Raw genomic sequence first — 71,741 nt, 5'->3', positions numbered from 1 at the left:
CGAAGAATGGTGTTACTGTTTTGTGTAACAATGTTTGAAACAATAGAAAACTGAGAACTGCTAGGTGTATGGGTTAATTGGTTATTCAAAGTAATAGCACCTGTGAATGTCACAAATAAATGTTAGTAAAATAAACTTTTGATTTTACTTGAAATGTACTGAAAATATATATATATATATATATATATATATATATATATATATATATATATATATATATATATATATATATTGAGATGAGATTTTCTTTTAAAATTTTATGAGATTACGTACCAGTTGTTATGCCACTTAAGGGTGTTGTTGTGGTTAAAGATTTAAAGTTACGCACTGTGTGAAAACTATTAGATGAAGAAGGAAGATTCGGATTATAATTTTCTTCGTCGATGAACTGGGAGTTGTTAACAATTTTAGAGGATCCTCTACCACTTGGTGCACTACTTCTTTTATTTGACTTTCTTCGCCTAGTATCAAGATAAATCTTGCGCATTTTTCTTCTATGAGCAGCAAGTAATGCTGAAATGTTCATATTAATAATTTTTTAATACAAAAAAACAGTTTATATATCAAATTAAAAAAACAAAAAAACAATGTATAAACTATTTTCAGTAGAAAAACGTTACATTAAAATATGACATACCATTTTAGTTACATAATAATGGAACTGCATCATTTGTACCTAAATATATTAAAAAATACATTTTATCAGTACAATACAAAAAATATTAAAGCAAAAATGCTATAGGAAGACTTATACAATGTAAAATTTTACCATTGTTAATGTTAGACAATGGTGTTCTTCCAAGTGTACCTAAATAATTATATCATAATATAAGGGAATAAAAAGATATTTAATAAAAAATGAAATATATTTAACCGTTAACGGAAAAGATAATGTTAAGACAAAACTTACTGTTAATTGATTCCGGAACTAAAGTGGTATCACTCAACGGGGTATTTTCTAATCTTCTCTTATTTGACATTTCCTATATTATATAATTGAAAACATATATAAGAATTAAATAAAATAATAAAAAATAAAAACAAAACATTTGTAATAATCTCATAGTCGTTTCTTAGCCTAAACCATCAATCAATATCTTCTCCCAATAACATCTCATTATGACCATCTATACATCATTTCTCTTAAAAACTAAAACACAAAAAATCGTCTTCTTCAACATATAGGGTTTTGAAAAAGATTTCTACATAAATTGGAAGATAATCAAAGGGATTGCAAGATACCTTCTCGGATAATTTTAAACAAAAAGGTATGATTCTTATCATCGATATACTAAGGCTGGACGGTATGGTACCGTCTCCCAGCCCATCTTGGTTCGGCGACGCGCGGCACACCACGCCGCCCCCCCTCCATCCCGTCCTCATCGTCCGTTGCCGTTTGCTACGGACCAAACATGTGGGGCCCCATCTGAAAAGTAGCCATTAATAAAAAAAAAATTCGCATGAAGGAAGCAATACCATTTCAATTGGTGGAGAAGATAATACAAGTTGCAGAGATGAAGAGGAGAACGGCGCTTTGATGCTGAAACCCTAGATTTATTTAAAGCGGGTGGAAATGGGTTGGGTTTATTGGGCCTAGCTTTTATTTTTTTGGGGTGTTTGGCCTAGCTTGGGTTGCATATTCGATCCATTAGGGAGTGTTTGGCCTAGCTTTTATTTTTTTGGCTTATACTTTAGTTTATAGTTTAATTTCTATGATTTGCTAGCTCTTTAAAAAAAACATAAAAGTGGTGGGGAGGACTATGACTAGGACCATCCTCCATGCCCTCTAGTTTTGTGGGATGGACCATCCTTGAGAGGACTATGATGTGGCGCCTACGTGGCGGATCATCCTCCCTTGGAGGACCATCACCATACCCTCTAGCCTAATCATTGACTACTCTTTGAATCATAATAATATGTGAAATGTATAAGTAACTTAAATTCAGATAGAGTTAGAACAGAGTAACATTCTGAAATCATAAATCAGTAGTATTTATAGGTTGCATGTTTTGAGTATCAATGATTTAGTGGGTTGCTATAATTTTTATATTATCTAACTAAAAATAGGATTGAATACATGTTTAAATAACATTGACTCTGTTTAAAGTTATTAATTTTGGCTAAAATTAGGTAACCGAATATGAGATTAACTTACAAAATACATTTAGGGGTCGGATAACTTAATAGGGAATGTCTCAAAAGAAATACTTAATTTTTTGAATAAATCATGATTAAGTTGTATTTGTACTACACATTTTGTTGAAATACTTTGCTTTATAAGTAAGTAATGTTTAATTATTAAATGTTCATAATATTATCAAGTATGACTTTTAGTCAGAATATGATATTTATTTGGAATAAGTGTCTTTTATTTGTTCTTCATGTTTTAAAGTAACTTTATAATACCAAAACGAACCATAAAAATTATGAATATGAAATAATATGCATGCTACATTGCAGTTTAGAAGATGGTATTATCATTTGTTCAACTGATGAAAGAACCTAAAGATCTATCATTGGTATGTGTACTTTCCATCTCTAATTTGATGGATCTAAACATTGTATAAAACACGTAATATTGACATAAGCCTCTTTTTTGATGTTTCATACAATGTTAATCCAGCTGGTACCTGTTGAATTTATAATCAAAAAATGGGGAAAAGATTGGCAACACATGAACATAGAGGTTCATCATCAAGACGGTAGACATTAGACTGTAAGACTTAGACACATGAATAAGCTACCAGTGTTAACAGATGGTTGGAGGGCTGTTGTTAACAATCTTAATTTGTTAAAAAACACTTGGCTGCTCTTTAGAAGCATAGGGGACAAAGAGTTGGAGATTTATCATTTCTTAAAAAATGTGTGTGGTGAATCATACATAACAATGAACAACTTCGCAAAGTTGGGTCTTACGGTAAGCATACTATTTAATAATTAATTGTCTGTCAAACTTTATAAAAAATTGATTTGAAATACATATGTTAATAATAATACTTATATACTTACTTTAATAACTTGCAGGTAATTCCAAGTGAGTTTGTTAGCATGTTTTACAAAAATCACGAGCTAAACGGCATTTACCAACTATATGCAGCTGGTAAGTACTGGGATGTGATGGCATCCAAGATTCATGTTACCTATGCTTTTACGGACGGATGGCCGAAACTGTGTGAGAGGTTGGAAATTATGGATGGTGACACAATGATCTTTGAAAAGATTGATAATGTTGTGTTTCAATTGAGGGTATTTAGGAATGGAATTGAAGTTGAGTTGGGTTTTCACGAAAAATCCGAAGATAGTGATTTTTGTGAAATAATATCTAAAAGAACATTCCAAGAAAGTGTTTGCTATGTAAGTATTTTATTCTTACACACAATATATCAAATAATTAAGATTGCTTATATTTTAAATTTTTTTCTAACAGAAGTTTATTGAATCTGAAAGTGAAAGGGATACAAGTGGAGATTTATTGATGAGGTACTAGATTATAATTTACATCTTGTTGATAATAGATTGACTAATGAAATACCATAGTATTGTTGCATTTTTTTGGTATATAAATGAAATTGAACACACATTAAATATGAGGATAACATTATTGGAATTGAAAATGAGCAGATGTTGAATAGGACACAAAGCATTCTAGATTGTGACCAGTTTACATCACAAAAAATTAATGCTTCAACTTCTGAGGTTAACGTCAAAGATGAGGTCATTATCATTTAGTATACATTACTACAGCTTTACATATGATTAGTATATATATTATTTATACTTTTGATCTCTATAATTATATATTTAATAGGTTTACAAAAAAGACAAAGACGTTGTAAAAGTGATTGAATCAACATCAAAAAAATGAAAGGAGATTGACAAAACTCCAGAAGTGGTGACACCCGAAGTTCCAAACTATCGTCGATCATCAATCAAAAGAGAGGTAACCATTATTTTAATCACATGTATAATACACTTATCGGTTATTTTTTAATACCATCAATTACAAGTATTTACTGAATTTCATTAATATTTAAATTTAAATTGACAGAGTATAAACTACAATGAGAAGGTATCAAAAATTGGAAAAGAAAAGAAAAGGAAGCTTAGTAGTGGAACAGAAACAAAGGCTGAAGTTGATACTGAAAATTATGAGTTTACTCGAAAAGGAGAAAACAGATTGGTATGAAAATTTAAATTTTAAAGTATAACAAAATTTAAGTAGTTAATAGGGTAAATTATACTAATGATATGTAACATATTTTATGTAGCGACTTCCTGTTGAGGTTGCAAGGATATCAGGCCTTACTGAAGAACTTCATGAATTGAAGATTCAGACTTTGGAAGGCAAAATCATGTTTAATGAAGTGGAAACAGAACAAAATGGTGGCGCACCACGTTACAAAATGGTGAAGTGGGGTAAATTTATGTCTGCAAACCGTTTGAAGAATGGTGACATTCTACACTTCAACTTTGTTACTTCTAAACATGTGCTCGAGTTAAAAAAGTGTGGATCGAAAATAGTAATATGTGAAAGGATGGTAGTAGTGTTCTATTTTGATGGTTTATTGTAACAACTATCAATAAAATTAGCGATTAGAATAATAATTAGTCAATAAGGAAACCTTAATTGAGACACCCAAGTAATTCCGCACTAACCCTAAAATTTCCGGAATAATCGGAATCAGGATCAGGGCCCCTAAAACTCAGGGGGGTTAAACCCTATTCGATAATTATCTTAAATTATGCGTTGTATATACTGAATTTCGAATGTTGTTGATTCACCAAGTCTATGCCACTGACTAGGCTAATCTACAAGCTAGGCCGCACCTTTACGGACCGTAAGGGTTAGTCATTACGGACCGTAAGCCTACCAGCTTGCCTTACGGACCGTAAGGGTTAGGTCATACAGTCTGTAAGCAACATGAAATTTGGGCTATAAATAGTCGACCTTGGCATTCGACTGTTGGTGTTAAAATGTCGATCGAATTCGTTCTGTACATCGATGTTAGGCTGTTATATCACAAATTAAACACACACGATCACGAAGTGCTGCCGCGGAACAGGGTAATTACTCGATCGCTATTACGATTCAGTTTCCGAGATCAATATATCCAAAGAATGTTTAAGTGCCGCCCACATTGGGTCATACTTTGTTGTTTATCGTTAATTCGATGAATGAGTTTAAGTATTATACTTTGTCGTTTGTCGTTAATTCGATAAATGAGTTTAAGTATCGCACTTTGTCGTTCATTGTGAGAATTTGATCTCGTGAGATATCGTGACTGTTGTATTGATCACTAACCCTGTTTTGTGTGCATTATTATTGAAATTAGGTTAACAGGGCTAAAATCATATTCTGTCAGTACTAAATCTGCAATGTGAGTTATTCTCTTTTTATCAACTGTTTTACAATACTCCAAATTATTTCCAGAATTATAAATTACAGTGATTAAGTTATGTAATCACCAAGTTACAGCCGGTATGTGGGGTATTGTGCACTTTACTTGATAATCGTCACCATTGGGGCAGCCATTGGGTGATATGACCATAATCACAGACACCATTGGACAGGTGGGCCAATGGGTCGAGTGGTAAAGTACTGTGGGTAGTTGGTTGATATCAGAAACATTGTAAAAGATCTTAACACTGTGAATTATAACAGATGTGTCATTTTCAGCAACTAGAATAATTCACTCAGTATTTCCCCGCTGACAAAATCTTTTCCAAACATGTTTCAGGTGATCTGCTGTAATTCAGGAAAAAATGCAGGGGAAGCATTTCAAGCTTAAGATAGTGGCTCAGTATAAAATAAAGAAATGTGTTTTATCCAGAAAATCTTACTATTGTAAATTATCAGGGTTTTATCCCGAATTGTGAAATAAAATAATCGGGAAAAGTTTTTAGCTTAAACGATCCTGTAAATAAAATTTCCGCTGCTAAACTCACAATAAACAAAGTACCGCAGGATTTCTGTCCCGCGGCTCCTGGAACGGGTCAAACCGGGCCGGGGGCCGTGACAGAAACAAGGTGGTATCAGAGCCACTAAGTTAAGCTAATTAAGTATTTAAAAGATACTTAATTTTTCCTGATTACTATTACGTGATTATGTGTTTATGTGCTTTTAAACTGATTATTTGTTAATTACAGTATGGGTAAGCAAAAGTTACAAGATATCTATCTTAAACTAGATAGGTCAGTCTACGAAGAAGGAAGTTCGTCTAAAACTAAATTTTCAAAGCTCCCTACAATTCCTGAAGAAGGAATATTCTTTAGATGCCCTACATCTAGCAAACAGCACTTCCCAACAAGTAAATAAATAAAATTTAGTAAAATAAATCTGAATGTGTTTTCCTGTATTTTGTACAAATAGTGTGCAATAAAACTTCCATGTTTATTTGTTAAACTTTGTTCCAAAGTTTTAACTTAATATGTTTGTGCATTTTGCATATATGCTACACAGCATGAACGAGATATCTGGAGCTTTTCAGAACCTCAATCTTTACCCGGTGAATATAGAAGTTTCTCATGAATTTACTGGATATTTTGCTGATGTGGACCAACCTGTAAAATTTCCTACTCCACCATTGACCAAACCAAAAAGAAAGAAAAAGAAAAATTATGTGTGGGGAAGCCGTATACGTAGGAAAAAGCCAGTTACAAAACCTCCTAGAATTAACGACCCTTTAGGAAAAGGAAAGGCAATTATAATCCAGGAAAACCCTAATCAGCAAGAAAGGGAAACTGAAGCCAATAAAGAGTTTAGGCAAATGGAGAAACAGTTTGAGGAATATTCTCAAGAAATAGAAACAGAAATAGGGCAAGATTCTAGACCAACTCAGGTAGAAATTGGGGAGAGTTGATGTGTGTAAAATGCAACATATAAATCACATCAATTTAGGCATAAAACTAACCCTTTTTAAGTACTAATGTTGGAAAAAGAGTGTTTTTGTCTTTCTTTTGTATTTTCAGGATGAAATGAGCTCAAAATCACAAAAGAAGCAAAAAAGACAACTAATTCTAGCATAAATACAAAAAAAGGAATAAAAGTAGACTGCCCGGACCCTCAACGGCACCCCCCAAGGCAAAGAAGAGAAAACAGAAGACTGAACACGCCCCGTGTCCAGCGGACACGGGGCCGTGCCCAAGAAGCAGCAGAAAAGACAAACTAGTAGAAGCTTCCATTGCCCACCACGGGGCCGTGTCCAGCGGGCACGGGGGCGTGGTGAAAGTACAGCAGGCGCATTAATTGTAATTGCGAATTACAATTAATGAAGAGAGAGAGTGTCAGACGGGCACGGGGGCGTGTCCAGCGGACACGGGGCCGTGCCCAGCCTTATGTTCAGCCTATAAATAGGGGTGCTTGGTTTCATTCCATCTCATCCCTTGGCACACCACCTCTCTCACACTCCATCCACCACCCACCACCACCATAACACCATCATCCACCACCATCATCCATTGTCCATCGTAGAGTGTGTGAGTCGTCTCGGGATCCAAGATTGATCGTAAGAGTTCTTGACAATCAAGGCCATGTTTGCCTAAGTCTCTTACATCACTTGGTGAAGACAAGTGTTTAGTATAATACTTTTTATTTTTAATCTTTTGCACTTTTTATTTGGTTTTGTATTAATGACTTTAATAACTAGTTACTTATGTTGAAGGTGATCTTTCCTTATCGTTTGTCCGTGGTGTCTTGGCGTTATTTTACTGTCTATATAAAATAAAAGATTTTCACCATTCATATCTCCACGGTCTATATGGAGGTATGTTGGCTACCTGGTCGGGGGTTAAGGGAACGGTTTGGTAAGGGTCTTGCCCTTGTTCAGCGTTTAGAGGTCCTGCTTGGGACCTGGGTCAAATTTAGTAGGATCTCCTTCAATGCCCATAGGTATTGGATGGCGGGGATCCAAACTCTTTGACCCCCTCATAAGTTAACTACTATTAATACTATAACCCGGCTATTTAGGACTGTATCCCTGCTGACTCAGACTACTTAGCCGAGGGTAACGTCATCGCCGAAAGCCGGGCCTACCACAATTTGCATTAATAACTTAATTCATTATCTTTCAATAATCCGACCCTTTAGGATTGTATCCTTGCTGACTCAAACTACTGGGTTGAGGGTAACGTCGCCTTCAAAAGAGGGGCCTACTACAATAACTAAGATAATCTCTTAAACAAGTGCAAAAGTGCGAAAATAATCAAAGGTTATACTAACACACGTGTCGGATCCAAGTGATTCATCTTGTCTACCTGTTTTTATTTTATTTTATTTTTCAGCATTTAGTTAGTTTTTATTTTTCTTAGTTTAAAACATTTTTCTCACCTTTTTGATTTGATTAGACGTTGAGGATAAACCGGTATTAAAAGCTCTTGTGTCCTTGGACGACCTCGGTATCTTACCAACACTATACTACGTCCACGATGGGTGCACTTGCCCATATGTGTGTTTAGTGTTAGTGAATATCGTGTTTTATAAATTTAAAACTTGGCTAAAAGTATAAAAAGGGCTTAAATATACATCTAAAATATAACACACTTCACGCACATCAAGTTTTTGGCGCCGTTGCCGGGGACGCAAGGATTTTAAGAAAGTTAGGAATCAACGGCCTAGTCATATTTTTATTTTTCTCTTTAATTTTTAGGATTTTTCGTAGATTTTCAGCCTCTGCAGAGCTCAACACGGGGCCGTGCCTGCTGAACACGCCCCCGTGCTCAATCATTGGAACTGGCAATCCTGTTTTAAGTCAGACAGTAAGCTGAACACGGGGCCGTGTCCACTCAACACGCCCCCGTGCCCAAGATTCTCTTACTGAAAACAGAACCGTTAGATCCCGGCGGTTGGTAATTTCTGACACAAACATGAGTGATAGTAATTCTTTTTACTTTCGGCACTCTTATGGTATGTGGTGTCGATTATGTGGAGGCGAACATGAGGAATTAAAATGTTATTTTCTCAATTATAGGCCCCACTATATAGACCCACCGATTCCTTGTAACCTTAAGAGGGGCGAAAGTAAAAATAAGCACTATCTCTCCCTCGAATGCGCCCAACCAGATATTCTAGGAGAAATGCTCCTTGACGAGTTATTTCAACTAGAAGAGCTAATTCTCAATTGGTCAAAAGAACTTAGGAAGGATTTTATAGATCCATCCCAAGATGATGACCATGAGGAAATGTTGGAACCGCATTCCGACAACCTCGTTGCTCCCGAAAATACCTTCATACCTAGAGAAGACTTGGACGATAGTCGTCCCTGTGCCGATTGTGCCGTGAAGGACTCCCCATCGACTTCGTTCGATGCATACATAGACCTGAGCGATTCGGCATACACCTTCTTTAACGAGAGCCCGGAAAAGGGTTGGACTTGTCCACCTAGAATGAAAATAGGAATTACTGTGACAACCCGTACTCTAGACTTATCTTGTGTAACGTTATATGCTCACGTGAACTATGTTACTTGAACGAATACATGATAGGTTATGTGTTACACGATTGTGTGATTTCGTGATTATATTGAATGTTGCATGTTACGTGATTTAATGTGATTGCATATGTTATTACTTGAACCGATTAGTGAAACATTTACAAGAACCCACTCGGTCCATATGGTTGGACTCGAGACCATGAGAAAACCCATGTGGGGGTTTCGGCCCACATCCCTTGTACGTACATATATATATACACATATTACCTCTAGGGTTTTAGTTTTACAAAACTTAGCAATCAAGAACACACACAAACTCTCCCTCTCGTTCGCAAACACAAGACGGCCGGACATCAACCTCAATTCGGATCACCCCTACTCGATCGGTTAGTGTTTAATTGTGTTATATTGATTCTGTGTTGATTCGGATAGTATAATAATCGGATCGGACATGGTTGTAATCGGCTGAATGTTGTAATCGGATATTGTTGTTAATCGGCTATTGCATAAAATCGGCTGAATGTGTTATGTTTGATTGAATGTTAACCGGCCGGACTTACCTGTTAATCGACCGGACTTGTGTGTTTTATGTTAGCTAATAAACTAGGACTAGTCCGGCTAGGGTTCATGCAATCGGTGATAATAAGATGTTTGTTAATCACATGCTTAGGCTGGAACGATTAGAGATGTTTGATTTAGTTTTGTTGATCGGCTGAACAGGGTTCCGAATTGATGTGATCGATTTTGTTATTGGTAATCAAATATTGTTCATGCTTTGATCTGATTAGGGTTCATGAGAAAACCGATGGACAACTGACTGTTTGCATGCTAAACTAAAAGTTGGAAATTATGTTAATTGATCTGTTTTCCGAAACTGTTTGATCTAATTGCTGATATTACGGGATGTTAGTTGGAAACTGATAATTGATTATGTATGATTGCATGAAACTTGGAAACTTGTTACAAAATTGACAGCACACACGGTTACGACTCGGCACCTCCAGTTGCGAGTCGAGACCCCGTCAGCATCAGCCGGGATCACGGTTGCGAGTCATGATTTCGACTCGTAACCAGACCATGCCAAACCGAGACCATGGTTGCGAGTCCCGTTGCGACTCGTAACCGAACCATGACGAGCCGAGACCGGTCATTGCGACTCGCAACCAGCTGTTGCGACTTATAACCCAGTTGCGACTCGAGATCGCCGGTTGCGACTCGAGACCACCTTTGCACTATTGGGCCTGCACTGTTGACTGTATGCTTTTGAACTGCTTATCTGTTTGGGCCGGGGTATGTTGGGCCGGTTAATATTGGGCTGATTGTTATTGGACTGCTATGAAATACGTGTACACTGCCATGATCATTACGTGTTGGTAACATACGTGCTTTGCACAAACCTGACTTGATTAAATACTATGATAGGACGTGAGTGACCAATTACTTGCTACCTGTACTCTTTGTGTATCTGCCGAGCAATCCAAGGTGAGTTCACACAGCCAAGGCATGGGGTTCCCAGGGTGGGAATGGGATTGAATAAACTATACGTACATACTTAGTTAACAGAACATAATGATATGAGTCCTCAGGGTGAGGGTGGTGAATGATAAGATACGACCTAGACTAGTATACCAATTGAACTGATCTTCGCACACACGCCAGGGTTGGCCGCGATATTATGACTGATCTTCGCACACATGCCTTGGAAAGGTCGCGAACTATATACTAAAACTTCGCATACATGCCAGGGTGGCCGCGATACAAATATACATAGTCTAGAATACTTGGGAACTTTCCCCAATCTTCGCATACATGCCGAAATGGCCCGCGATACGAATCAATACTATACATGAACAATGAACGAACTAATTCGATGCATGACTAGATAAACAAACGCAATGCTTGCTATACTACTCCATTACTGAACTTACTTTCTGTGAACTCGCTCAACTAGTTTGTTGATTATTTGCTGCATGCCTTGCAGGACCTTAGGTACATTATGGAGCTTGCGCAGGGAGGAGCAGGTCGTTGTGGGCAAAGGATCGTTAATGCTAATATTTCATACGTTAACACTTGTGTTTGAGTTTTGCCTAAATGCTTCCGCTATACTTAATTATATTACATGTTCAATATGATTGGTGGTTAGGATCCTGTCATGCCTCCAAGGGGTGATACTCCACGTGTGGATTTTGGGGGTGTGACAGATTGGTATCAGAGCCATTGGTTATAGAGAACTAGGTTTTAATGTGGGAAAACGTTTTTATTAAAACCAGACTATAACCAGAACAGTGCTCTCAACGATCCACAACGACGCTTCGCTCCACGTGCAAGACTCGACATCTTAGGTAATAAGGTTTATGCTATTGCCTGTTTGCTAGAACTGCTTAGAACTTTGCTCGCATTACGTTTAGATACACATGCTTTGATTACATGAGAACACCTATATGCCCATACTTTTCTGTCATCGCCCTACTCGCGAGCCACTCTTATTTACATTACTTTTACTATGAAGATCATGTCTGGACGAATCAACATGACTCAAGCCCAGCTAGAGGCTCTCGTTCAAGCTCAAGTTGCTGCGGCACTTGCAGCTGCTCAAGCAGGTCAACCAGCGCAGCAAGTTTGCACCTTTAAGAACTTCATGGACTGTCGTCCAAATTCCTTCAGCGGCACAGAGGGGGCAGTGGGACTCCTCCACTGGTTTGAGAAGCTAGAATCCGTATTCGAAATGTGCGAGTGCCCTGAGGCTCGCAAGGTCAAGTTTGCCACCGGCACCTTGGAGGGAATAGCACTAACTTGGTGGAACGCCCAAGTTCAAATCTTAGGGTTGGCAGCTGCGAACGCCACCCCATGGAACGATTTTAAGGAACTCATCAAGCGTGAGTATTGCACGCGTGAAGACATTCACAAGCTGGAAGACGAGTTGTATAACCTAAGGATGGTGGGATCTGAGATCGAAGCGTATACGAAACGGTCGAATGAGCTGGCAGTTCTGTGTCCTACTATGGTAGACCCTCCATACAAGCGCATCGAGTTGTATCTCAAGGGTTTGGCGCCAGAGATTCAGAGCCACGTGACGTCGGCTAACCTCGAAAACATCCAGGGAATCCAACGCCTCGCTCATCGCATTACCGACCAGGCAGTGGATCAGAATAAACTGCCTAAGCGTGTCAACGCTACTGCTACAGTCACTTCAGCTGCTACTACTGCTACACCCAGCGACAACAAACGGAAATGGGATGGGGATTCCGATCAGTCTCAAGCACAGCAGCGCAGAACGAACGACTATCAGAACCCGAGTCAGCAACCATCTGGCAAGCAGGAGCAGGGTGGATACAGGGGAGTACACCCACTATGTAACAAGTGTAACAAGCACCACAGTGGAAGGTGTCGCAAGGAACGTTGCCAGAGATGTTTCAAGATAGGGCACGAAGCCAAAGATTGCAGGAGCTCACGACCTGCAAACCAGAACCAGCAACTTCCACCACCAGTTCCTCAGAACCCACAGCAGCAGCAGCCACAGCGTGGCAATCGGGGATGTTTCCAGTGTGGGGCAGAAGGTCATTACAAGCGCGATTGCCCGCAGTTGAACCAGAATCAGAACAACAACAATAACCAGGGCAATGGGAACAACAACAACAACAATGGCAACGAGGCAAGGGGTCGAGCTTTCATGCTAGGACAAGGAGACGCTGTTTGAACTTATAACTCGTTTTGGGATTTTCTTTATTATGCCTCTGTTACTCAAACAAAGTTTGGTTTGAACATGAATCGTATTGGGTTTTATGGACTATTTTAATTACTATACTTTATGTTTGATATGATGGATGGTTTGATATTATTTGAACGCTCCTGCCGTATTTAAGGACCTTATGAACAGGGTGTGCAAACCCTACTTAGACAAGTTCGTCATAGTATTCGCGAAGTCCACTTCTTAGGCCACGTAGTGAACAAGGATGGGATCCGTGTCGATCCATCCGAGGTAGACTCAACCAGAAACTAGCCTGCACCACGTACTGCAGACGGGTTACGCAGGGATTCCTTGGAGATTGCTCAGCCACTTACGCTACTGACACAGAAGGGTGTCACCTATTGCTGGGAGAGCCCCAGGAGACTGCTTTCCAGCGCGACAAGGTTATCGCTTTCGCCTCTCGACAACTCAAGATTCACGAACGGAACTACACGACGCACGATTTAGAGCTGGGAGCTGATGTTTTCGCGCTTAAGATATGGCGACACTACCTGTACGGTACCAGGTGCACGATTTACACCGATCACAGGAGTCTCGAGCATATCCTTAAGCAGAAGGATTTGAACATGTGTCAACGGAAATGGGATGAACTACTTAGCGATTACGAATGCGCCATCAAGTACCATCCAGGCAAGGCCAATGTTGTGGCAGACGCCCTCAGTCGGAAGGACACTTTACCTCGGCGCGTGCGAGCGCTACAGCTTACGATTCAGTCTAGCCTTCCTGCAAAGATACGAGCTGCTCAGACAGAAGCACTGAAGCCCGAAAACGTCAAGGCTGGAGCCTTACGCGGCTCACGACAACAGATGGAACAGAAGGCAGACGGCGCCTACTATGTAACGGGGCGTATTTGGGTCCCACTTTATGGCGGTCTACGCGAACTTGTGATGGATGAAGCTCACAAGTCTCACTACTCAGTACATCCAGGGTCGGATAAAACATACTACGACATCAGCACTACTTATTGGTGGCCTAGCAGGAAGGCCCACATCGCTACGTACGTTGGAAAACGCTTGACCTGTGCAAGAGTCAAGGTTGAATACCAGAAACCAACGGGCCTACTTCAGCAGCTTAAGATACCTCAGTGGAAATGGGAAGAAATTTCCATGGATTTCGTTACAGGCCTACTTCGATCCCAGCATGGGAACGATACCATATGGGTGATCGTGGATCGACTCACCAAGTCTGCACACTTCCTACCGATTAAGGAAACGGACAAGTCCTCCACTCTCGCAGACATCTATCTTAAAGAAGATTGTTTCGAGGCACGGGGTGCCCACGTCCATCATTTCGGATCGCGATGCACGATTCACGTCAGAACTTTGGCAAGCAATGCACAAACCATTCGACTCACGATTAAACATGAGCACAGTAGCATACAAGCCGCTCCATTCGAGGCATTGTACGGGCGTAAATGCCGGTCACCTCTCTGTTGGGCAGAGGTGGGGGATAGTCAGATTACGGGTCCAGAGATTTTATGGACGCCACGGAAAAAAAAAAAAAAGATTGCACAGATACGACAACGCATGGCGGCAGCACGCGACCGTCAGAAAGCCTACGCGGACAAGCGTAGAAAGCCATTGGAATATCAGGTCGGGGACCATTCGGAATCATAGAACGCATAGGCAGGGTAGCCTATAGATCGAACGTACCAGCTGAACTCGGGGCAGTTCACAATGTCTCTCATGTATTGAACTACCGACGAGCGGTTGCAGTTCGTCGAGGAACCAGTAGAAAACACGGACCGGGATGTGAAGGTCCTCAAACACAAGAGAATCCCTCTTGTTCGAGTTCGTTGGAACTCCAACGTGGCCCAGAGTACACCTGGGAACGCGAAGACAGGATGACAGAAAAGTACCCCCAGTTATTTGAAACCAATGCTACCACTACTGAGGCTGAAGCTACTACTTCGGAATTTCGGGACGAAATTCCAGATCAACGGGGGGAGGATGTGACACCCCAGGAAAAACCAGTGAACGATTGAACTTACCTAGCTTCCTCAGTGAGTGCATACCAAATTTCGGGACGAAATTTCCAATTAGTTGGGGATAATGTGACAACCCGTACTCTAGACTTATCTTGTGTAACGTTATATGCTCACGTGAACTATGTTACTTGAACGAATACATGATAGGTTATGTGTTACACGATTGTGTGATTTCGTGATTATATTGAATGTTGCATGTTACGTGATTTAATGTGATTGCATATGTTATTACTTGAACCGATTAGTGAAACATTTACAAGAACCCACTCGGTCCATATGGTTGGACTCGAGACCATGAGAAAACCCATGTGGGGGTTTCGGCCCACATCCCTTGTACGTACATATATATATACACATATTACCTCTAGGGTTTTAGTTTTACAAAACTTAGCAATCAAGAACACACACAAACTCTCCCTCTCGTTCGCAAACACAAGACGGCCGGACATCAACCTCAATTCGGATCACCCCTACTCGATCGGTTAGTGTTTAATTGTGTTATATTGATTCTGTGTTGATTCGGATAGTATAATAATCGGATCGGACATGGTTGTAATCGGCTGAATGTTGTAATCGGATATTGTTGTTAATCGGCTATTGCATAAAATCGGCTGAATGTGTTATGTTTGATTGAATGTTAACCGGCCGGACTTACCTGTTAATCGACCGGACTTGTGTGTTTTATGTTAGCTAATAAACTAGGACTAGTCCGGCTAGGGTTCATGCAATCGGTGATAATAAGATGTTTGTTAATCACATGCTTAGGCTGGAACGATTAGAGATGTTTGATTTAGTTTTGTTGATCGGCTGAACAGGGTTCCGAATTGATGTGATCGATTTTGTTATTGGTAATCAAATATTGTTCATGCTTTGATCTGATTAGGGTTCATGAGAAAACCGATGGACAACTGACTGTTTGCATGCTAAACTAAAAGTTGGAAATTAGGTTAATTGATCTGTTTTCCGAAACTGTTTGATCTAATTGCTGATATTACGGGATGTTAGTTGGAAACTGATAATTGATTATGTATGATTGCATGAAACTTGGAAACTTGTTACAAAATTGACAGCACACACGGTTACGACTCGGCACCTCCAGTTGCGAGTCGAGACCCCGTCAGCATCAGCCGGGATCACGGTTGCGAGTCATGATTTCGACTCGTAACCAGACCATGCCAAACCGAGACCATGGTTGCGAGTCCCGTTGCGACTCGTAACCGAACCATGACGAGCCGAGACCGGTCATTGCGACTCGCAACCAGCTGTTGCGACTTATAACCCAATTGCGACTCGAGATCGCCGGTTGCGACTCGAGACCACCTTTGCACTATTGGGCCTGCACTGTTGACTGTATGCTTTTGAACTGCTTATCTGTTTGGGCCGGGGTATGTTGGGCCGGTTAATATTGGGCTGATTGTTATTGGACTGCTATGAAATACGTGTACACTGCCATGATCATTACGTGTTGGTAACATACGTGCTTTGCACAAACCTGACTTGATTAAATACTATGATAGGACGTGAGTGACCAATTACTTGCTACCTGTACTCTTTGTGTATCTGCCGAGCAATCCAAGGTGAGTTCACACAGCCAAGGCATGGGGTTCCCAGGGTGGGAATGGGATTGAATAAACTATACGTACATACTTAGTTAACAGAACATAATGATATGAGTCCTCAGGGTGAGGGTGGTGAATGATAAGATACGACCTAGACTAGTATACCAATTGAACTGATCTTCGCACACACGCCAGGGTTGGCCGCGATATTATGACTGATCTTCGCACACATGCCTTGGAAAGGTCGCGAACTATATACTAAAACTTCGCATACATGCCAGGGTGGCCGCGATACAAATATACATAGTCTAGAATACTTGGGAACTTTCCCCAATCTTCGCATACATGCCGAAATGGCCCGCGATACGAATCAATACTATACATGAACAATGAACGAACTAATTCGATGCATGACTAGATAAACAAACGCAATGCTTGCTATACTACTCCATTACTGAACTTACTTTCTGTGAACTCGCTCAACTAGTTTGTTGATTATTTGCTGCATGCCTTGCAGGACCTTAGGTACATTATGGAGCTTGCGCAGGGAGGAGCAGGTCGTTGTGGGCAAAGGATCGTTAATGCTAATATTTCATACGTTAACACTTGTGTTTGAGTTTTGCCTAAATGCTTCCGCTATACTTAATTATATTACATGTTCAATATGATTGGTGGTTAGGATCCTGGTCAGTCATGCCTCCAAGGGGTGATACTCCACGTGTGGATTTTGGGGGTGTGACAATTACCCTCACCGATAACCTCTTGCGTTCTCGCCTTAGTATAGGACAATTAAGGTATCTTAGGCACTTTGGGGTTGTTCCAACAAATCAAGAACCACCCGAAATAAATAAACTCCTTAGTAGCGACAAACTTCATAAACAGCTACCCGACACGGGGTCGTGCCCGGCCAACACGCCCCCGTGTCCACCAAAAGATTCCCTTCTGATCAGAACGTCAGAATACGGACAAACTGTGTCAGAATTTCATCTGCACACGGGGCTGTGTCCAGCAAACACGGGGTCGTGTCCAGAAGGCTGTCGTTTTCTATAAATGCAGCCAAAAATCCTGCACATTTGGACCAACTTGGGACAGAGATTTGAAGGAATCTTCTCTCAAACAATCCTCGGTAAGTCTAAAAGAAGGTTCCAACAACCCATCTTGTCCTTTCCTCTTCTAGACATTTCCTTCTTTTCATCTTTCTTCAAGAACTACCATGAAAAGTTTGAATTCTTCAACTTTTGTGGTAGGAAACAATGAGTTTTGATCATGGAATCTTGGTGAAAACATGTTGTGTAACATTGTTTAAAGTTATTTATGACCAAAAAGTCTACATAAATTCAGAAAATAACATAAAAACCCAAGATTCCTTGCTTCGAAATTCTGCAGAAAGATGAACACGGGGCCGTGCTCAATGAGCACGGGGCCGTGTCCAGAAATTGTTTCGTCATATAAACTACTTTTGGTTTATTTTTCGTAGAATGGCGAGTGAAAACAACGAAACATCATCCGTTCATTCCTCAAACAGCCGAAGGGGAAGAAGGCCCTCCGTTGAAGCTACACTTGTGCACTATGTGATAGCATTGAGGGAAGCTCTCGACGAAATGACGTCAGTAGAGGAGGTCCTAATTGACCGTATTAACGATCTTACGATGGGACTTGAAAGTAGCTTCCAAGAAATTAACCTTTTGCACCAAAGGTTAAACATTCTGGTAGCACCTCCTATGGAACCAGTCCTTCCACAACAAGACTGGAACTTGGCACTCGGAATTAACAACCCTACCGGGTGGGAAGACTTTTCCGCAGAACCTCCCATGGAACACCCACAAGAAATTCCAGCGGAAGTCGAAACTCCTCAAACTAATGCAAATGAGCCCTCTTTTCTCCTTCCAAGGGAGGTAGAGGAGTGGCTCGCCGACATATGAGGAGGACCACACCCGGAAGAAGGAGTTCTAAAAAGCCTTATCTAACCAAGATTAGTAGCTTCTTGGAAATTCTGCTAAATTAGAATAAAACATAGGCTAGAACTCCATGGTTTAATATTTACTTTCATCTTTAACTTTATGTAATGTCTCTCTATGTTTGCAATGATATGATGGTTTTTAAGATTGATGGTTGTTTTATGAATAAAACACACTCATGGTGGTAATGGATGAAAAGGGGAACGAGAAAAATGGACCCATGCACGAAGAACAGAGCAACCCGACACAAATCTCCATCACAGAAGGCTCAACACGGGCCGTGCCCAACCAACACGACCCCGTGCTGAGCCACCTGCAGAAAAACACCCAGTTCAGGTAACTGGACACGGGCCGTGTTCAGCGGACACGACCCCGTGTCCAGGCTTCTGTTTTAATTCTTTAATTTCTGTTACTGGCACCTGACCACGGGGTCGTGCCCGGTCACCACGGGGCCGTGTCCAGGATGCCAGTAATATAAATCTTTGCTTTTTAACCTACTTTTACACATTCTAATCAACCAAAAACCTTATTTTTGGACACATTGAGGACAATGTGTAATTTAAGTGTGGGGGGGATGCTAAAACCTTGAATTTTGCAAATCCTAAATACAAGCCTTACACAAAACTCTATTGGAACCGCTAAACACCCCAAATTTTTTCAAAAACTTTTTCATTTTTTTATCATTTACTTGTCTTAGTTTAAGTTGGGAATAAAAAGTTCTAAAAAGGTTATATTTTTACAAATTTACAACCGATAGCGTCGTGATAACAAAGAACCAACATAAGAAAATTACGAAACGGCATAACAAGTCTAGTTAAAAATTCGATTATATATACTTGATCACATTAAAAACCCATTCCCACAAAAGTGAGTTTTGAGCCTTTATTGAGCATAAAAATATACATATTTAGACTAAATGCTCATTTTTCGTTTCTTGTGTGAATAGCCGCTTGGTTCTTACAACTCTAGAACTTGCCACGACGATACATTCCCGGTCCTTACCAACTTAAACCCAAGTAAGTAAGTGATGGAGACATTAGGACTAACCATATTTTTCTTTCTAAACCATTATTTTTCATTTTTTTACCACCTACCCAAAATCCCCCTAGATAGCCCCTTTGAGCCTAAACCTTTCATTTCATTACCCCAAAACCCTTTTTACCCATCAAAAAACCTTTTTTATTTTTCACCCTTTATTTTAGTAACAAGCTTGGTTTTTCGTAAACTCGCCTTTTTATGTGATGAAAAAAAAACAATGATGAAGTCAAAAACAAACAAAAGCTATATAAAAGCTTGTTTGGAGAAATACTTCAAAATAAAAAGTCACTAAAAACAAGGTATGTCACGGAAACCGACGCTTTTTACGATTTTCGCCCTTTTTTTTCTAACTAACCCAACCAACCACCTTTAACCCAAGCCTAACCCTTCACCCCAAAAGTCCTCTTGATATTTACAAAGGTAAAAAGTTAAAAAGGAGGAGGATTGATTGCTTGGCAAGCCTATGGAAGGCGTAAGTTCCATGCCGCTCACGAGTGATTCACTAAAAAAATCTACACCTTCGGCCGAGTGTTGAGTGATCCCCCGCGAGGTATGTGAACTTGTATATAAATGGAATTTTAATAAGGCATGCTATGCCCGAATAAGTAATTTATCTTATGAAACGTTCAAAATAAATCATAACGAATAGGATTGTAAATAAATAAAAATAAAACTAACAAGGACCTTGGATTCCCGACACTCTAGGACAGGCTAAAAACTTTCTCTTCTACCTATTCCATTTGGGAGTGTAAGCCACATTTAAAGAGTTTTGCTTGAGGACAAGCAAAAGTTCAAGTGTGGGGGTATTTGATGTGTGTAAAATGCAACATATAAATCACATCAATTTAGGCATAAAACTAACCCTTTTTAAGTACTAATGTTGGAAAAGAGTGTTTTTGTCTTTCTTTTGTATTTTCAGGATGAAATGAGCTCAAAATCACAAAAGAAGCAAAAAGACAACTAATTCTAGCATAAATACAAGAAAAGGAATAAAAGTAGACTGCCCGGACTCTCAACGGCACCCCCCAAGGCAAAGAAGAGAAAACAGAAGACTGAACACGCCCCGTGTCCAGCGGACACGGGGCCGTGCCCAAGAAGCAGCAGAAAAGACAAACTATTCATCGGTTACATCATCTTCATCTTCTTCACGTAATCAGATCATAAAGGTATGATTCAATAACTTAAATTCTGAATTTTATTGTACTGTTCTTCTTAAATCTTGCAAACCATTGTTATGTTTGAAGTTCTCTTCTTCCATTGTGGATTTTCTTTTCTATTCATGTTTGTAGATCTATTTATCATATTCGGCTGTTTGTTAATGTGATTAGTTCAATGATATGTGTTATTTTGATGTATTACATGTAATATATGATAATAGACATGTTAAAGGTATGATTCAAAAATTCTGAAGTTGAATTTTGTTTATTATCTTTTGATTAAATGTTGCAATCGATTTGTAGATTTTGATTTGGTTGTTGATATTGAAGAAGATATTATATTTTTAAGTCACATTTGTTTGTAATGTTTTTAAATACATTTATTATAGACCACAGTGTTTTTTATGTCTTATTTTGAAGACTTTTACTTATTACATGTGTTAGAGTAAACGATTATTTTGTATTATACATATGGAAGATGTTATATTTGTAAGTGTATGTTATATTTCTGTTATTATATATTGCATGTTTATGGTATTAGGTCTTAGTTTCTAGATATATTCATTTGATTAGTTTATGCATCATCATAATTTTTGCATTATGATTATTGTGATAATCATTTTGTTATGTGAATATGTTATTTAGATTATGTTCATTACATTGATTATGTTTTTTATTCACCGGAACTCCTAATCTAATTAATACATGTTTGTTCAAACGCAGATCAGTATGACGTCTTTTTATAAAATATTTTCCTCCGACTCTTCTGAATATCTAGTAAGATGATTAATCTTATAAGTACAACATTTTTTCCTCATTTATTTATGTTAATATATGTTATCTTTTTAAAGGAAATACCAAATCAATATAGCAACAGATTCCTATTGAATACTGAACCAAACAATCAAGCCATTATCAAATGTGTGAACGGTAAGGAATTTGAAGTTCTTTTGACTAAACATAAAGATGCGTTTGTGTTCATGGATGGTTGGGAACATATTGTAGCTAAACTATCATTTACGGAGGGTTGTTTTCTGATGTTTAAGCAAATTGACTTGTATTCGTACTTGTTAACACCCTTTAAGAATATGCAAGACCATCCGATCTTCGGATCTAATGTTCCTTTATTTACCTCCATGTCTACCGAGAAAACGATAAGCAATGTTGAGTACTTCTGTCAACGCTTCACACAAGAGTCCAATGATAATTTGGTGAGTATACAAACTATATTTTTTCATGGTTTTCAATAACAAATTTAAGTTATTTCAGCTGGATGAATATACGCAGATAATTCTTGCTGATTTCGTTGAAGATACAATACGTTTACCATCTATTAGCAAGTTAACATTCAAGGTCCATGTTAATTTGTGGGACAGTTTTGATGTGATGATTCAGAAAGATCGGGATACTAAGGTGTATTTTCTTTACGATTCATGGGACAATGTTGTGTCTTACGTACATATATACCCGGACTATTACTTTGTGATGAGGTACATTTTTAAACAAAATTTCCAGCTGATTGTTTATGACTTGAATGGTTGTGAGATTCTTGTGCCGAAGCGTGTATCTACGCTTGCTGCTGTAAACATACCTAACCAGGTCCTTTAAATATTGAAATACAAGACACCGATGTTGAAACCGATCATGAAAACGATGAGGATGAATCTGATCCAGATTATAATGAATTAATAGATGATGATTCTGTTGATGTTTCTTCTATCTTAACTAACTCTGATAGCGATGGAATGTATGATGAGGAAGACGTTGAAGTTTCAGATTCTGAAGAAGATAAAAAGGGTGATCCGGACTACAATCCTATTGAGTTTGAATGGAAGTACGACAGGCGTTTTGTAAGTTAAGTTATTGTTCATATTTTACATATATTAAAATAGTAGAAAAACCATAATTTGTTTTTAGTATTTAATTTTGCCGTGTTATACCACTCATAATCTAATATTTTGCTTTAATTATTGATTGTAGCGTCTTAATGTAAATGTTGCTGAAGCATCCAGAATTGACATGACTATGGAGATGTACGTCCAAAACTTGGCTGGAGTGGATACGTTGATTTCTTTTCGTGCTGATAAACACGGTGGTGGTTTTCGCTATGAGGCTTTGGAATGGCGTACGAAATTTACGAAACCAAATGGTATCAATTCTCCTGCTAAGTGCACGTTTGTTTATTGCCCAGTTCAAAACAAACTGATTCTGAAGAAGGTTGTCAAGTAGTTCCTTTCAAACTTTTTAAACAATATAACTATAATTTAGGTTTCTTTTAATTTTGTTGGTTGGCTACTCTCTAAACATCATTTTGCATCTTTATCCTATAATGTGTTTTGAATGTATTAACATATCTTGATGTAGACCTTTCTTTACTTCTAAATGGTATATAACTTACTTTATGATGAATCCGTTATATGTTTAATGTTTAATTTTTAATATTTATATCTTGCCAATGAAAATATGATTTACAATATATTTACACAAGTGTGATTTAAGATTTTTACATCAACATCCACTATAATTTCAAATGTGAGAATATTTATAAGAATTTAGGTATCAGTTACAACAACACTGTTATATTTTGCAATGAAAGAAGAATTAAACATATCATTTGTCCAACATTAGATGAAAATACTTTAAATACACTACAAATGTATCGCTAGGTTTATCCATTTCGGGTTTCAATGAAGTGTTTAAAAAATAAGTAAATCTATCCGATGACTATATATATATAGATAAGAAATATATGATTTAATAATTACTTTGACTACATTAATAAATGGAAAATTAATAAACAAATTTAATAATTAAACTATACTCAAAGTAATATATAAAAATCTCAACCAATAGTTCAAGTTTTATTAAAGTAATTAAAATACAAATTTAAATGAAAAACATATCAAAGGTGTGTGAACACTTCTTTATAAACAACATTGGTTGTTGTATTAGTACGTTTCCCATCCTTATCAAGAATTAATATCTTCACCCCTTGTCTTGATTTAACTCTTGATAATGCTACATATAACTGCCCATGTGTGAAAACTGGTTCTTTTAAAAAAAGACCAACCTTAGACAAAGACTGGCCTTGACTCTTGTTGATTGTCATAGCAAAACACACAGCAACAGGAAACTGTCGTCTTTGAAAAGCAAAAGGTATTTTTTTGTCGGATGGAATCATGCTAATTCTTGGAATGAACGTTCTAGTTCCAACATTAGCACCTGATATAATTTCACCTTCCATAACCTCTTTCCAAGATATGTAACTTTTAACCTTGTACCATTACATAATCCATTCTGTTGGTCAATGTTCCTAAGAAGCATAATAGGAACACCAACTTTTAGAACCAGACGATGATTTGGTAAACCAGATATCTTTAAACCATTCAAAACATCAGGTGAATACAACTCTTGCTGGAAGGAATCAATACCTTTTTTCGTTTGACATATACTATCAGAGCTTAGGTACTCTACTGGTTCACCAGGAAACAACTCTAACAATCGATCATTTATTTCATGTACGACCTCATTTTTGGGTGTCAGAATCGCTCTTTCAGAAAAATAATCTAGATCCATATATCTTTCTAAAACAGACGGATATACAAATTGAATCAAACTTTCAATGGGATCCGAAGTATCTGTAATTAGAAGATCAGAAGGTATTTCTACAATTGCCACACCATCGTTGTCACCTCCAACTTTATCCTCGCCAATATCAAGAAGCCATTTGGCAAATTTCTCAGTCTCCTCCATTCTGGATTGTAAAGCACCGATAGTCAACCTCGTGTTTTTGGTCAAGGTAAGTAATTTACAGTGGGACCATATATAAGATGAACTCAACGAAGCGTTAACAATTTCTTGCATACTTCCGTTTGGAATAACAGGAAGAATTTTTCTAAAATCACCACCAAACAAAATTACTTTACCTCCAAATAATACATCCGAATGAGAATTGCTTTTCTCAACCAAAACATCTTTAAATGTTCGGTCTAAAGCTTCGAACGCATGTCTATGTACCATGAGTGCTTCATCCCATATAATCAACCTAGTATGCTTAAGCAAGTAGGCTACATCACCATCAGCCCTTATGTGACACATAGAACTCTCATCTAAATTTATGGGAATGTGAAATCTAGAATGTGCCGTTCTACCTCTTGACATTAGCAAAGAAGCAATACCACTGGAAGCAACATTTAGTACGATCTGCTCTTGATGTGGGGTAAAATACATATATTTGTCCCGTGTAAATTGTATAGTTTTTGTAAAGGTTTTATTTATTTTTATTTAGTTTTAGTATTATATTATATCATTTCGTGTTTTGACAGGTTCTGGTGCAAATGAAGCAAAAACGAGTAAAAAGGAAATAAACAGCCAGTTGGGGGCCTGGTGAAAGTACAGCAGGCGCATTAATTGTAATTGCGAATTACAATTAATGAAGAGAGAGAGTGTCAGACGGGCACGGGGGCGTGTCCAGCGGACACGGGGCCGTGCCCAGCCTTCTGTTCAGCCTATAAATAGGGGTGCTTGGTTTCATTCCATCTCATCCCTTGGCACACCACCTCTCTCACACTCCATCCACCACCCACCACCACCATAACACCATCATCCACCACCATCATCCATTGTCCATCGTAGAGTGTGTGAGTCGTCTCGGGATCCAAGATTGATCGTAAGAGTTCTTGACAATCAAGGCCATGTTTGCCTAAGTCTCTTACATCACTTGGTGAAGACAAGTGTTTAGTATAATACTTTTTATTTTTAATCTTTTGCACTTTTTATTTGGTTTTGTATTAATGACTTTAATAACTAGTTACTTATGTTGAAGATGATCTTTCCTTATCGTTTGTCCGTGGTGTCTTGGCGTTATTTTACTGTCTATATAAAATAAAAGATTTTCACCATTCATATCTCCACGGTCTATATGGAGGTATGTTGGCTACCTGGTCGGGGGTTAAGGGAACGGTTTGGTAAGGGTCTTGCCCTTGTTCAGCGTTTAGAGGTCCTGCTTGGGACCTGGGTCAAATTTAGTAGGATCTCAATGCCCATAGGTATTGGATGGCGGGGATCCAAACTCTTTGACCCCCTCATAAGTTAACTACTATTAATACTATAACCCGGCTATTTAGGACTGTATCCCTGCTGACTCAGACTACTTAGCCGAGGGTAACGTCACCGCCGAAAGCGGGGCCTACCACAATTTGCATTAATAACTTAATTCATTATCTTTCAATAATCCGACCCTTTAGGATTGTATCCTTGCTGACTCAAACTACTGGGTTGAGGGTAACGTCGCCTTCAAAAGAGGGGCCTACTACAATAACTAAGATAATCTCTTAAACAAGTGCAAAAGTGCGAAAATAATCAAAGGTTATACTAACACACGTGTCGGATCCAAGTGATTCATCTTGTCTATCTGTTTTTATTTTATTTTATTTTTCAGCATTTAGTTAGTTTTTATTTTTCTTAGTTTAAAACATTTTTCTCACCTTTTTGATTTGATTAGATGTTGAGGATAAACCGGTATTAAAAGCTCTTGTGTCCTTGGACGACCTCGGTATCTTACCAACACTATACTACGTCCACGATGGGTGCACTTGCCCATATGTGTGTTTAGTGTTAGTGAATATCGTGTTTTATAAATTTAAAACTTGGCTAAAAGTGTAAAAAGGGCTTAAATATACATCTAAAATATAACACATTTCACGCACATCAAGAGTTCCAACCAAAACCAAAGGCTAACTTTTCAGGAGCAGATAGATATTCTATTGGCAAACTGTGATACTTTTCAGCCTGTCAATACGAATATTTTTACCTATCCTATTGAAAATCCACTTCCTATGAACTCTGGACCAGCAATCCCAGATCCAATAGTACACTTCCAACCTGTAGAAATGGAGGAATGGTGGACAAATGATTGGCAATTCCAAAATATTGTCAACGACCCTTATTCCTTTCTTCCACAATTCGATCCAGAACCCCTACCTAATCCACCAATGAGCAATGAGAATCTGGCTGAACTTCGCCATTTCGGTGAAGAATTGATGGATGCAGGGAATAGAATTAGGGAGATAGGGGGATAGATTTCCTGGAAGTATGATGAAAGGGAACTTCGTTTTTAGGATATCAAGTAACGAGAGATAAGAAGATGATAAAACTATCATTGTGTAATAGTAAAAGTAAATAGTGAAACCAGTTGTAACATAACGAATAAAACGTTGTAAAATATCGGTGTGTATTGATGCATACTATACTGATATAAAATGGAATCGAGAAATCGATAAGTTTTGACTTTTTGTGTTAGGAATTGTCTGATTATTTGTATAAATTGCTAATTACTAATTACTCGTAATAAAATTATTATCAGATGGCAAATAATGATAACGAACAAGTAAATGAAGTTGATCAGTCAGAGCATCACCCAGAAGATCAATATATGACCAAACAAGATATTGAAAATATTGTTGCTCAAGGGATAGCCAACGCAATTCCAATATTCGTTGCTGCTATAAAAAGTCCAAACGAGCCGCAACATATCATTCCTAGTAGACATACTATTGAGGATAATTTCAGTAATAGTATAAACGGGGGCAATGATCATATTAATCATGATAATGAATCTCAGCACACGCCGCGCCCTAAGAAACGAAAGGCTGCAACACCTGGTTGCACTTTCAAAGAATTCCTTGCTTGTAAACCCGCTGAATTTGCAGGCAACGAAGGAGCAACTGCAACACTGCGATGGTTAGAGAAAACCGAAGCAGTGATTGCAATAAGTAAATGTGCTGAAGAAGATCAAGTCATGTATGCCTCAAATTTGTTTAAAGAAGGAGCACTAGAATGGTGGAACACAGTACTGCAAGCAAAAGGAAGACGGGTGGCTTATGCTATGACTTGGGAAGAATTTAAGAATCTTGTCGAAAGAAAATTCTGTCCTGAGTATGAGAAGGAACAGATGGCAAATAAGTTCCTAAATCATCGAATGACAGGGGTAGATTGTCGTGGTTATACTTCAACATTCTTCGAATATGCGAGAGTGGTACCCAATCTGGCTTCGCCAGAACCGGTACTCATTTCCCGATATATTTGGGGATTAATTAGCGAAATTCGCAATATCGTTAAGGCTGCGAGACCTCATACTATTGACGATGCAGTAGAATTAGCTAACACCCTAACCGACGAACTAATACGCACAAGAGATGAAGATAGGAAGAAAGAATTGGCTCAAAAGATTACCCAGGGATTTAGGGTGGGTAATAGTAGTAATTTCAAGAAGAAAGGAGCAAGACAATCTTCAACCCCGCCATTTTGCAGAAATTGCAGAAGGAAACATTTTGGAAAATGCAATGCAATTTGTAATTTCTGCAAATCTGTAGGCCATAGTGAAGAAAACTGTAAGAAGAAAACTGTAATCTGTTTTCACTGTGGGGAAACAGGACATTACAAAACCGAATGCCCCAAATTGAACAAAATCACCGATAACAAGGGCAAACCAGTTGAAGGAACTGTTAAGAAAAATGCCAGAGCTTTCCAGCTAACCACTCAAGAAGCAGAGCTCATTCCGGATGTGATAGCCGGTACATTTTTAGTTCACAACGTTTATGCAAAAGTATTATTTGACTCTGGTGCAAACCAAAGTTTTATAAATACTTCATTCTGTCAAGCTCTTAAGTTACCGTTGACTACCGTTAGGCAGATTTTTACAGTCGAAACTGCAGATGGGAATTCAGTAGAAATTAATCAGGTTTTGCAAAAAGTAGAAATAGAACTCTTAGGTCATAAATTTGTTGCAAACTTATTACCTATGAAACTAGCCGGGTTTGATGTTGTCTTAGGAATGGATTGGTTAATAGCCAACCATGCTCAAATCATTTGTGATAAGAACTCTATAGAAATTCAAGCACCTACGGGAGAGGTAATTAAGATTGCAGGAGATAAACCTCGGAGGCCACTGAAGTTCATATCAGTAATGAAAGTTGCTAATTATGAACGGAAACAAGGAATAGTATATATGATTTCAGTAATCATTTGTACTAAAGGAAAAGAACTTAAGGAAATTCCTGTAGTCTCAGAATACCCAGATGTTTTTCCAGAAGATTTGCCTGGGTTACCACCAGATAGAGAGGTAGGATTTAGGATTCATCTAATTCCAGGAACTATACCGATAGCCAAGGCACCTTATCGATTAGCTCCTACCGAAATGCTAGAATTAAAGAAGCAATTAGATGAATTACTAAGCAAAGGATTTATACAACCTAGTTCATCCCCTTGGGGTGCACCAGTGTTGTTTGAGAAAAAGAATGATGGATCAATGAGAATGTGTATTGATTATAGAGAATTGAATAAGGTTACAATTAAGAATCGATACCCATTACCTAGGATTGATGATCTCTTTGATCAATTACAAGGCGCTAAATATTTTTCTAAAATAGACTTGCGCTCCGGATATCATCAATTAAAGGTTCAAGAGGAAGACATACCTAAAACTGCTTTTAGAACTAGGTATGGTCATTATGAATTTACAGTCATGCCCTTTGGACTAACAAATGCCCCAGCTGCATTCATGGACATGATGAACAGGATTTGTAAACCATATTTGGATAAATTTGTGATCGTGTTCATTGACGATATACTCATTTATTCCAAAAGTCAAGTCGAGCATTGTCAGCACTTGCATGCACTCTTAACTTTGTTAAGAAAAGAAAAGTTGTACGCTAAATTCTCGAAGTGTGAATTTTGGCTACAAGAAGTGCAATTCTTAGGACACATGGTGAATCACGAAGGTATTCACGTAGATCCTGCTAAAATAGAAGCAATTATCAACTGGAAGGTTCCGCAAACTCCAATGGAAATTAGAAGTTTTATAGGTTTAGCTGGTTATTATAGACGATTTATTAAGGATTTTTCCAAGATAGCTGTACCATTAACTAAGCTAACCTGTAAAGCCACTAAGTTTGAATGGGGACCAAAACAAGAAGAAGCCTTTAGAATTTTAAAACAGAATTTAACCAATGCGCCAATCTTAGCTTTACCAGAAGGAACAGAAGATTTTGAAGTATATTGCGATGCTTCAAAACTAGGATACGGATGTGTGTTAATGCAACGCAAGAAGGTAATTGCGTATGCCTCCAGACAATTGAAAAAGCATGAAGAAAACTATACAACTCATGATTTAGAATTAGGAACCATAGTTTTTGCCCTTAAAATTTGGAGACATTATCTGTATGGAAGTAAATTTACTATTTATACAGATCATAAAAGTTTAAGATATATATTTGGGCAAAAAGAGTTAAACATGAGGCAAAGAAGATGGATGGAGATTTTAACTGATTACGACTGTGATATTCAATATCACGAAGGAAAGGCAAACGTAGTAGCAGATGCTTTAAGTCGTAAGTATCATGAAAAGCAAAGGCGAGTCCGTGCCCTTAGAATAAATCTACAAATAGATTTAATGGAACAAGTGAAGGAAATCCAGAAAACAGCAATCAAGGACGATACCGAAGGAATGAAAGGTTACCTAAAAGAATTGGAACAAGGAAATGATGAAATTTGGAAATTCCACAAAAACAGAATTTGGGTACCTAAACAGGGAAATTTAAGATCAAAGATTTTAGAGGAAGCTCATAAATCTAAGTATACCATACACCCAGGAAACAATAAGATGTATCAAGATTTAAGAAAGAATTTCTGGTGGATAGGAATGAAAAAGGATATAGCCGAATATGTATCTAAGTGTTTAACCTGTTCACAAGTTAAAGCCGAACACCAGAAACCCTCAGGTTTACTACAACAGTTAGAAATGCCTGTATGGAAATGGGAACTTATAACAATGGACTTTGTTATTAAGTTACCCAAGACTCGAAAAGGTAATGATGCCATTTGGGTAATCGTGGATCGATTGACCAAATCAGCTCATTTTCTACCAATAAAGGAAACCTTTAGTATGGAAAGGTTAGCCAAATTGTATGTAGATGAGATAGTATCCTTACATGGAGTCCCGCTCTCCATTGTATCGGATAGAGATAGTCGTTTCACTTCCCGTTTCTGGACAAGTTTCCAAGAATCAATGGGAACCCGACTTAATCTAAGTACTGCATATCATCCACAGACCGATGGACAAAGTGAAAGGACGATCCAAACTTTAGAAGACATGCTCCGAGCATGTGTAATTGATTTTGGGGGTAATTGGGATAACCATTTACCATTAATTGAATTCTCCTATAACAATAGTTATCATTCAAGTATTGAAGCCGCTCCATTCGAGGCACTATATGGACGCAAGTGCAGAACACCTGTATGTTGGGCAGAAATAGGAGAAAGTCAATTATCAGGTCCGGAAATTGTGCAAGAAACCACAGACAAGATAACTCGAATCAAGGAACGATTGAAAACAGCCAGAGATCGCCAAAAGAGCTATGCAGACAATCGTCGCAAACCACTTGAATTCCAAATAGGAGACAAAGTACTGCTGAAAGTATCTCCTTGGAAAGGAGTTGTAAGATTCGGTAAGAAAGGAAAACTGAGTCCCAGATATGTTGGACCATTTCCAGTGATTCAACGAATCGGACCAGTCGCTTATCGTTTACAATTACCAGAGGCACTAGCTGGAGTACATGATGTATTTCATGTATCCAATCTTAAGAAATGTCTATCAGACGAATCTCTAGTAGTACCTCTTCAAGACATAGAGGTAAATGAAAAACTGAAATTCATAGAAAAACCTTTACAAATAGAAGACCAAAAGATCAAGTTTCTCAAACACAAGCGACTAGTACTGGTGAAAGTCAGATGGAATTCAAAGAGAGGACCGGAATATACTTGGGAACTGGAATCAGAAATGAAGAGCAAGTACCCTCATCTGTTTCAATGAACTCGAGGACGAGATTTTTCCTAAGGTGGGGAGGATGTAACAACTATCATTAAAATTAGTGATTAGAATAATAATTAGTCAATAAGGAAACCTTAATTGAGACACCCAAGTAATTCCGCACTAACCCTAAAATTTCCGGAATAATCGGAATCAGGATCAGGGCCCCTAAAACTCAGGGGGGTTAAACCCTATTCGATAATTATCTTAAATTATGCGTTGTATATACTGAATTTCGAATGTTGTTGATTCACCAAGTCTATGCCACTGACTAGGCTAATCTACAAGCTAGGCCACACCTTTACGGACCGTAAGGGTTAGTCCTTACGGACCGTAAGCCTACCAGCTTGCCTTACGGACCGTAAGGGTTAGGTCATACGGTCCGTAAGCAACATGAAATTTGGGCTATAAATAGCCGACCTTGGCATTCGACTGTTGGTGTTAAAACGTCGATCGAATTCGTTCTGTACATCGATGTTAGGCTATTATATCACAAATTAAACACACACGATCACGAAGTGCTGCCGCGGAACAGGGTAATTACTCGATCGCTATTACGATTCAGTTTCCGAGATCAATATATCCAAAGAATGTTTAAGTGCCGCCCACATTGGGTCATACTTTGTCGTTTATCGTTAATTCGATGAATGAGTTTAAGTATTATACTTTTTCGTTTGTCGTTAATTCGATAAATGAGTTTAAGTATCGCACTTTGTCGTTCATTGTGAGAATTTGATCTCGTGAGATATCGTGACTGTTGTATTGATCACTAACCCTGTTTTGTGTGCATTATTATTGAAATTAGGTTAACAGGGCTAAAATCATATTCTGTCAGTACTAAATCTGCAATGTGAGTTATTCTCTTTTTATCAACTGTTTTACAATACTCCAAATTATTTCCAGAATTATAAATTACAGTGATTAAGTTATGTAATCACCAAGTTACAGCCGGTATGTGGGGTATTGTGCACTTTACTTGATAATCGTCACCATTGGGGCAGCCATTGGGTGATATGACCATAATCACAGACACCATTGGACAGGTGGGCCAATGGGTCGAGTGGTAAAGTACTGTGGGTAGTTGGTTGATATCAGAAACATTGTAAAAGATCTTAACACTGTGAATTATAACAGATGTGTCATTTTCAGCAACTAGAATAATTCACTCAGTATTTCCCCGCTGACAAAATCTTTTCCAAACATGTTTCAGGTGATCTGCTGTAATTCAGGAAAAAATGCAGGGGAAGCATTTCAAGCTTAAGATAGTGGCTCAGTATAAAATAAAGAAATGTGTTTTATCCAGAAAATCTTACTATTGTAAATTATCAGGGTTTTATCCCGAATTGTGAAATAAAATAATCGGGAAAAGTTTTTAGCTTAAACGATCCTGTAAATAAAATTTCCGCTGCTAAACTCACAATAAACAAAGTACCGCAGGATTTCTGTCCCGCGGCTCCTGGAACGGGTCAAACCGGGCCGGGGGCCGTGACATTTATGGATTGTTAATGTTAAGGGTTTTTTGGTGTATCCATATAGTTGGGTATGAAGACACTGGTGGTAGTTTTTTTGCTACATGAATAGGTAACATGTAGATATAAAGTCTAAATGTTAAGTTAGTGGAACAATATATAAGAATATATATGAATGTTAATCATCTTGTTTCTGTGTTGCATTAAACTAACGAAAATATTGAATTTAAATAATAAAATGTAATAAACCATTGTCTATTCGTTTTGCAGGAAAGATAATAAGAGTGGTAAACATACCTGAGGAAAAATATTAAGCAGAAGGATTGACTTGATAAGTAAATCAAGAGTCAAACAATAGGTAAATGGATGTAAACTTTCGTGTTATAAGGAATCACAAGCAAAAACACACAATTAAAGTGAACAGGCCAAACCCACTAAAAAAGTGAATAAACAAAATGATTGATGACACAAACTTATACACAAGTCTTCGATCATTTATAGAAAGTTGATAGACAAATTAGGCAAATTGATTATAAATTATAGCACGAAATTTGAGTACATAATTAATTGATGCTGATTATGATTACGTAAGTTTTTAATAACTGATATTTGTTACTCTAAATTGATATTTTATAATTCTATAATTAAGCAATATATTTGATAAATTATTTTAAGAAATATGCATAAGTTGAATAAAACCGAAATCTCTAATAGTAACAACCATAATAAGATTTTCCATTATTCCAAAAACATATTATTTTATGAGAACAAAGTTGCTAAGGTGGTGTTTATTTTTTGGCCAGAAGCACTTCTGACCACTTATGTCTGCGCCGCGCAGACGCGCGCAGAGGTTTGGAGTTCGCAGCTTGTTTGTTTTCTCACAGACCTTTCATTAAAAAAGGTCTGCGAGACCTCTTCACCACACAGACATTCACCCATGTCTTCTTGGCACAGACACAAACCACTTCTTGGCACAGACCTCTTCTTCCACACCTCCACCCCCACATCCCTGCCACCACCTCCACAACCGTGGCTCCGGCGAGACACTGCCGCTGTCAGCCGCCTTAGCCCCTCTACACCACCCCTGAAACTCCCCTGAAACACCACCAAAACCGACCGGAGAAACAAAGGTCTTCGCAGATCTGAAACGAAAAGTGATAGTTGATGGTTTTACCGGAATGTTTGTCGGGGAAGGATCAGAACATCCCGTCGTCATCGGCGAATCGTCACCGGAAAACTCAGTTGTCGGCTCCCCGTCTTGTTTCTCTGACTCTTACGCCGCTTGCCACCACTTTCTCTGATCTCACTCTATCTCTCTCGGGTTTCTCTCTCATCACCGAGTCTCTCTCTCTCTCTCAAACAGGGGTCCGACGCCATCCACCAGACCACTGGTGATGGTGGTGGCCGATCGGAGTATCTCCGGTTACCGGAGAAGGAAGGAGACAAAAAAGGGGGTGTTGTCGGTTATACAGAGAAGAAGAGGGGGGTGCCGCTGGTTGTCGGCCGGCTGTGGGTTCACCGAGAAGGGAGAGGGAGAGCATGAGGGGGTGTGTGTGGTTTGGAGAAGATAACTTCTCTATGTTTGTTTGTCTGTGTGTGTGATTTCATTTGTTTGTGAATGTGAGAAAGCAAGATTTTTGTTGTGGGTTTATCATTAGAATCGAGAGGGAGAGAGGGTGAGTTTGAGAGGTGTGAGTCTTATGTGTGTGAAAAGTGGTTTTGTAGAAGAAAAAAAAACAAACCCTCTTCTCTTCGCGGACTGCAGACATTTGGTCCACCTCTTTTCCTGCAGATGCCTGCAGATGTGGTCCGCAGACTGCAGACCTTTTCCCGCAGAAAAAACAAACAGCACCTAAGTGTCATCATCATAAACTTGATAAACAGTACGTTCACCATTTTCAATCACCACCATTTCCTCTATAACGTTTAAGTTTTCTTCACTTGCTTGTTGATCATGAAGGCCATAAAGTTCAATGAGTTCACGCGGCCACAACTCCATCAAAACAGACGAAGAAATGAACAAACCTTGGTCTTGGAGCATTTCCTAAAAAATAGATTAAAAACATATGAGTTTATAGCATCATGAAAGTTGTTAAAATAAGTCATTGTTGGTACTGTAAATAATATAACACAATAAATATTACAAGATAATCTTCAACATAACAACCACGTTTAAAAGCAAATTCACGAGATGATAAGCCATCACGCCATTGTTTAGAGACCAACTTGAATCGATGTATTGATTTCGTATCGATCCTTATTAAAATCTGGAAAAGTATCAAGTGAAAAGGAAGCTCAACCATCGTATTATTAAAACCGAATACAAAAACAATGATTTCATGATGCTATATATAAGCGTAAAAAAATTCAAATATGGAATTGATAATGTCAAAAAGGGAGTTTTCCATAATTAAGATTTTTACATACCGGATTTTTTTATTTGATTTATATGAAAAAAGCTTCTAAATTGATGATATATGATTCAACCAAAGTTATCAAAGACATTTTTACAAACAAATATATTCGGATCACATATGTTTTTATAAATTTTTTTTTGTGTTTATTGAAAATGATAGGTATGTATATATCTAATCATGAAGATTTGAAATACATAATTTAAAAAGTTTATAGTATATCGGTAATTATTATCACATTTAAAAATTAAACTAAAATAAACGACATAGTGACATATTTTTAGTTTATTGTTAGAAGTTATAAATCATTTACAAATTTATAAAATTAACAGTAAGTATTTTGGGTTACCGTAATAAGGTTTGGGTCAAAAGACAAAATAAGAATAAAATCTTAAATTTATTAGATATTTATTTATTAGAACCAAAAAAATAAGAAACCATTATTTTGGGTAATAATTACAAAAAAATGGTAGGATAGAAGTAATGATTACTATTGTTATAACATTAGCTAATCATCAAAATACATTAAAGCAATCTTTTTAAATTTAAATGGAGAATTGTTAAGTACTATTAACAAATAAAAACTACAAATACATAAGATTATGATTATACTTTGACAATCAAAATATCTATTTTTAAAATACACAATAAATATTTTAAAATTTTGTATCAAATTTTATTCTACACTATTATATATACTTGTCGTGCTCCGTAAATTGACATTTTGCAACATGTAAATAATAAATATCAATTATCTTTTAACCTCTTTAATTTAAACACAAAATATAACAAAGGAAATGACAATGTCATAAAGATTAACCAAAAAACAATATCCATTAAAACACAAGAATAATAGTCAAAGGCATAAGTTTGTTTTCATAAGAAAAATAAAACTTAAAAATAATAAAAGTGCAAATCATGAAAATCCATTTGGAGACCATACTTCAAAATCTTTATTTCTCAATCTTTGGGGTGATGAGGTCCAACTTTATAGAATTGTTTATTTCAACATTCCCAGGACTGTTACGACGTTTAGTAGAAGAGCTATCAACAGCATCAACATCATAAACATCTTCAAGGTTACGTTTAATGTTTTCGAACTTTGACGGATCTTGATCATTAACATCTATAGGATCTAGCGTAACACTGTCACCCATCACAGATTGAGATTCCTGAAACTTAGTCAAACAAAACTATCAGTTTGCTAATAATATTTTCATTGTAGAGTAAAAAAATGTATAGCACAACAAAAAAAAAACCTTTGATAAACCTTTCACATTACCAACTGATTCGGACAAACATTGAACATTTGACTCAGACACATCAGACTACAAAAATTCAGAACAGTCTTAATTTATGAATACAGAAACGTAAATATAATAACTGAATTATTATTATGTTTGGAAGAAAATAATAACCTCATTAACTTTCCATTTTTTTCTCCAGAGCAGAAAGTAGATCCTCATCGGAAGATATCATTGAAATTCCATAGTTTTCAATCTGGTTGGAAATGTTAAAACTGGAAATTTTGATTTGGAAGGCAAACTTTTTGTTCAACAACACATCAAACTTAGATGGGAGAGACTGAAACGATCCTTCGGTGGAAGTGTCAACCTGTATAATGAGAAAGAAATAATAACATATACATCTATTGTTTAATAAAAAATTAATAACTTTTCTCAGAATGAGAACTAATTGTACCTTCGAGTAAATATCAAGTAGTTCTTTTGAGGTTTTCTTCAAAAGCTTAATAGCTTCATAATCAAACAACGTACAGGAAACGGTTCCAGTGGAATCCTGAACCCTTAGAGGTATCTTGTATCTATTATATGATGAAATGTTAATAATTGTTAAGAAAAAAAATGTATATGAAATTATATTTGACATTTAAAAGTAATTATAAAAAATATATAGATACCGATGAACAGGAACAATGTCAACAGCATCACAATCTGGGTTTATACACTCAAAAGACTTGTCATCCAATACGTCAAAGCTGCCATCATCTTTCTCAACCAATTCAGATTTCTATTCAATTTGCTTCTTACAATGATTGCATGATAAATAATACCAAGGCTTATCATTTGAAATTGCTATAACAGTACCAACAATGATAACCTTTTTCTCCTAATAAGTAGATAAAGATTATAGTGAGAGATAAATATGATAAAATATATAAGATACAATAACCTTTTTCTTTTTAATGTATACCACATCAATTGAAGCAATAAAACCGGTCAACACAAAATCTTCAGCATTTAGAAACTCATCTTCTGTATTCGATATCACTTGAGAGCATGACTGTTTACTTGAAGATGATTTAGATAACTCCTTCTCAAGATACCTATAAAAGTATAATATATTAATAAAAAATTATTAAATTTAAGACAAATAATAAGTTATTAAAGATATACCTGTCTTTGAATTCTTTTTATCTCATGAATATCAGAATTTATGAAGACACGACTTGCTTCAAACATGTTAGTAAGGCCAACTTTACCTGATTATAACACACATTTTTTTGAATGATACATAAAAAAAATTAAATATGTCGACGTTGAAAAAATTAATATATATATTTAAAAGACATTGTTAAAATACTTTGTCAAAAAATATAATTAATACCTTGATATATGTTCACTGTGCCAAAATGAACAACTATAACGACATGAGCAGGGCGGTTTTTATCATTCATGTAGTTTGACAAAGTGATTGCATAATTTTCCCACAACGTTACACTAATCTTCTGATCTCTGTAGTTTGACAAAGTCATTGCATAATTTAATAGCAAAAGAATAGATTAGTACATATATTGACTAAAAATATATATATTGACTTGTTGTTTATAACATTATTACTCGAGATCCTTTAAGGTTATGTTCATTCGTTTTGTTTTAGATCCATCCTTCCTATTTGCATCTTCAATAGGATATGAGACAACCAAATAACCGATGAAATCTGTATAATAAAAAAGTATGATAATATATAAACAACTGAACTTATTCAATAATTAAATAAAAATAAATTTAAAATTAGTTACCTATTGGTGTATTCACTTTAACTTTTTTACTCAACACAGATTTAAAATCAGTGAATTTAAATAAGTACCGAGGACCAGACCAGTTATCAGTTTTTAGAACAGACATGAAAGCATACAACGATAGCTTCTGATCTTTTCCGGTAACCTTAATCTTGGTTGTATCTTTGGCTAGAGATGGTTTATGAATCAACAAACAGTCATCAACTACCAAAAACTTAAGGAACCGTTTGAAAAGCTTATGTAAACAGCTACATTGAATGAACGAACCCTGAAATAGTAATTATAGATAATGAATTTTAGAACATGAACATGTAAAACTATTGTTAAAAAAAGGATATTAATAAAGATATAAGAACATTAAAATATGTTACCTCTTCATCCATCAACAACATGTCAACTCGATAGATCTGGTTATCATAACCATTCATTTTTTTATCCCACATGGATATGATCTTAGCTTTGATGCTATAGTTGGTGGAATGAGCATTAAGTGACCTGAACATAGTAATCTGATTGTTCTCCATTTGACTGGTAAACAAAGAAAGTTTCAGTACATGATTCTCATTCTGTATTATATAAGAATGAAGAAAATAATACAAGTAAACAGGGAAAATGGTTTAACCTCAGAATTCGAAAAACAATAGCACAAGAAAGAAAAACAATTTGAATGTGAATACAACTCTTTAACTTCAAGTCTTATTTATACAATAAAAAATGAGAAACTTATGGAATAATTGGAACATATTTTTGAAAGTTATAAATCATTTACAAAAATATAAATTTGAGAGAAAGTATTTTTGGTTACGGTATTAATTTCCTAATATATTAGTATTCATTTGCTATTCAATCTCATCAATTCAAAAAAAAAAACAAATTTAGACTTACCAAACAATCTATTTCGACATTGACAAACTGAGTGATCATATCCACCAGCAAACATATATTTTAATCAATAGGAAATCTTTTCAATGATAAAATTAACATCATTCTATAAACCATGTATACATTTTTTAGGATTTTGCACTCCCACAAATAATTTAATGTACACATAAAGAAATTTTAATAGTACATTTTTGTGATATCAGAGTTAAAAACAAAATTGTACCTACAAAGAGTTTTCAAAACATCATTTGTACAATATGACATTTGATCATTTCTGCGAAAACCAAATCCGGATACATGAGGCAAAATCTGAGGATGAAATGTAAAGACAAACAATGTTAGTAATCTGGGTAAAGACGGTAGAATCTTTGATTTACAAATATACGTGCATCCATTAACAAACATCATATTAAAATGATTGCAAACAAATATAAATTAAACAGGATTAACGAAATAATAACAGGAAAATAAACGGCATAAATTAATCTTTTTGATTGTTATTAACATAAAAAAAGACAAATTCGTTGGATTATCAAAAAGTACATTGTTAAAACCTAATAAACCTCAAATAAATTAAGAATTTTAAAAAATATTGATAGTAAATGAATGCTAATTGCGTATGTTTAACTTCTGAAACGTTCCTTTAAGTTCCGATGCTGAATCCGAACATGAATCTTCGACTGAGAAGAGCAGCGCTAGAAAGAAGATGGAACGATTTAGGGTTTGTAATTGGGCAATGAGGAGAGTGAATGATTTTGGGTATTTTATGTGACAATCTCGAATTTCCAAGGTTAGTCGTGTAATCTTGATTCCTCGTTATTCCTCTTTCATTTTTTTTGCCGCGATTAGTTATTTGTTATTAAACGTAAACGAGTCGGTACTCCATGTATTTGGGCCAACTGTTTATCATGTGCACACTCTGAAATTGGGCCGGTTACCATTATTCCCTATTCGGGCCGTACATTGAGTCTTTATACTTTTATTTGTGTACATATAACCAAACCCATTACTTCAAGTCCATTCATACATCAAGTCGGTTTTCTTAATAGCCGCCATTTACTTGGGCTTAGGCCCAACACCTCGGCAAATCAGGAACCGCCCAAGTTGTGACTATTTATGTATACGTAATATATCATCCTTCATAATCGTACCTTAGCAAACAAACCCTACCCCTCCTCATCTCTGATTCCCTGATCGTGCGAGTTCACACAGGAGGTCATCTTCGAAGCATTAGTTCTGTGACGGGATCTTCGTTTAGTGTCATCATTCTAAATCCTTGTTGCATGTGATTGTATTTCTTGATCGATTAGGGCCATGTTGCATCGTAGTACATAAACGGAATTGGATGATATTATATGCTGATGAATGATTGGATGATATTGGTTATTTGCAATAATACTAATCATACGTATAAAAAAAAGTGTATGTAGTAATAAGTTAATATTGTTAGCCACTCTTGTTTAAGTGCGAGATATGTATGATGCATACGATGACGGATAAATCATGAAAACTGTTAGTATGTTTAATACTGTGTGATGTTTCTGGTGTAAATATAACATGCATGGTTAACCAATTGTTGCTATGGAGTTATGATAATTCATAGGGTTACATGATCATAAGATAAGTCTTACTCATTCGAATTGGTTACATGATTCCCTGTTAATGATGATTATGATAGAAATTGGTTGGTAATCTAATTAATTCGAATAGGCTGTTAGTCTACTAAATTAGTATGTGATTGAATATTGTTTAATGAGATCATGTTGAGATAATTATGACTTATCAAATATTTGCTGCCAATTAATTATGAGCCCATGTGCATTCTTTCTAGTTCACCATCCAACATAATTATTAACCACACTAGGTTGTCTGCCTCTACTTCTTATTCATGTGAAATCTATGGTGTGAGGTGATGGTGTTTTATTAAAAAGGGCCACCCAAAAGTCAATCATTTGTCCCTATATTTCGATGGGGGTAGCCCCAAATTAATAAAGTAACTGGTGTATTCTAAAGTTGTGTAATGGCTGCATAATTACATATTTACGTGTGGGCCACCCATCTATATTAGATTAATTAGGTGGGGACAGTTAATTTGAATAAATAGCATTCAAGGGTGTGGGCCGATTATTTAGAATGAATGGGCTTCACCCAATGGTCCAGGCCGGAGATCTAATGGGACAACAATGAAGCAGCGGACTGGTCTCTTTCATTAGGCCTGAACCCAACCAAGTCGCAGTAGACCCATATGTTATGTTGATCATTGTAGTTGTGAATTTTTATGTATATTTATGAGATGTGAACTGTTAATGTGTCATGTACGTGTGATATGGAAATACCTAGGGTCGAATGCTTATTATCAATTGTGAGATGCTATGTGTCAGTATGTGCTTACCATCTGTGAAATATATATATAAGAATAAGAACGGAACTGACTGTCATTGGAACTAAACTAGGGTTGGGAAATCCACAGAGATAAACAAATAGATATCTTACCGAGCAAACCAAAGGTGAGTTCACTGCTCTTTTTCCAAGCATGCATCCCGGGAAGGGATATTGGGTAACGTTCCAGGGGGGAATGCAGGTTATTGGGATGTTGGTTATTACTCAGTTTCTATCATATAAGACCCCTTACATCTACCGACAGTTGCCGGGAAGGCAACGAGGTTATTAGTTGATAGCGCTATTAGGTTTGGCACCCTCACACCGTCTCAGGGAGGTCGGGCGTGAACTAATTTCCTTAAAGCATGACCAATGTTTTGATAGAGACATTGGGGTTGGGCAATCACATCTTGTAGCCATTACGGTAATCGAGTTAATAACAACATCAAATCAAATTGATAAACTGTTTTGTATGTACATCTGATAAACTAAACTCGGTAACAAAACCTTGAACTCACCAGCGTAGTCTGACACACTTGTTTGCATGCTTGTAGGTCGTTAGCTGTTTGCATTGGAACTTGCTGTCTGGAGTAGCTGGAGTCTCATGGGTCGATTGGAGGGTTTTGTGTTCTGATTTGTTGATACTTTATATTGGGTTTAAACTATTTAACTTCGTTTGGTTTTGCTTCCGCTGAATACTTTGGTTTTCTTTTGAACTTGGATGATGTTTTATTAATAATTAAGAACTTTATTTTTGAAACATGTATGTGTTCTATGTAATTAGTGGCTCATTGCTGGTACGTCACACGCCTATCAGGGACACTCCCTAGGTGGTATTTTGGGGGTGTGACAGTTTGGTATCAGAGCCACTGGTTATAGTGAACTTGGTTTAAAAAACGTTTTCATAAAACCAGACTATAACCGAACAGATCCGAAATCAACCATGACACTCAGCTCCAGATTGCAAGGTTCGTCTTCTGTTATTTTATGCATTACTTGTATAGCAGTCACACACTCACAACCTACATGAAGATGACATACAAGATTTGATAGTGCAACACTATTCTTTTACTTTTGTGAATCATAATCCTGTAGTACCCATTGCTTGGCTATTTGAAAGCGGGGGAAACTTTTAGCGCAAGTTAAGAAGCACTGAGACGAGCATGCAAATTGCCTTATTATTATGGGTGCACACATAATAATAACGTGAGGTGCATGTAAGTCCCAGTGAGGCTTAACGAACATGAGAAGGTTCCTGCCCTATTATGTGTAAATTTGATAGTTGTAGATTTTAACGTGATACTTGACTTTTACCTCGTTTCGACCCTTAAGATAGTTCCCTTCTCTTATTTAGAACCATGAGTGGACGTGGAGGAGGCCGAGGCGGCGGACGTGGCCACATTGCTATGACGCAGGCCGAATTAACCAACCTGATCAACACTCGTGTAGCTGAAGCCCTAGCGGCTTACCAGGCTGGTACGATATGTGCTAATTATTCTCTATCCTTGTGTCGTATACTCGAATCTTACTTGTGCGTTGTGCGTTCTTTCGTGTTAGGTCAACCTGCGAATCAAAACCATCCACCTGCTCCACCTGTTTGTACGTTCAAGATGTTCATGGATTGCAAGCCACAGACTTTTAGTGGGACTGAAGGGGCTGTAGGACTCCTGCGATGGTTTGAGAAGGCAGAGGCGGTATTTGCGATGTGTAATTGTCCTGCTGGGGACAGAGTGAAGTATGCTACGGGCACGCTTGAGGATGGTGCCCTGACGTGGTGGAATGCCCAGGTGCAGATGTTGGGTATCGAAATGGCGAATGCCACCACTTGGGATGACTTTAAGGAGTTGATGAGGGAGGAGTATTGTCCTCGTGATGAGATTCAGAAACTGGAGAACGAGTATTATAATCTGAAAATGGAGGGATCTGAGATTGAAGCATACACGAGGAGGTCCAATGATTTAGCAACTTTGTGCCCTAACCTGTCTCGACCTCCACCCCGGCGAATCGAGTTGTATCTTAAGGGCTTAGCACCAGCTGTTAAGGGGTACGTTACTGCTGCAAACCTAGGCAATCTGCCCCGTATCGTCCGTTTTGCACATAAGATTACTGACCAAGAGGTCGAACGTAACAATTTGCCGCCACGTGTTTCTGCTACTACTTCGACTGCTACAGCCACCACGCCTGCTAGTGATAACAAACGCAAGTGGAACGATACTGATAAAGCAACCAGTGCAGGTCAATCCCAGAAAAGGTCCGATAACAACCACAACCGCAGTTTTAGTCAGTCTTCTTCAGTTAATCAAGGCCAGGGCAGCAATCAGAATCAGGGTTCCTATGTTGGAAAGAAGCCACAGTGCAACAAGTGTGGCTATCATCACTATGGACAGTGCCTCCGAACTTGTCGTAGATGTGAGAAAGTGGGCCATGAGGCCAAAGACTGTAGAGCCCCACAGCCAAAGCAGCAGCAGCAGCAAAGCCAGCAGCACCAGCGACAACAAAAGCAACAACCACAGCAGAATCAGGGTGTTAAGAAAGTGTGTTTCCAGTGCGGGGACGAGGGCCACTTCAAGCGGGATTGCCCTCAGCTGAATCAGAATGCCAATAACAACAATGCTGGGAACAATAACAACAGGAACAACAACAATGGGGGCAATGGAGGAAATGGTGCACACGGGAGGGTGTTCACTATTGGAGCTGGGGAAGCTAGGAATGATGGCAACGTAGTGACTGGTACGTTTTCGATAAACGACATATTTGCTTCTGTTTTATTCGACTCTGGTGCCGATTTCAGTTATGTATCGTTGGAGTTCAGTAGTCGTTTAGGATTGAGTCCTACACCTCTTGTCACTAACCATATTGTAGAACTAGCTAATGGTAAATCGATAGAGGCTTCTCATGTTCTGTTTGGTTGTAAACTCGATCTCATGGGTCAAGTGTTCGACATTGACCTACTCCCTGTTACCCTTGGAAGTTTTGACGTGGTCGTTGGCATGGATTGGCTGTCCAAGCACCAGGCGGAAATTATTTGCAAGGAGAAAATCATGCGTATTCCTCTCCCTAGCAGAGAATCCTTATCGGTTCAGGGTCATCATAGTGGTGCCATAGTTGGTATTATCTCGGCGATGAAGGCTCGGAAGTGTTTACGCAAGGGCTACCCTGCTCTTTTAGCTCTTGTTACTGACTCGCAGTCTGATGAGAGAAAGATCGAGGATCTTCCAGTGGTTCGTGAATTTCCCGATGTATTTCCTGAAGAACTCACTGGTTTACCTCCACATCGTCAAGTGGAATTTCAGATCGACCTCGCGCTAGGAGCAGCCCCGATTGCTTGTGCTCCTTATCGTCTTACGCCAGGAGAGTTACAGGAGTTGTCGAATCAACTCCAAGAGCTGTTGGATAGGGGTTTTATCCAACCTAGCTCTTCGCCTTGGGGAGCCCCAGTACTATTTGTGAAGAAGAAGGATGGGTCCTTTCAGATGTGCATAGATTATCGTGAGCTCAACAAGGTGACAGTAAAAAATCGCTACCCTTTACCACGCATTGACGACTTGTTTGACCAGCTGCAAGGGTCGAGTTTTTATTCTAAGATCGACTTAAGGTCGGGCTATCATCAGGTACGAGTCAGGGAGGAGGATGTTCCAAAGACGGCTTTTCGAACGTGGTATGGCCACTACGAGTTTTTGGTTATGCCGTTTGGGATGACTAATGCACCAGCGGTCTTCATGGATCTCATGAACCGCGTGTGCAAACCGTATCTCGACGACTTCGTTATTGTTTTCATCGACGACATCTTGATCTACTCCAAGAGCGAGGAGGACCATGAGCGACATCTACGTCTTATCTTGGAGCTCCTGAGGAATGAGCAACTTTACGCGAAGTTTTCTAAGTGTGACTTTTGGATTCGAGAGGTACACTTCCTGGGGCATATTGTTAACGAAAAGGGGATACACGTGGATCCTGCTAAGATCGATGCTATTAGGAATTGGGCGGCACCAAAGAATCCTTCGGAGGTGCGACAATTTCTTGGTCTTGCAGGGTACTATCGTCGGTTCATTCAGGATTTCTCAAAGATCACTCAACCCCTTACCTCCTTGACGCAAAAGAACGTAGTTTATTCTTGGGGAGCGAAGCAGGAGGATGCTTTCCAACTTTTGAAGCAGAAATTGTGCAGCGCACCGATCTTGTCTCTACCAGAGGGTACGGAAGATTTTGTGGTTTATTGTGATGCATCGATTCAGGGTCTCGGTTGTGTGTTGATGCAGCGCGGCAAAGTGATAGCATATGCTTCTCGACAGTTGAAGGTACACGAGAAGAATTATACGACTCACGACTTGGAGTTAGGAGCTGTGGTTTTCGCGTTGAAGATCTGGAGGCACTATCTGTACGGTACCAAATGCACCATCTACACCGATCACAGAAGCCTTCAGCATATCTTCGACCAGAAGGATTTGAACATGTGGCAATGGCGTTGGATAGAGCTTTTGAACGATTATGAGTGTGCTATCAAGTATCATCCGGGTAAAGCTAATGTAGTAGCTGATGCACTTAGTCGAAAGGAGGCGAAGCCTAAACGGGTTCGCGCATTGCAACTCACTATTCATTCAAACCTTCCTGATAAGATTCGTACGGCTCAGACTGAGGCATTAAAGGAAGAAAACATTGAATCTGAGGGTTTGCGAGGTAAGAAAAAGCAGCTCGAGCATAAATCTGATGACATCCATTATTTTATGGAAAGAGTATGGATTCCTTTGTATGGTGATCTCAGAGAACTTGTGATGGATGAAGCGCACAAGTCACGATACTCTATTCATCCGGGGTCTGATAAGATGTATCAGGACCTCAAAGTCTTGTATTGGTGGCCGAATATGAAAGCTATCATAGCGACATACGTGAGTAAGTGTTTGACTTGTGCTAAAGTCAAGGTGGAATATCAGAAACCCTCGGGTCTACTTCAGCAGCCAAAGATACCCATGTGGAAATGGGAGCAGATTGCTATGGATTTCGTCACCGGTTTACCGAGAACTCAGGCTGGAAACGATACTATATGGGTGATTGTTGACTGTCTCACGAAGTCAGCGCATTTTCTGGCAATCAAGGAAACGGATAAGTTTTCACAGTTGGCAGCGGTTTATCTTAAGGAGGTGGTTTCTAGGCACGGGGTGCCAACATCTATCATCTCGGATCGAGATCCGCGTTTCACCTCTGAGTTATGGCAGTCAATGCATAAGTCGTTCGGTTCGCAACTCGATATGAGTACCGCCTATCACCCACAGACGAATGGTCAGAGTGAGCGCACCATTCAGACGCTCGAGGACATGCTGCGGGCATGCGTTATTGACTTTGGCAAGAGCTGGGAGAAACATCTGCCATTGATAGAGTTCTCCTACAACAACAGCTACCACACTAGTATTCAGGCAGCTCCGATTGAAGCGTTATACGGGCGGAAATGTCGTTCTCCTCTCTGTTGGGCCGAGGTGGGTGATAGCCAGATCACAGGTCCTGAGCTGATACTTGAAACTTCCGAAATGATTGTCCAAATCAGGAATCTTATGGCAGCAGCGCGTGATCGACAGAAAAGCTACGCAGACAAGCGTAGAAAACCATTGGAGTTCGAAGTTAATGACCGTGTTATGTTGAAAGTGTCCCCATGGAAGGGTGTTGTACGCTTCGGGAAGTGTGGCAAGCTTAATCCGCGTTATGTTGGGCCATTTAAAATTTTGGAGCGTATCAGTAAGGTGGCCTACAAGCTTGAGTTACCTGCTGAGCTGGGTAATGTTCACGATGTCTTCCACGTGTCATAATTGAAGAAGTGTTTGGCTGATGGAACACTAGTGGTGCCATTTCAAGAACTCAAGATCGACGATAAGTTGCAGTTTGTCAAAGAGCCGATAGAGATCATGGATCGGGAGGTCAAGGTGCGTAAACATAGTCGCATTCCAATTGTGAGAGTTCGTTGGAACTCAAGACGTGGACCGGAGTTCACGTGGGAACGCGAGGATCAAATGAAGCTCAAGTATCCACATCTATTCCCAAAGGACAAGTCCAAGCCTGGACAACCTGAGTCTGGTACAGCTGGCGAATTTCGGGACGAAAATTTCGGGACGAAATTCCTCTTCAAGTTGGGGATGATGTGGCACGTGGGGAAAACGTGCAACAATCCTGATTTATCACTTTTTCTGTGCTTACTTGTCAAATTTCGGGACGAAATTTCTTTCAAGTTGGGGATGATGTGACAATCTCGAATTTCCAAGGTTAGTCGTGTAATCTTGATTCCTCGTTATTCCTCTTTCATTTTTTTGTCGCGATTAGTTATTTGTTATTAAACGTAAACGAGTTGGTACTCCATGTATTTGGGCCAACTGTTTATCATGTGCACACTCTGAAATTGGGCCGGTTACTATTATTCCCTATTCGGGCCGTACATTGAGTCTTTATACTTTTATTTGTGTACATATAACCAAACCCATTACTTCAAGTCCATTCATACATCAAGTCGGTTTTCTTAATAGCCGCCATTTACTTGGGCTTAGGCCCAACACCTCGGCAAATCAGGAACCACCCAAGTTGTGACTATTTATGTATACGTAATATATCATCCTTCATAATCGTACCTTAGCAAACAAACCCTACCCCTCCTCATCTCTGATTCCCTAATCATGCGAGTTCACACAGGAGGTCATCTTCAAGCATTAGTTCTGTGACGGGATCTTCGGTTAGTGTCATCATTCTAAATCCTTGTTGCATGTGATTGTAGTTCTTGATCGATTAGGGCCATGTTGCATCGTAGTATATAAACGTAATTAGGATGATATTATATGCTGATGAATGATTGGATGATATTGGTTATTTGCAATAATACTGATCATACGTATAAAAAAAGTGTATGTAGTAATAAGTTAATATTGTTAGCCACTCTTGTTTAAGTGCGAGATATGTATGATGCATACGATGACGGATAAATCATGAAAACTGTTAGTATGTTTAATACTGTGTGATGTTTCTGGTGTAAATATAACATGCATGGTTAACCAATTGTTGCTATGGAGTTATGATAATTCATAGGGTTACATGATCATAAGATAAGTCTTACTCATTCGAATTGGTTACATGATTCCCTGTTAATGATGATTATGATAGAAATTGGTTGGTAATCTAATTAATTCGAATAGGCTGTTAGTCTACTAAATTAGTATGTGATTGAATATTGTTTAATGAGATCATGTTGAGATAATTATGACTTATCAAATATTTGCTGCCAATTAATTATGAGCCCATGTGCATTCTTTCTAGTTCACCATCCAACATAATTATTAACCACACTAGGTTGTCTGCCTCTACTTCTTATTCATGTGAAATCTATGGTGTGAGGTGATGGTGTTTTATTAAAAAGGGCCACCCAAAAGTCAATCATTTGTCCCTATATTTCGATGGGGGTAGCCCCAAATTAATAAAGTAGCTGGTGTATTCTAAAGTTGTGTAATGGCTGCACAATTACATATTTACGTGTGGGCCACCCATCTATATTAGATTAATTAGGTGGGGACAGTTAATTTGAATAAATAGCATTCAAGGGTGTGGGCCGATTATTTAGAATGAATGGGCTTCACCCAATGGTCCAGGCCGGAGATCTAATGGGACAACAATGAAGCAGCGGACTGGTCTCTTTCATTAGGCCTGAACCCAACCAAGTCGCAGTAGACCCATATGTTATGTTGATCATTGTAGTTGTGAATTTTTATGTATAATTATGAGATGTGAACTGTTAATGTGTCATGTACGTGTGATATGGAAATACCTAGGGTCGAATGCTTATTATCAATTGTGAGATGCTATGTGTCAGTATGTGCTTACCATCTGTGAAATATATATATAAGAATAAGAACGGAACTGACTGTCATTGGAACTAAACTAGGGTTGGGAAATCCACAGAGATAAACAAATAGATATCTTACCGAGCAAACCAAAGGTGAGTTCACTGCTCTTTTTCCAAGCATGCATCCCGGGAAGGGATATTGGGTAACGTTCCAGGGGGGAATGCAGGTTATTGGGATGTTGGTTATTACTCAGTTTCTATCATATAAGACCCCTTACATCTACCGACAGTTGCCGGGAAGGCAACGAGGTTATTAGTTGATAGCGCTATTAGGTTTGGCACCCTCACACCGTCTCAGGGAGGTCGGGCGTGAACTAATTTCCTTAAAGCATGACCAATGTTTTGATAGAGACATTGGGGTTTGGCAAACACATCTTGTAGCCATTTCGGTAATCGAGTTAATAACAACATCAAATCAAATTGATAAACTGTTTTGTATGTACATCTGATAAACTAAACTCGGTAACAAAACCTTGAACTCACCAGCGTAGTCTGACACACTTGTTTGCATGCTTGTAGGTCGTTAGCTGTTTGCATTGGAACTTGCTGTCTGGAGTAGCTGGAGTCTCATGGGTCGATTGGAGGGTTTTGTGTTCTGATTTGTTGATACTTTATATTGGGTTTAAACTATTTAACTTCGTTTGGTTTTGCTTCCGTTGAATACTTTGGTTTTCTTTTGAACTTGGATGATGTTTTATTAATAATTAAGAACTTTATTTTTGAAACATGTATGTGTTCTATGTAATTAGTGGCTCATTGCTGGTACGTCACACGCCTATCAGGGACACTCCCTAGGTGGTATTTTGGGGGTGTGACATTTTAGGTACCTTATATACCCGGGTCAAAAAAAAGGGTTCGGGTAACCAAATCCGGACCCCGTGCGTAAACATGCCATATCCCACACTTTTCCCGCCAAAAACACAATTTTGTTGCACAACATAAGGACACGTGTCCCACATCTTGTTTATATATTATATATATAGATGTTTCGTAAAGTTTTTTTCGAACCGAATGGAGTCAAATTATGGTTTCTTTTTCTCCCTTTTTTTTCCGAAAGCTCTAACTAATCACTTTCAGTTACATGTGCATATTTTCCTTCATACCCGTTATGTTTTCTATGTATGAGTTGGGTCACATATAATACGTTGTGATTGTTCGATATGAATTCCATTTACTTTACGTTTGATCCAATCACAATGCTTATACATGTTACACTGAGTTCAACTGGATACGTCGAAATGTGCGTTTTCATATGATTAATGCATCATATAACGTTTGAACTAATCCATTCAATGTTTACGATGTACCCGCGCCGCAACACGGGCGAGTCTTAACCCTAGTTCTATACTATCTTAAAGCAAAAAGTCGGTGGCTCACAGCCACCGTCTTTGCTTGTATATAAACAGTGTTTGCGCATGAAATATCAACATTGGAGTTTGGTTTGCTGGTTCTCCTACATCAAGCTGAACAAGAGGTCAGGAGTTCGACTCCCTGAAGGACATGTTTTTCCTCATGTGATTCCTTCCTTTTTAAGTGGGGCTGAAGTTTTCCTTTTTATGATTCCTCTTTTTTCCAAATGGAGTTTTATTTTATTCAGTTTTGGTTTACTAAAATTAATTGTTTACCCATAGTTAAATATTTATAGTCTAGATTTTAAAAATAAAAGTTGGTTGTTATACTTTATAAATTGATACCTACACCCATATTTTTTAAAGTATGTTATACATTTACTTCTAACTTTTGATAATTGATACCTTTTATCCGCCAAACTTTTCTACTTAATAATTTAACGTCTCATTTTATTTGAATTGCTTTTCCGATTTTAGACCGTAGTGTGTCGTACATTAATATACTTTTTTTTATAAAAAATTTATACCTAACGATGTTAATGCCTAAATTACTTTTATGATTTTACATGGTTATCAAAATTACTGTTACAACTTTACACAGCAAAACGAAACGACTGAGATATACTCTCTTTTTATCTATTTCAAATTACATTAGTGTCACGAACGTACCGTGTGTAATAAAGTAAAAAACGCGTAATGTCATATGTGCGCATCACACGTTAATGTCATCATCGTACACTGTAATTACAATGCTTATATAGGTTACACTGAATGATGAGATACGTCAAAACACGTGTTTTCATATGGTTAATGCATCACATAACGTGCCGATAACTATAAACAACTAAGATGCCACAGGCGTAACACGCGGCGTATGGCAGTATTGACGTACCTATCGGTTTAATTCACGTTTAAACGTAAACGACAAACGTTTTGACATAAACTTTTTGCTAAAACGAGTCTGGTCAAATACAATACGTTTTTGTACGTTCGTAAACTATGTTTGAAAGAGAGTCGTGTCAAATATAATATATTTTTTCATTTGACGGCAACCTGATTTTATTCGGAAACAAGTCGTGTCAAATATACGGTATAAATTCGAATTATTTTAACTTTTGATGCCGCCGCAACGGGCGGCCGGGTCAAAATCCTAGTTATTTCATATATAAGTAACTAACTTTTTTGTGCATTAGCATTTGTAACTTGTGCTTGGGGGATTATTCAAAAAAAAAAACTTGATTTTTAGTTTTAACCCAAAAGGTTTTTACCTTTTACAATTTTAACCCTACAAAATTTGTTTTTTTTAACTTTAACTCAAAACTTTTCATTATTTGCAATTTAACTTCACAACTTTTGTTAATTATACTTTTCGTCTTTGGTTTAACGTTTTTACGTTTCGTTACGTATAGTTCTAAATTTTTCGAGTTAATATTGTGCATTAGCATTTGTAACTTGTGCTTGGGGGATTTTTCAAAAAAAAAAAAACTTGATTTTTAGTTTTAACCCAAAAGGTTTTTACCTTTTACAATTTTAACCCTACAAAATTTGTTTTTTTTAACTTTAACTCAAAACTTTTCATTATTTGCAATTTAACTTCACAACTTTTGTTAATTATACTTTTCGTCTTTGGTTTAACGTTTTTACGCTTCGTTACGTATAGTTCTAAATTTTTCGAGTTAATACGATGCAACGTACGAGTGTGGTTCAACTTTTTTATGTTTTGTTTCAAATTTTGCAAGTTAACAGGGCGCAACGTGCATGTGTGGTTCAACGTTTTTATCTCTATTTTTTCATGTTTGACAGGTTCGTCGCAACACACAGATCCTAGGTCGAGTCAGTGTTGGTGGTCGATCACGGTTGTGTGACATTAGTACCATTTGACACTGTTTTACGCCCCGCCGCAACGCGGGGTGTGCTTTGGGGGTTCTCCAAAGAAAAAATGGTTATGCATATGGTTGTTGTAACCTTGTCTTTAGGGGTTTTCCAACAAAAATTGATTTTTTTTATTTTTCACCCAAAAGTATTTCATAAATTACTTTTAAATCAAAACTATTTGTTTTTTTTCTTACTTTTAACCCAAAACTTTTTATCTTTTGCAATCTACCCTCACAACTTTTTTTACTTTCAACTTTGATCCTTTATAGTTTTCATTTTCCGCAAATTTTCCGCTTCATGTTTGGTTCTAAATTTTGTGACTTAACACATCGCAATGTGTGTCTTTGGTTTAACGTTTTTTCGTTTCGTTCTAAATTTTGCGAGTTAACACGACGCAACGTGCGTGTATGGGTGAACGTTTTTTACATCGTCTATTTTTTTCCGTTTGACAGGTTTAACATAACGTGCGGGTCCTAAGTCGACTTAGTTATAACTAAAGAATCCCCGCCGCAAATACGGCGGGTCTCAATTCTAGTTAAAGATTAAAAATCAGAAAAAAAAAAAACAAATAAGGCCATTTATAACCTAAAGTGAAATAACACACTAGTTAGAATAAATAATCAATTGTTAATTATTTAAAAGAAAGAAAGAAAGAAAAGAAGACGACGTCATAAACCCATTGAAACCCCAAAAGAGCCAAAGTTCTTGAATCTGAAACCCAGAAAGAATTGTTGATAAATGATGAGTTTATCATCATCATCAGAGATCGAGATAATCGTGTCAAAAGACAACACAGCAGCAGCGGAACAAGTGGTGATCGCTGACGTATTTGGGGCTTGTGCTTACGGTGATCTTCTGAAACTAACAAAATTCGTCCAAGAAGACGGTGCTTCTCTCTCTCAACCGGATGGTAATGGCTATTACCCCCTTCAGTGGGCATCTCTTAATAACTTTGCTGACGTTGCTCACTATATTATTCAGGTACTTTTCTTAATACACCACATCACTCACTTGTAAATTAATCAGATCTGATCTGAGATCTCACTTGTTTGATGGATGGATGTAGCATGGTGGGGATGTGCACGCTGTTGATAACGTCCGCCAGACAGCATTGCATTGGGCCGCTGTTCGGGGTTCGGTTGCAGCTGCAGATGTTTTGTTGCACAACGGTGCTCGTGTTGAGGCTGCTGATGTAAATGGTTACCGGGTAATTAATTATTAATTCTTTTACATTTCCAAAGCACTATTATTATTATTATTATTATGTGTTTTGTTATTATTAGGTTTAGAGGAAACAGTCGATTAGAAAAACCAAGATGGGAGTATGGGACTTGGGTTTGGGCAGAATTAACTGTAGTAGATGATAGATAGATAGGTTATCTTATCAAGTTCTAAACTTACTGCTATGGACATACTTACTTGACTGCAGGCAGTTCATGTCGCAGCTCAGTATGGTCAAACATCCTTGTTGAATTTTATTGTAGCCAAGTATCATGCTGATTTTGATGTACCAGATAATGACGGAAGGACCCCTCTTCATTGGTAGGTACCTTTTCATTTCTGCATGCATCAACACTTGGAAGAATGTTAAATTTCAACTTATTTTTCTATCTTTTCTCAATTAGGGCTGCATATAAAGGATTTGCAGATACAATTAGATTACTTCTTTTTTGGGACGCCTTTCAAGGAAAACAAGATAAAGAAGGTACCTTCTTTTCATTATATGCTTCTCATACTTAGGGGTGCTTTTGATGCTTAAACACACATCCAAACACCCTCTGATACAAGTTAACCATTAGATGAATCATGATTCTCCATAACATAATGATGAAATACTATTTTCTTTTTTTTTTTTTTTTTTGTAGGTTGCACTCCTCTGCATTGGGCGGCATTGAGAGGAAATCTGGAGGCTTGCGTTGTACTTATACATGCAGGGACAAAACAGGAGTTATTGGTGAAAGATAGTGCTGGATTTACACCTGCACAAATTGCCGCAGATAGAGGCCATCACCATGTTTCTTTAATCCTTGTGCGTATCATTTTTTCTTCAACAATATTAGTTTTGTGCTATTGTGGTTGGTTTCTTTACACTGTCATACATATGCTTTAAATTTTGTTAATGCAGTCTAATGCTCTGCGTGGACACAACAGTTGTTGGAAAGACAAAGGTTGGATGAACAAAGTTGGAGATATAGGTTACGGCCCTATTCTATTCTGCATAGTGTTTGTGTGTACGATAATCTTCGTCAATTCTGTTCTTTTTGGTGGGTAAATCAACAATTATTAATTTGTTCTCTTTAAATTAATTATTACTATGCTAATGAGGATGTTTGGTTTTCATTTTATGTTAGCTTCTAATCTTGTAAAGGTGACTGCTGTTGTTGGGCTCTGGGGATGGACCGCTGTTTCGCTTTCAGCTTCTTCACTATTGATGTTTATCCGCTGCAGCAGGTATGCTTTATTTCGACACTGTCTATATTGGTTAATTATTTCGTCTGATGATTTATTTGGTTGCAGTAAAGACCCCGGTTATGTGAAAACATCTGGAGGGATTCGAAATAATGCTGATGCTGAGGTACCTACATCTCCCTAATTAATTGATAAACAAGTCTTGCTTACAACAAAATACGTTCACGACATGTGACCATACAAACAAATGCTATGCAGGGTCCTTTGGTGACAATTGATCTGATCAACTCAGCTAATTGGACTGGAAATTGGTCTCAGCTCTGTCCTACTTGCAAGGTTCTTTTAAAGTCATTTTTGTACTTCACCTACAAATGGGTCGAGTTGGGTTAAATTTTTGGGTAAATCACAATTTGCCTTCCTCCAAATTTCACTTTGCCTCTCTAATTCACAAACTTTTGGTTTTGACTTTTGACACCCCAAATTTCATTTTCGTTGCAACTTGCCTCCCTGCCGTGAGTGCCGTCAAGTTCTGTTAGTTTGATAACAAAACTACAGGGCCGCATATTGCAAGAAGAAAAGGGTAGTTTGGTCTTTTCACCCACAGTCAACCGGTCAAACTAACAAAACTTGACGACAGGGAGGCATAATGCAACGAAAAGACAGTATGGGGTGTCAAAACCAAAAGTTTTTAAATTAGGGAGGCAAAGTGAAATTTGCAGGGAGGCAAATTGTTACTTACTCTAATTTTTATATCATATAGGTTAAGTCAAAAGCTTCAACTTGAAAGGAAAGCCATCTGACATGCGTTATATCAATACCTCTTACATTGATAGTTTTTTAAAGGAGATTATAAATAATTCTATATATAATTCAAAAAGGGTTGATCTGACCGGTATTTTAGTTATATTGATGCTAAATGACTCTTTCACGTAGATAATAAGACCGGTTCGCTCGAAGCACTGTCCAGCATGCAAACGTTGTGTGGAACAGTTTGACCATCATTGCCCATGGATCTCAAATTGTGTGGGAAAGGTATGCATGCATGTGTACTTACTTAATCTTTCTCGAGAAACTCGTTTGTGTATGATTGCAGTTTTTCTTCTGTTTTGGCAGAAGAACAAATGGGATTTCTTCGTGTTTCTGTTCTTGGGTACTTTGACTTCATTGATAGGCGGGGTGGTCACAATTTATAGTATGTCTAACTCACAAACGCCTGTGTTTTTTGTGATGTTTTTCACATTCCGTTTTACATCTTTATCCCTTAAAATGACAGGATTGTGGACTTCAATACCAGCATTGCAGAGTGATGAAGAATCTTGGATTCATCATGTCGTTTTTCAACATCCCGGTGCTACCGTCTTCCTTTTTTTCGACTTTTTTATCTTGCTTGCTGCTGGAACTTTGTTCTTGATACAAGCTTACCAGGTTATAGTTATCTTAATAATCTTATAATACACAAATAATACATCCCGATTCCTACAACTGTTTCGCTACGATAATTTATGTTACATAATAATAATAACTTTAAAAAGAGTAAAATGTCATTTAGTCCATGAATGTGAATACGGTTATAGTAAGATTGGATACTGAGAGTCTGTTTTCTGAATGCAGATTAGTCGAAACATAACAACAAACGAATATGTAAATGCTACACGATACGGGTATCTTCAAGGAGCAAATGGGGGGTTTCATAACCCGTATAACCACGGATTAGTGAAGAATTGTTCCGACTTTCTAATTCGAGGCTATACAGACGATGAGGAAATTACGTGGCCTCCTTTGCAACAAGTTGCCAGATAGATAGATAGTAGTACCCCATTGGGGGACCAAACTTTAAACTTAGGGAAAAACACATTACAGATTTACATCTTTGTATACTGTCTCTTGTGTTCTGACATTGGTGGGTGGGGTTTCTGATAATTGTCACAAATGAAATGGGTGTTCAAAGAACCTTCAGAGAATCCGACTAATTACTGACGAAGAGTTCTTGTATGCTTCTTAAGAACGCACACTTATCTTCATAAACGTATATTCATCGTGGTCAACTTTATTGTGTTCGTAACTTCAAGGGTGAGCTCCGTTTTTATTTATTTTTTTCAGATTCTTCCTTGTGTTGGCCAGATTACCATAATTGAGTTATCTTATACAAGACTTTTACATTATTATTTATCATCCAATTTGTGTAAAGTTTTTGAGTTGTGTAGTTTAGTTGATTAATGCATAATTGCATACCATCATATATGCACAGTTTTCAGTTTAGTATAACAATTATAAAAATGGTGTTTGTGCAGGAATGCTATCAGTTTATAGGGATTAGGATCAAATACAAAGGCTCCTAATTGTAAGAATGGTACAAAGGCTCCTAAAAAAACTCACTACACCAAAAAACCATTCCACCTTTTCACATATTGTAAACCAATGAACCTTTACTAAACCGAAAAAGACACGGGGACAAAAAGAAATTAAGGTTTTGTTAGTAAAGGTCCACTGATTTTCAATAGAGTAAACTTCCGTTTTGCTCCATGTGGTTTGATCACTTTAACAGTTTTGCCCCAAACCTTTAAAAATAGCCATTTTCCTCCAATAGTTTGCTAATGTTTTTCCATTTTGCTCCCCGCTTCTAACTCCATCCAAATTGTCTGTTTTTCCATTTTGCTCCCCGCAAAAGGTGGGACCACCACTGATTATTTTTTAAGTTGAGATTATTGTTGACCAACTGCTCATAGTTGTGATTATTAAAATCCATTATTCTATTTTTTTACTATTATAATTACTATATAACTATTATAAACTAAAATATGATACATTTGGTACATAGAAGTCTTTATCATAAATGAATAATAACACTATAATTCTTGTATGGTTTTATATGTTCAATTCACAACATAAAAATTTGGAGAAACAAAAAAACTTTTAAATGACATTATTTTAATAAACATATCAGAACAAAACCAAGTAGTTTGAGTGTATTATGGATTGTGCAAATGATTTAAAGCCTGAAATCGAACAAGAATTGATATGTGCAAACGATACACATATTTTTACAAATCCCAAGTATGAAACACAATATTTCATTGATTTGGTATTTGTTTGATGGTCGCAGTGACACAGGTGTCACAAAAACAATCATATCAAAGGTTTATATCTGCCTACCATTGCTTGGGACTCGCGTATGCCCGACAGGCCCTATAAGCCACGATGGAAAATTGCCGAGTCCACTCGCCTCATATATAATCATGTAGTCAGTTATTGGGTTGATCATGCCTTCCCACCAGCGAATGTATCTTATGTGGAGGGTCAGGATTGTGGCCAATTGTTGGATTCAACCTTGACAGATGTTGTGTCCGGGGTTAAAGGGATTACTGAGATAAAGCGTCGTTGGGGTCAGGATAGCCGTGAGCTTCATCAAACCCGCCAAGTTGTGCAGCAAATGATGGATGAGCTCCAGCGGCGAGATAGTTTGGTAGATGCTGCCAAGGTGAGGGAGTCCTGCCTTCTTGCAGAGAAACAAAAAGTGGAGGAAGATCTTATAAGGGTAACCTCGAATCTTGCTGAGGAGTGTGTGATATGGGCCCGGGACTGTCAAGAGAAGGACATGTTGATATCCTACGCGTTGAAGACTCGGAAGGAGTTGGAGAGGAAAGTTGTGATGGAGGCGGAAAAGGTTCATGCCCTATCCTCCCAAGTTGCAAGGTTACGTATTGACCATGAGTTTGTATCGCAGGTGCAAGAATGCCATACTGCTTTGATGGCGGAGGTGGAGGATACTCAGGCAAAGTTTGATCAGGCCACCCAAAGGTGTGATGAGTTGATGGTTCAGCGGTCTCGTTTGCAGCGGGACCTGGATGCTGAGAAGTCTCACTGCGCTGAGAGTGGAAGTGTTATAAACCAAGTGTTGGCTGAAACGAGCGAGCTGACCACCCAACTTGGTGTGCTGAAGGGAGAGAAGACCCGGTGGGTCTCTCATGGCGTGGTATCCTGCTTTGAGTTCCTTAGGTGGTCGCCCCACTTTAGTGGTTTATTGGATGATTTGGCGACCGTGACGTATGAGCTGTTTTGCCAATAGTGGTTAGGGCGTTGTTTAGTTTGTCCAGCTTTTGTTGGCTCTCTTTTATTTTCTTGTGTACCCTTACCAGTTTTGCGTTGGTTTTTTTGAATAACATCTTAGTTTGTTATGTGCCCAAAGAATTACTAACAAGTGTTTTGTTTTTTGTTGCATCGCGAATTTGGTTTTGGTTATGGCTCAAAACCGAACCTCCCCGTACATAGCTCTAAACTCACCAACCTAAGTGATATGTTTCCCATTCTATCCCGCAGGTAAACAGCTAGTCTGAGTTAGATGCGTATATACATGAGCTAAAACAAGTGACGTGCGTTCTTATCTCCACTATGTATTATTTTTTTAATTTTAATCATGTAATTTATTTATTATTTGAGATAAGAGCAAATAATAACAATGAATGAAGTATTTTAATTGGAAATGAGTTGTTGCTGGTAATCCCTCCCTTGTTCCACCTAGAAATTGTCCACCTAGAAATTGACGGAGAAGTTACAGATCACTCGTTATCCATCCTCTAAACCATGTTGCGACTATCAATCCGACGACGACGAGGTAACAAACAACCTTCGTTTCTCTTCTCTCCTCTTCATCTTCCATCTCTGCTCTGCTCTCCTCACCTTTTTTGTTTTCGTAACAGCGACATCCTTCACTCCTCAAATATTTGCCCTAAACATATCTACTACCGCTACTGACCAGTCTTTGAGACATAGCGATCCTCCGGTATGTTCATGTACAGTTTATATCCATTTTCATTTCTATTTCGATTTTAGTACCACAGTCTTTGATATTATTAGTCTAACTGTACCAGAGAGTACCTAACCTAATTGGAGGTAGTTTCGTAAACTCGCAATCCTCAGAGTTTATCGATGTTATAAACCCTGTAAGTCCCTTTCTTCTTGTTTATTTCTTCGGTCTGTGATCTGATCTGATCTGACTGATCATATAACCAACTATTTCTGTGCAGGCAACACAACAAGTTGTTTCACAAATACCCTTGACCAAAAATGAGGAGTTTCAAGCTGCAGTATCGGCAGCCAAACAGGCTTTTCCATCATGGCGGAATACACCCATCACCACCCGCCAACGCGTCATGTTGAAGCTTCAACAACTTATCAGAAGAGACATGGTTGGTATGGATATATTCTAGTTACAAAACTGCTCACTGACATCATTCATGTGTCTCAGGACAAGCTTGCCATGAACATTACTACCGAGCAAGGAAAGACATTGAAGGATGCACAGGGCGATGTGTTCCGTGGACTAGGTACCTTCTTTCTTTCTTTCTTTCATAGGAGTTTAAAATGCAATTGACCACGTATTTCTTTCTAATTATGTAGAGGTGGTGGAACATGCCTGTGGAATGGCCAGCTTACAAATGGGCGAGTTTTTATCAAATGTATCTCATGGAGTTGATACCTACAGCGTCAGAGAGCCGCTTGGTGTATGTGCCGGTATATGCCCCTTCAATTTCCCTGCAATGATTCCACTGTGGGTATGTTAGTTTGCCAATAGCAAGCTTTATTTGTTTCATAATACTTTTTCTACCCTGTCAGTCAGTCACACTTGTTTTATTTTCTTTGCAGATGTTTCCGGTTGCTGTTACCAGTGGTAATACTTTTGTTCTAAAGCCCTCAGAGAAAGATCCAGGTATCTCATCTTTTTATTATGACACCTGAAAAGATATCCTCACTTTTTTGTCACTTGTGAGTTGCATATAATCACCAAGGGAGCTAGCATATTATTTCCAGTTTTCGTTTTTTTTATGGTTGGTTGGTGGTGATGCTTTAAATTGTTTAAGTGGGAAGAATATATCCTGACTTGTTACAAGTAATTTTTTTTATTTCTGAATTTTCTACCCTCTTTTAGGGGCTTCTATGATACTTGCAGAACTGGCGATGGAAGCCGGTTTACCCAGCGGTGTGTTGAATGTTGTTCATGGCACGAATGTACGTTTTTCCTTGCTAATCATAGTATCTTTTTAATTTTTCTGTCATTATCTGCTTGTAGAATATTGAATTTAAATATTTGTTTGAGGCAGGACATTGTGAATGCCATCTGTGATGACGAAGACATTAAAGCCATATCATTTGTTGGTTCAAACACGGTAGGTAACTTTATTCTTCCTATGTTAAGATTGTACATGTATTGTCACTGTTATTTTTTTTTTTTTAGTTTACAACAATAATAATGTTACATGCTACTGATATCATTTACCATTCTGGATTCGTTAAAGGCGGGTATGCATATATATGCAAGAGCATCAGCAACTGGAAAACGTGTTCAGGTACAATCACTTTAGTGATGATGATGCGTTCTAGTGTGAATTTATAGTCGATTGAAATTATTTGCAGTCAAATATGGGAGCTAAAAATCATGGTATTGTAATGCCGGATGCAAGCCATGATGCTACTTTAAATGCTTTAGTTGCTGCTGGGTTTGGAGCTGCTGGGCAACGGTGCATGGCTTTAAGCACGGTTGTTTTTGTTGGAGATCCAAAAGAATGGTATTTGTGGTTTTATCTATTTCACTTTTATTATTTTTTGGTTACTTTGATTGATTCTCCTATATTTTTGTTGTGTTGTAGGGAAATTGAGTTGGTGAAGCGTGCCAAGTCATTAAAAGTAAATGCGGGCACAGAACCCGATGCAGACCTAGGCCCGGTAATTAGCAAACAGGCGAGTACTGTACCATCATTTACATTGTCATCCTGAAAAAAACAACTATTTTTATATTTATTTGCACATTGTTTATCAGGCGAAAGAACGAGTGTGCAGATTGATTCAGAGTGGAGTTGAAAGCGGTGCTAGACTGCTGCTTGATGGAAGAGATATTGTGGTATTTTTGAAACATGACATTTTAGTGTTTCAAATTAGCATGATTTATTTAGTTTAATTTTCAATTTGGATTGTATTTGTGTTTCAATTTGAACTAGGTTCCAGGATATGAACAAGGGAACTTCGTGGGGCCGACAATTTTGTCTGGTGTTACTGAAGATATGGAATGTTACAAGGTATAATATATATGTTTCTCATTTTATGGTTGCAAACAGTTTTTCGTTTTTGAACGTTTTTAATGTGTGTGTTTTTGCAGGAAGAGATCTTTGGACCGGTTCTTCTTTGCATGCAGGTGTGTTGATTGTTACTAATTATTTATGCAACTGTTCTCGGGTTAATCTTCTGGTTGCAGGCTGACAGCTTGGAGGAGGCCATAAAGATTGTTAACAGAAACAAGTAATTCCTCCACAGAGAAAAAAAAAAACTAGTGTTGATGTTGGAAGGAGTTGTTTGTATTAACAAGAAGATTGTTTTGCAGATACGGAAATGGAGCAGCTATCTTTACATCATCTGGTGTGGCTGCTAGAAAATTTCAAACAGACATTGAAGCCGGGCAGGTTGGCATAAATGTTCCAATTCCGGTTCCATTGCCGTTTTTCTCGTTTACGGGGTCTAAGGCGTCTTTTGCTGGTGACCTCAACTTCTATGGTAGGTGCCTTTTCTTATTAACTTGTGGCAGGCCAGCAGGTAGTGATTCTAAAAAAACGAGTTGTGAATTTGCAGGCAAGGCGGGGGTTAACTTCTATACCCAGATCAAGACGGTGACTCAACAATGGAAGGATTTACCCGGTGGCTCTGGAGTTTCCCTTGCAATGCCAACTTCTCAGAAGTGAAAACTTTGATTTATATCTCAACTCACAATGTTTGTGTGCTGCTTTTAGCTACAATCAAATTCACTTGTCACTGTGGCTGGTTCTAAATATGACCAAACTTTAAATTATGCTTTAAAAGAAATATTATTTATAAGTAGATCAAATCCACATTAATTCTTTGAATTTTTACCAAGTTAAAAGAGTTTTACAAAATTTCTTTGATTGATTCCACCAATAAATCCGCTTCAAATATGTATTATTAAGTGCTCTTGATAACATATTATTAGATTATTAGTGAGCAACATAAAGTCAAATGCAAATAAAACACAGATTCTAAAATACCATTTGCTTAGCATCATTAGTGGTTTTGTTAGCTTTACAATAGTTGGAAACAAATCAACCAAGTATATACGTGTCCTCCTGTCGTTATGTATCAAAGGGATCATGAAGATGCAAGCAGCTTCTTAGCACCAACATCTGACAATTTCTTAAAAATCCTTCATAAGGGCTGACTGAGGACATCTTTAACAATAATCTTTGATCAACAGGTCAAAAGTGTAAGACTATGGGGTATCGGGCTTGGGTTGGGGCGTTGGTTGGGGGAAAACGCCCAAGTCACCACCCCGGGTGGGCTTAGGTTGGGGCGTGGCCCTTGGGGCTTGGGTTTCAAGTCGGGCGTTGGGCGGTCTTGACATCCTAGCTGGCGGCCTCCTATTCGCTGACCCCACCATGTCATAGCGGGCCATTTGAAAGTTTGAATTTTAAATTCAAACCGTTTGGCCAAGCCAAGCGGTCACCCCAACCCCAACATCCCCTATAAATGTAACCCCCAACCCCACCGGCTACCCCATCCCAAACCGTCATTATCCACCGCTACCCCACCGGCTACCCACTTGATCCCACGAACCCGCTACCCCAACCCGAAGAAAATGGCATCTTGGACCCACGAGGAAGAATTGGCTCTCGTCACAAGCGTCGTTGACGCTATGAAGGGTCGGCAACCCGGCCAAACACGATATTGGCCGGAAGCATTCGCAACCTACTAACATAACGTCCGACACGACCGCCACAACCTCAACACGTGCCAACATAAATGGCGCGAGCTACGGCCCAAGCTCGATCGTTTCAAGGCTTACTACGAAGCCGTTCCGAGCGGCGATTTAAGCTACGAGGACCGGGTGGCGGTGGTGAACATTGAATTTCTAGGCAAGGAGCGAAAGGCGTTCGACAAAATCGCCCTTTTTGAAATTTACCTAACGCTCTAGGTTTTTTATTTTGTAATTTTTAGGTATTATGTAATTTTTTATTTTGTAATTTTTAGGTATTATGTAATTTTTATTTTGTAATTTTTAGGATTATGTAATTTTTAAAAATCTAATGAAATTTTAGGTTTTCTTTTATAAATCTTGTGTGAATTTTATAAATTTTTTGTAATTTTTTTTAATAATCTGCCAAGCGGTGCACCCAACCCAACCCACGCCTCGCCATACCCCACGGACACGTCACTAGACGGTGGGGGGGCTACAATTCCAGGTGTCAACTCATGCTCCAACCCAAACCCAACCCAACCCAAGCCCCACCATACCTCACGGTCTAACCTCCAAATTGATACAATCTACCATTGAAAGAGTTGATAGCAGATGATCTCTAAAATATCCAACCTAAATGGTTTATAAACTTATTGTAATGATTAAGTTGCAGTAATCAGCCTCACTAGGGTTTGGGTATAATGATCATGGTTATATATAGTTTTTATTATAGGGCTAAAATAATCAAATTAAAAAAAGGCAATGATTTCATTGAAAGTTACAAACCTTGGAGCTTTTGAGTGTTACGCATCAAAAGTATTGAGCGAATTATAGAGACCAAAAGATAAGAGGAAGTTATCTCAAATCATCGCTACTTTATGTACTTACAATTAATACACATAAACCCCTTGTACTATCTAACAATTACAATTTCCCCCTCTACTATTTATACCATAACATAGCGTTTATTTTGGTAATTTCAGTGAGTCAATTTCTGTTATGGTGATTTTCCCTTTGGAGAAACGAAAGTACCTACCTCTGAATCACGTTCGACTTCATAAAGCCTGAACCTCCAAGCTGGTACCTTTCCAATCTTAGGTATGCAGTGCATATGTGCTTGCTTACTTTTCCAATCTTGCTTTCGGCAACACACAGTCCAAAACTAATAATGTGCAACAACATTTTAAAAAGGTAACAATATTACTATTTTAATGCTTCTGGTGTGAGCTTTATTAAAAGAGCTGTCTTGATTACTTAATCGGCAAGGTTTGCTTTTAGTTTGTTTGGTTTCTTTAGTTTTTATTCTTGATTACTTAACATGCAACATTCTAAAAGGCATGCATATTCAGTCAGTCCGGTTTTACTTTTGTTTATGGGAGGTGGTATGACAAAGCAAGCATAACCCAGATTAGATTCCTGAATGGCATTCATTCAACTTTTGTCAGATATAAATGAACCTATCAAATCATAACTCTTAATTTGCCAATTGATCTTTTTTTCATCTGCCTGCACACATATACTTCATTAACTGTTGCTAGAAAAGAATGAAGAAGGGAGGAGCGTCTCTTTTCATGAAGAACATAATATCCCAATTGAGCTCACTCGCAAAATCCAAATCGCTGGCTATCAAAAGAAAAGTGGAGTCCATCAAAGCTAGAGTTATCATTTGCTCCTTGTCCAAAAACAAGAAGCTTCCTTTGTCAATCTCTCATAAAATTCATGCATTACTGCTTGGGGGCACAGCCTCACTGGAAGACAACAATCATAAAGTTTTCGAGCCAACTAATAATGTTGACAACCTTCAGCTAGTTTTGCATAAAGCAGATAGTTTGGGAGATTGGTACCATGAAGATTATGCTGCTGATGAGGAGGAGGACAACAAATATCCAGATCTGAGGCATTCCCTCTTTGACCAAGAGGACGACCTTGACTTGGGCAACGACCCCAATGCTTCTGTGATTGATTTGGTAAAGAATTCCATGGCAGATGACGGTGAAGACTTTAGCTTGGAGGACGAGATTGATCATGTGGCAGACCTCTTCATAATGAAGTTCCACAAACGAATGAGACTCCAGAAGCTTGAGTCTTTTAAAAGATATCAAGATATGCTTGAGAGAAGCTCATAAGTAACTGCTGTTCCTTCATATCCGCTTCTACATGCATTGATTATCGTCTATAATTCTCTTGAGGGTGGTTTTAAATGTCTTCATTAGGAGATTATCATGATGTAATCTGTTGGCAATAATGGAGCTGACGATAGTTGATGATCACGTGTTAGCTTCCTTGCTTCCTTCCCTTGGCTTTTTTATGGTTTATATATAATAAAAGTAATGTTGCATCCAAGATCCTAGTCTCATGGTATGCACCTTGTGTGTGAAGTAGTTTATTTTGTTGATTGTAGATAGAAATGCATGTTAGTTAAAGTAGTGGCATTATTGTTTACGAATGTAATTTAAATCAAACTAAACCTTACAAACGAAGCTGGCCTTACTGACTTTCAAGTTTTAACTGGCCGGGGATGAATTGCGCTTGGCGGTGGGGAGAGATCTTTTATGCTTTGTTTACTGGCCTACAAAATTAGCTTTACACCAAATATACACATGACAGAAGAAAACAAATGCGTGAACAAATTCTAATAAGTAAATTGCATTAAGGGTTTCGGTTTGATTATTACCTAAAAACGAAACCATAACCGAAAACTTTAGTTATCAAAAAACAATAACAGTTGGGTTTCGGTTATTGATAGGTTCGGTTATCGGTTTTAAATACAGAATTGGTTCAGCTTTCGGTTATTAACCATATATTTGAATGAGGCTATGGTTTTGACTTAGAATAAAATTTGGCTCGAGTTAAAGTTTCATATATTGGGCCAAAATCCAAGTTTTCATTTTCTTTCAGCCAAGGATAAAGGGTATGGACGTATAATTGTAATCTCAATGAAGTTTTTCCTAAACTAGAACGTGGAACTGGAGTTGAAGCACATGCATAAAGTTTGACTTCCAGACTTGTTAAATAATTAGCAATTATCTCTGCGAAAAACCAAGGGAAGGAACCCAACTTCTTCAAACAGATTAGGGAGGGCTGTTCCATGCATCCAGACTTTATTGAAACAAACTCACTTCTGGAACAAACTTATCACTATACCACCGTTGGCTATCAAGCATCATTAATTAATTAATATATAAATAACTAATAATGCAGATTTCATGAATATTTTACAGAAAAGAACAAAACATAATTATGCGGAAACAATACTTCGATTACGATGCATAAAATAAGATTGAAATATTGTAACATATCTACTACCGCTACTGACCAGTCTTTGAGACATAGGGTATGTTCATTCTGGACATGTAAAAAGATTACAATTTATATCCATTTTCGTTTTTGTTTCGATTTTAGTACCACAGTCTTTGATATTAGTCTGACTGTACCAGAGAGTACCTAATCTAATTGGAGGTAGTTTTGTAAACTCGCAATCCTATCGATGTTATAAACCCTGTAAGTCCCTTTCTTCTTGTTTATTTATTTTGGTTTGGTTTGTGATCTGATCTATGAGAAATTGCAGCTATACCTGGCCGGAGTTGTGTACTAGGTCATTGGAAAAACGCACCGCAGACTCTGTAAGTAACGAAAAGAGCGGACTAACAAAAGCTGCTGCAAGTAATTTCAATGCACCACACTACACGGATGATTGAAAGTTTAAATTATCTAACAATAAATAAATAAATGATACATCCTTTCTTCTTCTGAGTCTAGAACATCAAACAATCTGATGAGTACAGTTGGCCCTGTCAACAAAGCATCTTTCCACACTTGTAAAGGCCATGCTTGATCCAATCAAACAACATGCTTATTCTCAGGAACCGGTTGTCCTAATCTATAATGCACATGTTGCCACAAGATGTCGACCCAGGTGTCTGGGACACCGGGTAGGCACCAATGCATGCAGTCCTCACCCCAAACAGCCACAGCATCTTTCTTTCCCAACCAAATGGCAGGATGGGCATCTGCTCTGAACTCACTCAAATGAGTCAGGTCAAGCACTTCAATATCCGTGCCTTGCAGTGCCTTAATGATCAGCTCGTTTATTACTCTTGCCTCTTTGTTCACTCCATTGTAGCTGGGGTCAAACCACAAGTCAAGCTGTTCAGATATGTAAATAAATATTTAATCCTTCATACAACTGGAAACCCATAAAACATTAGGATGAAGACATACCTCGGAATCCTCAAGGGGTTTGTCGAACAAGCAACTGCCATTTTGGTTCCAGTCACCGCCATGAAAGTGTCTAGGTGATTGCAGGCGCCAAAATTTAAGTGTCTTAGGGAATTCTTTTTGTATGTAAGCAGCCATGTTTTTTACAACAATCTGAAGCCCCTCCAACATATCAGGAGCAGGAACTATTGGCTTCCCCCCTTGATAAAAAGCAAGAGGTGACTCTTTCGGAAACTTATCATAGCCCCACCTATAGGTCAAATATCTTTTAACACAGAAAATTTCAATTTATGTCTTTGAGGATTTATTTAAGGTGTGATGTAATTACCAGTGTCCGGTATTGAAAATGAGAATATCATAGAAGCCGCCAATATCCTCCCAATCTTTTGCGGGAATATCCACATCTACACGATGTACGCCCTTCACTTCATCTCCCTCAGACCACCTTTATTTAATCAGTGACCAAGTAAGTAAGAAGACCTCTCAATAATGCAAGTGTATCAACAAGTTTCTTATGGGATGAACTTACTGGTATTTTGCTAACAAAACCGCACGATGATAGGCAACAGTGACATTGAATTTGGGGAAATAAGCCCCTCTCCAAGCCCCTTTCCTCTTCCATTTCTTGGCACCCGTATCAGCAACCCGAAGTATACACAACAAACTTACCAGAAAATTCTCGTTCAAAGAATCCCCAACAAACCCGATTCTCTTGTCCCTCATCACCCCCATGAACTCAAGAGGATCAATCTCATTCAGCTCGCAATCTTCTGGTACCCATTTCCAAGAATTAATGACCTCCATATTATCTCTCTGGTTTCTAAGGCAATTCCAGGCGTTTCTGTGAAAAGGGCAGGTCTCGTCGTAGATGGGGCGTGGACGGTTGGGGTCAATCACCCATTTTCCGGCAAACAGATTACAAGGTACCAGGGGTGGCGATGAGGATGGGACAAGTTTGGAGTAGAAGATAGTGAGTGCACAGGTGGAGATGATTAACCATATAAACAGAGTTGAAGAAGGTAGCTTTAGCTTTGCACCCATCTTGTTGTGTTAATCATCACAAATGCAACTCAGAAGTTCATCAGTAGTACAGTTATCGGTTTTTATTTTGATTAACTGAACGAATACGAATTCACCTATTTTAACCAAATAACAAAGAAAGAACATCAAAATCATGTCATCCGAAACTAACTGATTTAAACTGTATGCAACCATCAACCAAAAATCAAAGCAATTGCAAAAATAAGCAGCCAGGCATTGATGTTACGTGCAGATCGATACAAATTGCAAAACAAACATAGAAATCAATATGAAAGAAGACAGATGCAGCAGCAATTTGTGTACCTTTAGGCTGATAGCGATTAGGGTTGGGGTGATGAATGAATGATGGTATGGATCTGGGTTACAGCCACCCGTAGATTTGAGTACCTTCAACTCTCCAAGAGCAAATCGCCGCTAGTATGACTGAGGTTCCAGGAACACACCGGAAAAGCTTTGTAATTTACTTTTTTAAGTAAACTTTTGTTTTGCTCCTCGTTTGATCGTTTTAACGATTTTTCCCTACTTTTTTAAAATAACCATTTTACTCCCTGATATTTCGATTTTATCGCCAGTTTGCTCTATGGTCTTAACTCCATCCATATTGTATGTTAACTGGAAGGGTTTCGTAAGTTAATATATAAAACTAAGGGTATTTTAGTCTTTTAACACCTTTCTTCCCCTTATAAAACCTCTCTATCTTTATCATCAGAGTTCTCTCTCTCTTCAACCAAAACCCACCACTATCACCATCAAATCCAGCCTCTGACCACCCTAGTCTTCCCCAACCAGCCTCCGACCACCACCATACCGCACACAACTACAACCATTCAATAGGCAAAAATCCAATATTCTGCAGGAATACAAGCCTTCATCTGCATAGCCGGCGACCCCCAACCATATCTTCATAGCCAGCGACCCCCAACCATATTTTCGAATCAAAACTAGAAACTCTGAAACCGATCAATCCGATGATGTTTTAATAACAGATCTGAATCAATTCCCGTCCGTCATCACCTACATCATCGTCCTCATACTCTGTCGCTAGGAATCACCATGAACCGCCATTACTAGGTGACTTTCGTGTGAGTCAGATTCGTATGAATATCATTCGACTCTTTCTCTTTCTATATAAACATCACATCTAACTCTTGATTATTTTGAAATTTTGGGGATTTTGATGATACAAGTTAGGGTTTGATTCTAGGGTTTTGTTTTGAAAGGGGTTTGGGTTGATGTCGGACCTTGTTGGAGTTAAGGTTGGATTTGGATTCAAAACGAAACTATAAGGGTTTTTATCGAGATTTGGGTGGCTTGCTCGAATGAGACGAGGGTTTCAAACCCGACTGTTCAACAGCAGGTGGTTGTGGCTGGTGGTAGTCGGCAGAAAATGGTGTTCGGGTGGTGGTGATTGTCACACCCCCAAATTATTACATGCGGATCTCACCGCGAGGCGTGTGACGTACCAGGATCTAGCCACTAATTACATTGAACTAACAGTAGAATAATGAACTCAAAATCTCATTCAATATGAAAAGTGCATTTCAACTTAAACACGGTATACGCTCAGCGGAAGCAAATTTGTAATCGTTCTAAATACTCGAAAATAAATTGTTTGTAAAGCATCACATAACGGTAAGCGTTTCAACACGCAACACGACCCATGACATCTCCAGCTCCTCTGATTGCAAGTTCCGATTCATGTAGATATCTAATGTGACAATCCGAGATTTCAAGGTCTTTCCCATTCACTCACTGACTTCACAATCCCACAATATGTAGTTTATCTGAATGATTTGTGCTTCATGTGTAATATTTAACTGTCAAAATGTTTAGGTTTTATGTGTAATAATTAACTGTTAAAATGTTTAGTGATAATACAATTCAATTTATGAGTGTTTCGCCGGAAATGCTCCTCGACGAAAGATGAGGACCTTTCACCACCCCTGAGACGACGAAAGTAGGAGTTTCGTCAGGTACGGGCTACGGCCCAATCTGTTTCGCTGTTTCGCGGCCCAACTGCGTAGTATATGTGTAACCCTTGTAACTAATTAACGTAAAACAACCCTAAAACTTTCCCTTGTTCCTTCCTCCCTGTGCGGCGATCATTGCTTAACATCGAAGCGTTCCATCTTGGTTTATCAAGATATCCGATACCACGGTTAGTAGGTCACTGTCTGATTGATTTGTGTACTTTTGTAATGATCAGTTAGGAGCTAAGATAATATGGAAACTGGGATTTGTAAATAGGATTAACATGATCTTATGTGAATTGATTAACATGATTTTATGTGAACTGCTATTGTGATTGTATATGATACA

The 71,741-nt window shown here is 38.0% G+C and overlaps 6 protein-coding genes across 8 annotated transcripts; 3 read left to right on the top strand and 3 right to left on the bottom strand.

Moving 5' to 3' along the window:
* Positions 1 to 24,052: 24,052 nt before the first annotated feature.
* LOC110883631 lies at positions 24,053 to 25,105 on the bottom strand. The gene has a single exon (XM_022131350.1). The coding sequence runs from the start codon at positions 25,103 to 25,105 to the stop codon at positions 24,053 to 24,055; it is 1,053 nt and encodes a 350-aa protein (XP_021987042.1).
* A 9,958-nt stretch (positions 25,106 to 35,063) lies between these two features.
* On the bottom strand, positions 35,064 to 39,189 carry LOC110883630 (replication protein A 70 kDa DNA-binding subunit C-like). Its single transcript, XM_022131348.1, has 13 exons — positions 39,037 to 39,189; positions 38,666 to 38,933; positions 38,484 to 38,583; positions 38,251 to 38,378; positions 38,040 to 38,125; positions 37,837 to 37,956; positions 37,697 to 37,752; positions 37,544 to 37,621; positions 37,327 to 37,447; positions 37,189 to 37,239; positions 36,885 to 36,953; positions 36,636 to 36,797; positions 35,064 to 35,255 (listed from the first exon to the last, which is right to left on the bottom strand). The coding sequence occupies exons 1-13, from the start codon at positions 39,187 to 39,189 to the stop codon at positions 35,064 to 35,066; spliced, it is 1,584 nt and encodes a 527-aa protein (XP_021987040.1).
* Positions 39,190 to 53,658: 14,469 nt separating this feature from the next.
* On the top strand, positions 53,659 to 57,598 carry LOC110887024 (probable protein S-acyltransferase 23). The gene is made up of 13 exons (XM_022134932.2): positions 53,659 to 54,001; positions 54,087 to 54,227; positions 54,450 to 54,562; positions 54,646 to 54,725; positions 54,886 to 55,049; positions 55,146 to 55,284; positions 55,372 to 55,471; positions 55,538 to 55,595; positions 55,688 to 55,765; positions 56,363 to 56,461; positions 56,543 to 56,621; positions 56,703 to 56,854; positions 57,041 to 57,598. Exons 1-13 carry the CDS (start codon positions 53,759 to 53,761, stop codon positions 57,227 to 57,229), a joined length of 1,635 nt encoding a protein of 544 aa, XP_021990624.1. The 5' UTR covers positions 53,659 to 53,758; the 3' UTR covers positions 57,230 to 57,598.
* A 2,265-nt stretch (positions 57,599 to 59,863) lies between these two features.
* LOC110887025 (methylmalonate-semialdehyde dehydrogenase [acylating], mitochondrial) lies at positions 59,864 to 63,318 on the top strand. Of its 2 annotated transcripts, none has more exons than XM_022134934.2 (18): positions 59,864 to 60,041; positions 60,127 to 60,209; positions 60,298 to 60,369; positions 60,454 to 60,615; positions 60,675 to 60,753; positions 60,827 to 60,981; positions 61,073 to 61,136; positions 61,356 to 61,435; positions 61,528 to 61,593; positions 61,723 to 61,773; positions 61,841 to 61,992; positions 62,074 to 62,164; positions 62,244 to 62,324; positions 62,422 to 62,499; positions 62,580 to 62,615; positions 62,676 to 62,719; positions 62,802 to 62,971; positions 63,047 to 63,318. In XM_022134934.2, the coding sequence occupies exons 1-18, from the start codon at positions 60,011 to 60,013 to the stop codon at positions 63,154 to 63,156; spliced, it is 1,605 nt and encodes a 534-aa protein (XP_021990626.1). In that variant the 5' UTR covers positions 59,864 to 60,010; the 3' UTR covers positions 63,157 to 63,318. The 2 variants fall into 2 exon arrangements, with proteins under 2 accessions (XP_021990626.1, XP_021990625.1); XM_022134933.2 differs by having other exon boundaries at positions 59,869 to 60,041; positions 60,124 to 60,209.
* Positions 63,319 to 65,497: 2,179 nt separating this feature from the next.
* LOC110887023 lies at positions 65,498 to 66,506 on the top strand. Its single transcript, XM_022134931.2, has one exon. It carries the CDS (start codon positions 65,708 to 65,710, stop codon positions 66,287 to 66,289), a length of 582 nt encoding a protein of 193 aa, XP_021990623.1. The 5' UTR covers positions 65,498 to 65,707; the 3' UTR covers positions 66,290 to 66,506.
* Positions 66,507 to 67,791: 1,285 nt separating this feature from the next.
* Positions 67,792 to 69,884, bottom strand: LOC110887022 (protein trichome birefringence-like 12). 2 transcript variants are annotated; one of them, XM_035988872.1, is made up of 5 exons: positions 69,726 to 69,884; positions 68,911 to 69,517; positions 68,710 to 68,826; positions 68,385 to 68,631; positions 67,792 to 68,286 (listed from the first exon to the last, which is right to left on the bottom strand). In XM_035988872.1, the coding sequence occupies exons 2-5, from the start codon at positions 69,420 to 69,422 to the stop codon at positions 68,236 to 68,238; spliced, it is 927 nt and encodes a 308-aa protein (XP_035844765.1). In that variant the 5' UTR covers positions 69,423 to 69,517; positions 69,726 to 69,884; the 3' UTR covers positions 67,792 to 68,235. The 2 variants fall into 2 exon arrangements, with proteins under 2 accessions (XP_035844765.1, XP_035844764.1); XM_035988871.1 differs by having other exon boundaries at positions 67,792 to 68,309; positions 69,726 to 69,866.
* Between the last annotated feature and the right edge of the window lie 1,857 nt (positions 69,885 to 71,741).

This window comes from Helianthus annuus, chromosome 4 (assembly GCF_002127325.2).
Source record: "Helianthus annuus cultivar XRQ/B chromosome 4, HanXRQr2.0-SUNRISE, whole genome shotgun sequence".
Classification (NCBI taxonomy): domain Eukaryota; kingdom Viridiplantae; phylum Streptophyta; class Magnoliopsida; order Asterales; family Asteraceae; genus Helianthus; species Helianthus annuus.
Note: the sequence above shows the minus strand (reverse complement) of the source record. Positions and strands in the feature narration are given on the sequence as shown.

Coding starts and splice junctions, on each gene's coding strand:
- LOC110887024 (XM_022134932.2), top strand. CDS start 53,759: ATGATGAGTTTATCATCATCATCAGAGATCGAGATAATCGTGTCAAAA. Junction 55,596..55,687: donor GAAATAATGCTGATGCTGAG/GTACCTACATCT, acceptor AATGCTATGCAG/GGTCCTTTGGTGACAATTGA. Junction 56,462..56,542: donor TCTCAAATTGTGTGGGAAAG/GTATGCATGCAT, acceptor CTGTTTTGGCAG/AAGAACAAATGGGATTTCTT.
- LOC110887025 (XM_022134933.2), top strand. CDS start 60,011: ATGTTGCGACTATCAATCCGACGACGACGAG. Junction 61,436..61,527: donor ATGTTGTTCATGGCACGAAT/GTACGTTTTTCC, acceptor TGTTTGAGGCAG/GACATTGTGAATGCCATCTG. Junction 62,500..62,579: donor AAGATATGGAATGTTACAAG/GTATAATATATA, acceptor GTGTTTTTGCAG/GAAGAGATCTTTGGACCGGT.
- LOC110883630 (XM_022131348.1), bottom strand. CDS start 39,189: ATGGAGAACAATCAGATTACTATGTTCAGGTCACTTAATGCTCATTCC. Junction 38,379..38,483: donor ATAACCTTAAAGGATCTCGA/GTAATAATGTTA, acceptor GTCAAACTACAG/AGATCAGAAGATTAGTGTAA. Junction 36,798..36,884: donor ATGTGAAAGGTTTATCAAAG/GTTTTTTTTTTG, acceptor ACTAAGTTTCAG/GAATCTCAATCTGTGATGGG.
- LOC110883631 (XM_022131350.1), bottom strand. CDS start 25,105: ATGTATTTTACCCCACATCAAGAGCAGATCGTACTAAATGTTGCTTCC.
- LOC110887022 (XM_035988871.1), bottom strand. CDS start 69,422: ATGGGTGCAAAGCTAAAGCTACCTTCTTCAACTCTGTTTATATGGTTA. Junction 68,827..68,910: donor GTTTTGTTAGCAAAATACCA/GTAAGTTCATCC, acceptor GATTAAATAAAG/GTGGTCTGAGGGAGATGAAG. Junction 68,310..68,384: donor AACCCCTTGAGGATTCCGAG/GTATGTCTTCAT, acceptor ATATCTGAACAG/CTTGACTTGTGGTTTGACCC.
- LOC110887023 (XM_022134931.2), top strand. CDS start 65,708: ATGAAGAAGGGAGGAGCGTCTCTTTTCATGAAGAACATAATATCCCAA.